Source organism: Lissotriton helveticus, chromosome 12 (assembly GCF_964261635.1).
Source record: "Lissotriton helveticus chromosome 12, aLisHel1.1, whole genome shotgun sequence".
Lineage (NCBI taxonomy): Eukaryota > Metazoa > Chordata > Amphibia > Caudata > Salamandridae > Lissotriton > Lissotriton helveticus.
The window spans coordinates 431,293,126-431,365,214 of NC_136073.1; positions in this window are offsets into that span (position 1 = coordinate 431,293,126).

A 72,089-nucleotide genomic window follows, 5' to 3' on the forward strand; every position below is an offset into this window, starting at 1 on the left:
CCCATGTGTAGATTATGTAGAGGCCCAAATGACAAACGACACTCGACGTGTCAAATGGGAAAATTTGATTAAAAAGGATGAGCATGTGAAACAAATGAGTAGGTTGGTAGCTAACGCCGTAGATATTCTCCAGACCCGTGCTGTGCAGGAAGACTCTAATTTTATAGCTGTGCAGGTCCATGAGGACCTTTTTACAATGCTTAAAGGCTTTTTTATCACTAAAACCAAAAAATCCCCAATTCACTCAGGCAATAAAGCTGCTGCCTGGTATAATACATATTGCCGCATAGCTTATAGAAGTTTAGCTTCAGCGATTAGGTTAAAAGATAGGGAAGACATACGTAAAGCTAGGACTGCATATAAAGTAGCTCAATACCGTGCCAAAAGGGACTGGGATGATCAACATTGGGCCAAACTGCTTAAAGCATGTACTGAGAGAAATATGATAGCCTTCTGGCACACGGTGAAGTGGGGCAGCGGGTTGTCTAACAATATGCCCACGAATCACTTGGAGCCAGACCAATGTGTCTCATATTTCAAAGGCCAGTTTGCCTGTGCTGGAGAAGCACACGACTTGTTCGAAATGCCGCCTCCCATCTGAATTCTACACTTCTCCAAGAAAGAAGTGGAAAATGCTCTACTCTTGGTCCATAAAGGCAGGGCGCCTGGGCCTGATTGCATTCCTGCTGATCTGTTTTTCCTTGACATAGATACCTGGGCATCATATATACAGCTTCTTGTGAATGCCATCGCCAATGGAGCACCCATGCCTGGCACCTGGGCAGGAGCAGTAATACTTCCCATCTTTAAAAAAGGGTATTGCTCCCTACCTGGGAATTACAGGCCTATAAGCCTTATCGACTGCATCCAAAAGGTGTCAGCAAGGGTGGTACTCAGTAGAATTCAAGCTTGGATGGAGGAATGTGACATCCACTTCCATCTTCAGGCGGGGTTTCGCCATGCACTAGCACAGTAGATCAGGTGCTCAGGTTTATACTTATATACTGGCGTACCATAATAATAGGGAAAGGTACTATCTATGCAACCTTTGTCGATCTTAAGTCTGCATTTGACCTCGTCCCTCGCACCAAGATGTGGCGTACATTTTTTAAGTTAGGCATGCCACTAGATATTCTGGATTTTTTGATCAAGTTGCAAGCTGACAATTACGCGCAGGTGAGATGGAACGCGGGGGGAAGTACTACCGAAAAGTTCCCGTTTGAGAAGGGGGTGAAACACGGGTGCTTTTTAGCACCCACCCTTTTCTCAATGTTCATTAATGGGGTAGTCCAATACTTTAAGAACTTTCCCACGGACGCTCCGTCTTTAGTTGGGTCTAAGATCCTGTTACTTACATTTGCTAATGACACCTTTATTCTCTCCAAGACGAGACAGGGCCTACAATGCGCCCTCACAAGTTTTGTGAGGACCAATATCTTATTGTCAATGTGGACAAAACAAAATATATGGTCCTACATAACTCCAAGAACATTGTGGGTAGGGTCAAAATGAAGGGAGGTATTTTAGAACAAACTGAGATTTTTTCTTACTTGGGGGTGACCATGGACAAAAAACTAAGTTGGAAGCCTTAAATCGACTGCCTCACTGTTAAGCATGCCCAACTTTCGGATGCTCTGCTGAAGGAACAGAGACTATCACACACCAAACTAATTGCCCCTGTGTTACAAATGTATAACACTAAAATTGGCGCCTCAATCTTATACTGGGCAGAGCTGTGGGGATATGCCAATTTGGATGCTCTGGTGGTAGCACACAACAAATTTCTGAGGTCCATAATTGGCCTCCCTCAGTCTACCCCGCTATTACCCTTATATTTAGACTTGGGATGCCATTCAATCAGGGATGTGGCACATTTTAGGCCAGTTGCATACTGGAGGCGGCTTTGGGTGACACCCCAGCTTTCACACTATGCCCTGGCTCTCTTGGAAGTCAGAGAACTTGATGTCACCAGAAAAATTCAGTGGTTAAGGTGTGTCAAAAGTACACGTTTTGAGATTGGGATGAGACGTTTATGGACCTCCCCTGTCGAAAGTATATTTCCAACCAAAATTTAGTTAAAAGCAGCTTATTGGAATCTGATAATCATGAGGCATTTTGCAGCTTCAACTAGTCCCTCTTTGTCCAAAGCCTTCCTTAATTGCAAGCATGAACCCAAATATGAGGGCTATTGGGATCTAATTACCTATACTAAAGATAGGAAACTGTATCACCAGTTTAGGGTGGGATCGCACCCTACAAATGTTTTTACTAATAAATGGTGTAGTCTAAAAACTACTAACTGCCCCTGTTGTCCTGAATCGAAGGAATCCTTGGGGCATATCTTTTTTGCCTGCCCAGTGTACCAGAAACCTATGTCCCAATGGCTGAAACCCATATGTTTAAACTTGGGGACCAGGTCCAGTAGCGAGGCATTCAGGATCTTAAAAACATCAGTAGACGGTCCCATTGTGATCGCTGTTGCAAAGTTCCTGGGCTGGGTGTGAGTGATTCGATGGAATGAAAAGAGGCAGAGCTAAATGCTTATGCCATGTCTAGTAGCATGATATGATCAAATCAGCACTCTGCACTTTACTGTACTGATGTTTTTTCGTAATTCAGAGTAAGGAAGGCCGATTCTCCAGGTGGCAGTAATGCCGGGTGTATTTTAGCGTTTTTTAAGTTATCTATTGTACTATCATGGAATTCCAGGGTGGTTGTTTTAATCTAAGATATCTTTGTGCGGTATTTATTTTACCTGACCTCTATGTGTATGTTGTTCTAACTTTTGTGATTTTCTTTTTAAATCAAAATAAAGTTTATGAATTGTATTCTCTTTAAGAGATTAGTAGGTTCTTTTTATTTCTCTCTTTATTCAATTAGTAAGTCAGATACATTTTGACCACTGCCGATCTCTCATTAAAAGGAAGGGAAGTGGTCATGTTCACTGTAAGGGGATGATACCATAGTCACCACTGCAGTCTATGCATAAGTATAGTTGGTTTGGAAGACAATGTGGAAGTATTTTTGCAAAATAAACACGTCATTATTCATCTGCTGAAGATGAGCCCTACCAACATATTAAGGTGCCCATGTCATACTCCAAATATTGGAAATTGTTGCATAGCAGGTCACCACCTTATTGAACAGGTGTATATAGGCCTGTATTGCTGCTAGAGCAAACTTAACTAGTGCTGGCCTGATAGGTTCCCCACCTGGCAATAGATTGGCAAGAGTCATTAAGGAAAAAAACTTGCACTATAGCTGTTTACCAACAATTTAGATGATACAACACATTAGTTAGATCATGTATACTTTCGCACAACACCTCAGGACAAGTATAAAACGAGTCTGCATGAATGAATGAATGAAGGCATTTATAAAGCGCATTGTTCACTCTGAGGAGCATCTTGGTGCTGTCGGAAGCAGGGAAGTCTGAGGTGAGGCGATTAGTAAACGCAGTAGGGTGTAAGGGTCAGATGAGTGATAGCACTATATGATCTGGGGCAGCGAAAATTCAGGTTTTTAGGAGTTTCTTGAACATAGGTTCAGGCTGTGCCAGACTCAGCTGGGTGGGCAAGCTATTCCAGGCATTAGTTCCTAGGACTGCCATTGACTTTCCCCCTCTGGATTTTAGGTGGAATGGGGGGGTGGGGGGAGTTGGTGCTAGAAGATTTTCAGAGGACGATCGCAGGAGCCGTTGAGTGATATATGGTTTCATTCTGGACCTTAGGTATTTGGGTCCTGTTGCCCTGATGGTCTTAAAGATGATTACTAAGATTGTAAAGAGAATCCTTTTATGTATAGGCAACCAATATAGTGTTCTGAGTGCTGCTGTGCATGAGGACCTCCCTCCTTTGGACTGTCTGTAGTCTTTCCAGAACTGCCTTTTTTCCCCTGAATAAAGGCTGTTGCAGTAATCCAAACGTGACAGGATTAATCTTAGTGTAACTGTTTTCCTAGCAGTGACAGGGAGTAGATCAAACATTTTTTAAGGGTTTTTATCATGTGGAAGCAAGCGCCCGCCACCGAGAGGGCTTGCTGGTGAAAGGATGGTGCAGAATCCAATCTAATCCCTAAATTCCTCACAGCGTGCATTCCAATAGGAGTTTAAAACCAACACCATAGCAGTTTGTTATATGATAGGTGATTGGGACTTGTTATACTGTCACTCATTGCACTGTGCCGTATCTCTTAGGATAACCCAACATCCTAATACCTGTATATGATGTATCCGAAAGCCGGTCTAGGGTAGAGCAGACTATCGTCCTTTGCAGAATGAAGGTTAGAGTCAGCTGGGCTGCATCTCAGTTACAGTGAACAGCTTTCCAGGTCAGTGCTCCTCTGCAGAATTTAGCTCAGAGGTGGTTTATATGATAAAAGCACTGTTCAATCGCACTGTCAAAGTAGCAGAGCTGACGTGATTGTTTACCTTAAGGCTTAGAGCTGTCTCCACCTGGACAACCATATGCAAGGGCATCACCATCAATATTCCTAGCCTTGCTCAGCATGTGTGGGTACATGGTAAAATGCTTACTAAGAAATGTGCTGCATGCAGAACAATTTCTAAGCATCTCATCCTTTAAGTACAAAGCATGTAAAAAGTCACCATTAGAAAAAGATGTCAAGTTTAAACGTGTAGTTTAAAATGGAGACTTTGAGCAGAGCCTTTTGAACCTTATAACACCCACTCATTGACCGGAGGGAGACTTCTCTCAAACTAAAAGCTTAAAAGCGATCCTAAACTATCAAACTTAAATTATAAACTTAATGAAAAAAAAATAAACAAAAAATGCACTTTAATAATAAAAGCGAATGAAAGCCATTAATGAATACAAATACCAATTAAAAGCACGCAAATATTAAAAAGGAATAAAGAGTCAATATAAAATAAAAACAAGATGCTGAATTAAAATTTAAGAAGCTCTTGAAATGTTTTCCATGTTCAGAGAGTCCATAGACTCCAGGAAGGAATCCCCTACCGCTGACAATGTTTCCAACTTGGCCCGAACTGCAAGTTCCAAAGAACAAACATGGTCATATCCAGTCCAATCACCAAGTGCTAATGGTGTGCTAGCCAGCAGTGTAACCAAAGTGAAGGAGCCATAATCCAGGAATCCAGACACCAAAACATCCAGGAAAGGCTCATAGTAAGCATCCTGTAGCAACAGTAGTCTCATAGGATAGCACTGAAAATGAGTCCTTAATGGACCCACCTGAAGATCCGTATGTTAAACCAGTTGCATTGCAAGCCATAGATCCAGTGCACGCTCAAAAGTGCACAATAGACAGCAGAACATGGGCTGTAAGCAGTGTAACCATAAAGGTCTAAAGGACAAGTACCAGATGTTATTCAGTTCCTGAAATATTGACACTCCAAAGTACTGTATCATGCACTGATGACACAGCAGGATGTGTGTTAGTTCCATCACAATTTGGTCTTGAGGTGGAATATCCATTGCAGAGCAACAAAAATGGGACCATCATCCCAACAATCAGGAATAACACTAGAGGTATGCCACCAAAAACATAGGAAACCAAAGAGTGTATAAAGGATGGAATCACTCCTATTACAGCCTGGGACTCGTTAACAATGCCAGACCCAATCATTTTTTTTAAGTGTACCACTGTTGTGGTGTTTGAAGCATTAAACATGTGATGCACAAGTTCACCAAAATGTTGCAGCAAGTTTGTGTGCAGAAGCAGTTGTATTTCACAAGGAGACCTTTCAACTTGCAAATCAAATGTTTCTCTAGCAGATGTTAGGGCAATGTCCTTTTAAAACAATACGGCTCTCAGTCAACTTAACTTATCAAAGTTAATATTGAAACTAGCAATTGAATTCCATCTGGTAACTTCCCTGACTGTGTTTTCAGGTGAAAACAACACATAGTTGCAACAGGTCACAATCCTGGCAGCTGTCACTACATATAGGTCTCGTCCCAAAACAACCTTAGTCGTTCAGGATCAAATAACTTCCATTCGAAAGCAATCAGAATACTGGCTAAATTAAGACAGCAGGGACCCCCTTCAGATATTATGCCAAATGGGCCATGGATGCATAACACGCACCACAAAGTGTCACCTCTTTATAGACTAATGAATGGCCAAGCAAAGTTTCACACTAGTTTCCACTGAGAATGACTTCAGTTTCTCAAGTCGGACACCTGCAATCGAAAGGCAAAACCCAGGTTTCATGAACACATCTCTCCCCTTACACCTCATAGCTGCCTACTTGAAAGTGTTTCAAACAAGATGGAAAATGAAACATTGAAATTGGTAATGAAATTATTAAATGATTCCAGGTATCAGCCATATGGCTGATGGTATTCAGCTACTGTGAAGGGCAATTTCTCTAAATGCTCTAAACTGAACATTGTGTAGCATATATTTTGCCATTATCTTTTGTGTGCATGTTAAATTATAAGGTTAAAATTAATTGGTCACATATAGGTATTCCTATAACACACAATTTGATTTTAAGGTCTGTAAAGTCGAACTCAATTGCATAATCGATCTTAGCTGACTAGTCCATGCTGGAGGAAGGACATGCCATTTTAGATTCTATTGTATGCAGATGATACAATATTATTCAGATAATAAATGAGAGTTGACCATGTGGTCCTGCCATTATTCACAACAGCTAAAGTCTTTTCCAAATTTGCCCTGCCAATTTCTCTCTTAATTTCAGCAGAGAAATCATTTCCAAACATTTCCAAATGTTATTTTATATAAGGCAGATACGAAACATTTAGAATGTGGTGATCTTAGACCCAGCAAGAAATCTTGTAAAACCATGTCATCAGATAGGAGAGATACATTTTCTTAACTGAAGATAAAGTAGAATGTTGTAACCACAATTATGCATTTCCCCTGAGCCAATGATCTTTATTTTATAACAACTGTCTGAACTGCAGTCAGTATTTTTCTGTAGGTGCAAAATGCATTTCAGCATTTTAATATAAATGCAATTCATTTGCAATTGGTACAGTATCACCTTTATTAAAAGTGACATGGTTATAGCGAGTGGATCTCTCAATTATGCGGATCACCAAGTTAATTGTGTTGACACGTGTTTAAGTGTCTGGATGCAAGCATGTCTTTTTGCAGTGTTCTCAGTATCTATGTATGTTTTGGTGTCTAATTTGTGCATAAAAAGTCTGGATGTATTAATTCACAAAACAGTTTAACCAATTGTTCATAGTTTGGTATGTAAGTTCTACCAAAGTTGAGAAAGCCTAACAGTGATTGTAATATCTTTATTTTGTTTAGTGGTTGTAGGAGTGCACATTTCTCCAAGAAATATGGTGCAAGACTTTTACCTTCATTTGACAGCTCTATCCCCAAAAACGGACACTGAGATAGGACATTTTTGTTTTTTGGAAGTTGGATTTGTAACCATATTAAACAAATCCCAAAACAACGCTATCTACTCTGGCGAGATGTGTGTTTAAGTCCTCATCCATGAGATATATGTCATTGACATAGGACAATGCTTCTGAGTCAATTTCATGTAAAACTGATGTTACTCTGGCAGTGTGTTGTGAGGTTCCTTTAAACCTATATAGGATCTGCGCATTTAGACAACATAGACTGTGGGATTGGTGTCCAGACTGATTCCAGACACCCCCACCAGGTATGTTTGCCTGTATACCAGCTAGCTGACAGTGCAATTAGAAACCCCTCTTACCAAGAAGAGAATAGTTCTTGGCAACTATCGAACATAACAATTCTGTCCCATCAGGGATTGTGGAAACAGTGTGATACTTTTCGCTCAGTCACTCGTGGTCATTTTGTCGCAGAGAGATACACAGAATAAACAGTGGGGACGTTTTCAAAAAGCATTTATTGAACCAGCGTCATTCTAGTGTAAAATAGGTGTGCTGAAACAACCATTAGACAGAAACAGATGTAAATGATTATAAGCACCAACACAGTAAAAGGATGGTAGATTTCTTCCATAGTGCTAAAACAAAGAATACAGGCAAGTATAAAAATACATGACAGTAAATATGTGTACTCCTATGAAGCAACCCTAACTAGGTGTACCTAAGTGTACCTAGCATATATGTAGGTGTAGAGACAAGATTCCCACTAGGATAAAGTCAACCCCATTACCTGAAGTGAGAGACTGGGGGACCCGCCTTGGTCTCGAGATGGACACCCCGCGAGGGATATCAGACCACTGCAAGCTGGAGTGTCTGAAAGCAGGAACCTCATCGTCTTGCGTCAGTGTGTCAGCATGGAAGTCCTTTTCTCCTCTGCCTTACCCCAGCAAGATATGATGTTTATATACCCAAAGTGGTACCCTCAGGGGTTCTACCTTGCTGTGTCATATCGGACCTAGGATGACGGAAAGAATGACCCTTATAGATAGTTGTTAGGCAGGAGATGGTAGTGCTGCTGAGTTTCCAAGAATCCTCATGCATAATGAGTGAGGAAAACCCTATGTCCGGTAAGCAGTACCAAAACTAGGTAAAAGGTCAGTCCCAAGAACCGTTATGTAGTGTAATGGTAGGGGAGAATATATGTGAAAGGTTAGGTGACTACCTGAGCCTACATTGGGGTATCTATACAAAACATAATAACAGAGCAGACCTGGGCTGTTCTTATACCCCTGAGAAAGTCAACAGAATCTTTCCTGGACCCCCTAAAGTGGTAAAGGCAGTTAAATCACTGCTTTTAAGCACTATGTTTAGACTGAAACAGCCTTTGGAAATGTCCAAAGTAGATTTGTATTTTTTGCGCACTATGTTAATATGCCAAGATATTCTAGTTGTTTTAGAATTTCTCTAACTGAATGTTTAGCTTCTTGCTTAATTGGGTTTCATGGTTGCACTTGCAGGCTGGACCTTATAGGTATGATGTGATAAGCAAATCTTTATCCCAGCCAACATGATTGCGCTCTGTGATATATGCTCGTTTGACAACTTCAGGAACAATGAGGGAGAAATATGGTATTATTTTAACTTTCCCTTGTGGAATTTTTCTAATAAAATCAGGTGGCCAATACACTTCAACCAAGAGATTGTCATAAGTGTTAGTTAAATTTTCCTGGAAATTACTTTAATAGTATGTGGTCTGTTACCCTCAGTTTGGATATCCAAATAATACAGTCTATCAGGAGGGCTAATTCACTGATCTGGGGTTTCAAATGAAATGAATTCATTGTTTGCTCTCGCTGCCAAAAACTCGTGAAAATTCTGGGAAACGATTGTGACCTCTGCCGCGCTGTCAAGCTGTGTCAGCGCCCAAGTCTTGTTCTGATGTAGCGTCCTCAATATGTGTGGCATATTTGATGGAAATACCTTCCATATTCTTCTGTTTTTTTGTTGATATCAACTGAGCGTTTTGAGTCCATTCTCAGATTCACATACTCTTATTGCCTGCGCTCCGGTCATCCTCCTGTCTACGAGCATTTGTCGGGTGAGTCCTGAAAGGAACAAGAAGGAAGTGTATCAATGTACTGATACCATCAGGATGTTTAATTGAATCACAGTGACACAGGTTATAACACTTTTCAGTGGACTCCGGTTGTGGAGATCCACTCTGTGTTTTTAATTATTATTTATTATCTTGTTTATCCCAGTGTTTTTTAAAAGACTCAGATGCCTGTTTGGTATTATCCTTTTCATAATTATCCTTAAGCTGTGGCTTATTTGGTCTGGCTCCCAAATTATCTCGACCTATAGCTGTATAGGATTCAGCAATAATTTTTTGCAATTTGGGCTCTTGGCCTGTTATGGGGACCTGTGCTAGGTGCTGACTTACTGCCAGTACTGCTGCCACCCTTTTCATATTACTTAAAATATTTGAGGTGACTGTGACATAATTACCAATTATTTTCATTACCAAATCCAAGACAGGAGCACCCCATATTTATTTTGAATCTCTTTGAGCACATCAAACGAAACTGCGATTGATGGTGTAACATGCATTATGGTATATATTGCAGCAAAAACTGAGCCCAAGGGCGCACATTCATCCACTGGGGGAACCATCCCTAGTGGTAGGCACATTGTGAGAATTCTACGTTTGTCTTAGGGGTTCTGTATAGGGAAATACTACTTCAAGCAGTTTTTTTTATTTTGTAATCCAGAACAGAATTTCGTCCCATCTGGCGGGAACTTTGCCCATATTTGCTTTGATAGTAACTGGACTAATTGCAGGCACAGCTAAATGTGGCTGTGCAGCTTCAACAGCTCTTGCTGGGGTTGCTGTTAATGTTCTCATAACAAACTGTTAAGCTTTTATATAGTCTGACCTGACCTGTGGAAAGAGCACAGATCTCTGCAACATTTAATCGTTTTAATGTTGGATATGGTGTATTGCCGGCAAGGACTGGCCAGGTCGCTCCCTCATTGCGGAAAGGACCCAGGTTTGCACTATTTAGTGGATGTGGTAGGGCACCTTCAAACCAATTTTGGTGTTCCTGAAATGTTAATGATATTTCTAAATCGTTATAAGGCCTATATTGTGCTGGATTTACTGCTGGAGTGTAGTTATGAAATGTTTGCATATCGACATCTGCTGCAGGAAAAGTGACCCATGAATATAATACTTCTGTTATGTATGCTTTGTGGGCCTCAACCACAAAGGTAACCTTTCCCTCTGTATTAGGAAGCCCTTGGTGTTGTAATAATGCTGTTAAAACATGTCTGCAATTAATAGGTGCTGCTACCACCATATTTTATTAATGGAATTGCAGAGACAGGAAAACAGTATAGTGGGATGATCCTTAGCTTAAACAACCTTCAATTAGAAATAGGGGTTTCCTATTTAGCTGAAGAGGATTAATCCCTAACATCCTAGACGTCTCTGTATAAGGTGAATAGGGGCCTTAGGCACGTGCAAGAACTAGTCCAGAAACCCATTAAATACGTACCTGACCTAGAAAGTTGGTAGTGCCGTGCCATACGGTTTCTACGAATTAAGTAGGACTGTGTATCTGGACAACCTAAACGTCAGAATATGGGGACTGACTTCACACATATCATCAGAGTATATTGGCCTAATTCCTAATATTGCCCCATCTACACCCCTAACTTTACCAGGAAACCAGATGGTATTTGCACCATCAGAACATGACCACTCTAATTCCCCAAGGAAATCATGGAAACATATCTTCCCTTTTGTTGTCACTCCAGCATGCCCCATGGAGGCACATGAAAGATACCGATTGGCTTTTCAAACATTTATTGAAGAAATTGTATTCCTGTGGGGAAAGTCTGAGCTGCAGTTATTAATAGGATGAAACATAACATTCTCATTTACAAGAGTTGCGGGCGGGGTTTAAGGCCCTGGACAGACACTTCGACACATTGGACAAGCGATTAGACAACTTGGGTGCCAAACTGGATGTACATGACAGACGTCTGGACATAGTAGAAGGGAGGGTGTCGGACTTGGAGGATGGATCTGCTCAATCAGTCTGATGTCTGGACCGAGTTGAAAAGCTCCTTAATGAAGTGGCAATAAAAAATGAAGATTTAGAAGCGCATAGCAGGCGCAGCAACCTCTGTATACTAGGCGTGCCCGAGTCAGCCAACACCAGTCATATGGACCAGTTTGTAGATACTCTGCTAACAGACATATTTGGAAGAGAAGCCTTCACTTTAGGATTTATCATCGAGCGCACTCATCGTTCGCTAGGTCCTCACCCTAATCTAAGTTGGCCTCCCAGGCCCATAATTGCACTCCTCTTAAACTTTCGTGACTGAGGCACGGCACTGCGCCTTGCAAGAGAAAGGGGCGTTATTAACTGGCAGGGATCTACGCTGTCCCTGTATCCTGATTTTACAGTTCTGGTACAAGAGGTGAGGCGCAAATATAATGGTATAAAGGCTACGCTACAAAACCTGGGGCTCAGATATGGGATGTTATACCCAGCACAACTTTGTGTAGATGTTGAGAGCAGATCCCAAATCTTTGAATTCCTCACGGCGGTTCAGGAATTCTGTAGAGGTTACAAAGGCAGCGGTATCCAGAAAAGCAAGGATGCAGCTTGAACTTGTCCTCCACACAGTGGCTCTGTTGTCATTATGGAACTTTTTTCTTCTGAATAACACAGGTGCAAGGTTTAGAACTCAGTTGTCTCTTACAATCGTGCCTTGCTGTGAACAACAATGGGTGTACATTGGTCTAGTCAGATAATCACTAAGTTGGATCTCTGGAGTGGCATTGCCACCCCCTGTATGTTTAGCACATAAAGTGTGTAAGATGTTCATAGAGTGTCTCGATTTCTACATATAGTCATTGTTGAATAGTTTGCATGGGTTATGTAATTGTATACTTAATGAGGTTGTTGCCTGCACGGGTTGCGCGGGGGTGGGGGGGAAGGGTATTTCTTAATTTATGGTTCCATTCATTGATGATACAATTCACTCGCTGTGCATTGAGCATCACCAGTGCCGCTACTCATCAGAAATCACTCTTCTATAACCTGCCCAATTCTTCCAACCTTTCGCTTATCACTTGTAATGTCAGAGGGCTAAATAATGCTAAGAAAGGGAGGAATATATTACACGATTTGCAAAGGCATGGGATTGATATTGCATTTCTGCAAGACACCCACCTCCCTAGGGTCGACGCGACTACATTTGCGACCAGTTGGGGTCCCCACAGGTAATTTGCTGGGTACAGCACATATACGCAAGAGGTACCGCAATTATAATACATAAATGTCTGTCATTTCTACAACACAAAGTACACAATGACAAAGAAGGACGCTACACTATGGTAACAGGGCAGTTAATGGGTCACCGCATAACTTTATTGAATATATACGCTCCTAATACCGGCTGCCCTGAATATTTCCATGATATACATTGTCACATCTTGCAGTTAGAGGCCGAGTTTATTTGCATGGGGGTGATTTTAATCTTTAAGGGACCCAGCATTAGATGGCTCTTCAAGGTCATCAGATACTAAGCCACGTGCACGCCGGGCTCTGTCGGACTCCACTGGGTTGATTGATGTCTGGCGTCAACGACACCTGACTGATCCCGCCTACTCTCACTATGCAGCCCAATATGACACTTGGACCAGATTAGACTATTGTCTGGTAACCCCTAACTTATCTACCTGGTACAAATCCATCAATCTTCTTCCCAGAACATATTTGGATCACTCCCCTGTGGTTTTGGATCTTTGTGTCCCTAGGCCGGAGGGAGTTGAGAGGCAGTGGATATTCCCTGAATGTGCCTTGCTTGACAATCTCTTTCCTTCAGAGCTTCGGGTGGCAATAGAAGATTATTCTGAACTCAACACTGGATCCGTTACCAGTAGGCAACACTTTGGGATGCCTTTAAGGCCTACATGCATGGCTTCTGCATTTCTAAGCATGAGGGGGTACTGAAGGATCTTAGAGCCATGATAGTTGGCATTGAACAGAAATTGGGCACATTAGACAGAGAACAGATTGTATGACCTGATTCGGTTAGATACAGCACACAACTGTCCTTAATGACGGAATTCAGGAAGGCCGCAGAGGGAAATACTCTTTTTTTTTTAACCAAGTATAGAAGTGCCCGCCGCTATGGGGAAGGCGACAGACCGGGGCAGACATTGGCTCATCTCTTGAAACCCCATCAGGACGTGCTTACATCACTGAGATTCGTTCTTCTGTAGAGCAGGTACTTATGAGCACCCCGGACATACGTGACAAATTCTTGTCATATTACTACAACCTGTACACATCTCGGGGGGAACGCAATAGTTTGGACCAAAAAAAATACTTGTCAGAGATCGCCTTGGTCTGGCTAGAAAAATTCATGCTAGAGTACCTTGCGGAACCCTTTTCAGCAGAGGAGATTTCTAGTGCAATAGATGCCATTCTACAACACCATAAGACTGCAAAAAATAAATTACTCTTCGTGTAATTTCTCAAAAGAAGCTGATTCACTTTTCCAAGAGCTTTTCTCTATGGTGTTTCCCCCCCTTTTGTCCCTTATTCATTTCTATTTAATTAACTAGTTTGTGACATTACGATTGTATAATAAGTCTGGAGTGTATGGTGTGTATGAGAGAGTGAGTTATGTTTGTAAATGTTGATCAACTTAGTATGATAGTAGGTATTTTGACTAATTGTAGTGTTATCAATGTTTGTTTTAAGAAAATGTCATTTTTATGAATATTGCTCCCTGTATTGTTTGTGTTCTAAATTGTGCAAAAATTCTTGGTGAACTTTGAACCAACTAACTTTTCGCAAAAATCTAAAAATAAAAGAGATTTAATCTGTGATCTGTGTCACTGCCCCGCACTCAGTTTAATTCTTTGCGCGTAAGTTACTTTAGCTAAATAGAGGTCACAGTATTGGCTTTCTGGTTGTTTTGTTGCATGAATGGATCCACGGGCCCCGGGCTAGACGTTTTTTAGGGGATTTCTATAAGGCATATAAGGATCTGTTAGCTACGCACTTACTTGAGGTCTATAACGAAGCCCTAGAGTGTGGAGAGTTGCCCCTTACACTGCGTAAAGCGGTAATCGTATTACTTCCAAAATCTGGGGAAGACCCGACCGCTTGCGGGTTATATAGACCCCTTTCACTCCTGAACCTCGATTATGAAATTTTGGCACAAATGCTAGTGATGCGGCTAGCCCTGCTATTAGATCGGATAATCTCCCCGGCCCAATCGGGCTTTATTTCTCATAGATATACCGGCCTTAATTTGAGGACATTGTTTTCGGTCCTACACAGAATATCGCTGGAGGTGTCAGCAGCTGCATTACTACTCGACACTGAAAAGGCCTTTGATTCATTGGAGTGGCCATTCTTCCTTTCAGTGCTGTGCAGAATGGGCATGCCAAAGGGATTTATTGCCCTTACCGCATTACTATGTCATGGCCCCACTGCCCGACTGAATGGTACAATATCAAAGTCCTTATGCCTTTCAGGTGATACCAGCCAGGGATGTCCACTTTCTCCTTTGCTCTTTATCCTAGCAATGGACCCCCTGGTTAGACACTTCCAAGAACACCATTTACATAGAGTTTAGTTTAAGACGGGCTCGCTACTCATCTACCTCTATGCGGATGATATTATCCCTTATTTGCGCTCCCCTGAAGAGAATCTTGAACCTCTTATCAGGGGGAAAAAACACTCAGGAAGTGCCTGAGCTAGCAACAACTGTCAAAGCTGAGGGCTGAGAAGAAGACTCCTTCATTACAGATGGAGATGGTCACCCAGATGTATTAGGCTTACTGGTCTAATTGGTGATTAGAGGTGATGGAAGAATGCTTGTTATAATATGGGGTTACTTGACATGGCAGTGGCCTTGTTTCCAACACTTGGTGGCAATGCCCATGAAGGATTCCTTTGTGGGCTATTTATAGTTTGTGTAACCATGCTTGATTTTTTTTGGCATAGAGCGCTAACTTTAGCTGGCGTTGGTGCCAAATACTTTGCTATGTCTGCCAGAAAAATGTTACTGTGAATCCTTGTCATATTGGCAACAGAATGTCTTGGCCAGGCTTTCTGTCAGACCAAATATCACTAACTTGTAGTCTAGTGACTCTGTGAAAGCAATATGAATGCCTCTTCTTCCTGTCAATTGTGCCAAAATAAACCTGTATATAAACAATACATGATGGGTACCATCAATAACATAGTCCTATAGTGCCTACGGAGGGGACTCGTCAGAGGAGAACAGGAGCAAATTTCAATGACAAACTAGACTGTGTAAAAAATCATTAATATGTGATTAAAATACAAAAAAAACTCTGAGGCCATAGGTATTAAAAAGTCATTGTTAAAGAATGATACAATTAAAAAAACTATATTGTGATGATATACAACATAAACCATTCAGTACAACCTTGTTACAGGAATTTACAAGAGCTGTTGATTCCCATATAGAGTCAGCTAGACAGACGTCCAGACCATCCTCCATCCCAATTTGAGAGCTCCTGACCCTTACAGCATTACTATTAGCATTCTTCCTGACCTGAACAGGAATTGCAGGCTCCAAGTCCTCTCCAAGTCCAGAAGTGAAAGGCTAATTAAACGTGGTATGTTTTGTATGCAATGCCAGAAGAATAACTGTCAACAATAAGCCCATTCTACCCAAAATACAACAAATGGCTGAAATAAAAAAGGTAATAACACTTCAGCAAATCAAAGTATAAACGGTATAAAATCAAGCAAATGGGTGGGTGGAGAAAAAAGGCTACAAAATCTGGGAGTCAATCTAGGTGAGACAAAGCAGTTCGGACATGCAAGAGGCATCCGTGGTTGTCCAGGTAAAAAAGAGGCTGAATGACCATTGGTTCAACTTATTAAAGGTTAAGGTCCCCCCTATATTACCACCTCCGACCTTGCTACATTGCTACTCCCACCAGATATACCTGACTTCATGGGCTTTCGCCCACGCAATAGAGCAGCCCTTGTGCCACTTCCTCTGCATGGGGTGCCATCTTTGATGTTGTTCACCTGTTTGCTACTGGTCCCACCCCTAATTTCGGCACTCCCCATACTAGGAAGCATATTTTCTACATACAGAGGGGACCCGTCGAGAGTCTGAGGTGTTCAAGAGCAAATACAATGACAAAGATGCTGCAAAAGATAATTTTTTGAGGTTTAAGAAAAAACTTTATAGGCTATACTAATTATTAAAAGATTGTTAAAGGAGACCACGATAATTGTTTTTTATTTTCACTATAAAAATATGAGCTGTTCAGCACAACCATTTTATAGGAATATACAAGAGTTTTTAGTTACCTCACAGAGTCAGCTAGATGTAGAATTCCTGATCGTTCTCCGCCCCATTTGAGAGCTCAAGCATAGTACAAACAAGTTGCATCAACAAATAAACAATACGACCGACTGCTGAGGAGCTCCGGCCAGGAGCTTCCCAGCCTACGGTTTGGAGTAAATACCTTTAAAATCCCCCCATGACCCGCCACCATTTTGTAGCTAAAGGCAACGATCTTGCGATCCTGCACAGCTCAAAATTGATGAAAATAATTGTTAAGAGTCCACAGAACAACATACGGGGTGACACATCGACACAGTGAAGAGCTGAACCAAGACAGTGCAGCGGTGAAAAAAGCCTGGGATATCCTCCCTGCTGGATGCCTGCAGATGGCCACCACAGTGTCCCGGTACAACCCGTTCTCTCTCTGAGGAATGGCAACTTGAGCCTGGGACCTTGACTAACTGCAGGGGCTCATTGACGTTGCCTTTACTGTTCCCTGGCATGCCTACCACTACCACTACCAGTTTCTGACTTCTTAACTTCAACGTGGGCTACTACCGTGTTGGAGTTAAGAAGTCAGAAGTCATTTCCCAGCACCATCAGTCAGATTGAATTTCGGGCCGTACGATACCACAGCGGTTGGATCGTATTAGCGCCATCACCTTGAATCCCCAGAAGAGTTAGGATTGTTATCCTTTCAGGTACTGATGTCCTATTCACTGGACCAATTCAGCGCAACATTATTTTGATAAGGGTCACTTCACCTCTTCCCCTGTCCTGAGGAAGATCCGCATGACAGAGGCATTAATTTCCCTCTCCGGCTGATAGTCAGATCGAAACGTCGACGCTATCCCCTTCGCGCACCTGAACCATCATTTCCACTACCCTTTTCCCTGCTTAGAACAAAATCTATTTTGCATTCTAAAAATATAATTTACAAATGGTTGTTATTGAATATGGCCAGGTTGCATTGAACTGTATATCTAATGTCAGTTTCTGTACAGTTATGTAAATATATGCTTTTCATTTTCTGTTTGACAATCTCCGATTCCTCTTGACTCCTTCTTACTTTTTGAGCACCCCTTTCCACTCGTTCCTTAAATTCATCTCTCCTTCTTCCCCCCTTTTATGACCCCCAAAGGTTTGTTTAACCTTAGTTCTATTTTTTCAAATAAATACTTAAATGTAATAATAAATATTGTTGTACTGCACTTCATGTTCTGTAGATGAAACTTACGATTGATATACGTTTCGGAGCTGACAGTTTGCGAGCCCGGAATAGGTTCATTGGGGCATAAAGGTGGGCACATCTAAGGTAGCCTCCTGGGTGCATGCCACATCGCTCCAGGCATGATATTCATGTCAAAGGTGAGATGGCACATTGTTTGATACCAAACACATATTTAGGCGGTGCCATAATGGAGTTGCCAGCCTCGGGTATGAACTGTCTATCACTTATAATGTCCTTTAGTGGTAAAGGACACGAGATGGTCATATAAGCTTGCACTTACATGTCCACACCTTTAATATAATATGCCCTGCCTCCTGGGCTTTAGGAGGCCTTCCTGAGGGGTGATTGGCAAATCTAAAAGATAGTGCATTGACTTTGCCACTCATGTGAGGGCAAAGATGAGTTCGAGCAGTTTAAACTGCTCTTGCAGTCTCCAATGGCAGGCCTGCTGTCAGTAGTTTTTTGGGTCACTCACGGTGGCACAATTTGTGCTGCAAACCCTGGGGACCCCTTTACCACTCGTTCCTTAAATTCATCTCTCCTTCTTCCCCCTTTTATGACCCCCAAAAGTTTGTTTAACCTTAGTTCTATTTTTTCAAATAAATACTTAAATGTAATAATAAATATTGTACTGCACTTCATGTTCTGTAGATGAAACTTTTTTTTTTTTTTTTTTTTTGGGTTAAAGACTTTTATTTAGGGTTGCAAAGTAATACACCGCTATTTAGCCAACAACCCGGAGGCAGACAGCATCAATAGGTACAATTAGATCTCTTTTTGCGGTCACATGTCATATACACTTGCTTACAGTCTACAACATGTTGCATGTAATATATCTAGGGAAGAAAAGCAAAGAAACAAACATTTTAAACTAAACCTAAAGCTTCTGTGTTTTGTAACGTCAATCTTGTCAACACATGGAGTATCGTGTCACCATCTCTGGAGCGAGCCCTTAAGTCCCCGTCCAATAGACAAGGGAGGAGGGAGGGGGGGGGGGAGGGGAGGGGCGATGACATATCAGGCGTCTCACCTCTGGCAGTTTACTCATCCAAACAGTCTCAGGTGTGGGGCTAGCGTCCACCCACCCTCTATCACAACACCCTCTGTGCCAGCGTTATCAGTCATATCGCCACTTCATCCAGGCCCTCGCATTCCTGCTATCTAAAACCCCCATCCTCTAGCATCTTCACACTGTCCACCCTCATTCATCCAACATGGTGCCAGCCAGCAGGTTCGCCAGGGGCTGCCATATATCAGCCGGTCTGGACCTCAGTGGGAGTAGTTCCCAGTAAGTAGTCAGCTGATCACGACAGTATAGTGCCGAGTTAATCCAACCTGTTACCCCAGGAGCGCCCTGTTGCTTCCAATGTAGTGCAATTTGTCTCTTCGCCAGTAGCAGCAACATAGCGATCAGTTTTCTCGAGGCACAGGGTATATTGGCTACCATTCCCACAAGCGCCATCAGGGGGTCCGGAGGCAACTGCTCTCCTAGGATTTGTCCCAGCTTTGAGAACACCTCAGCCCAATATCGCTGTATAGGAGAGCTTGTCCAAGTTAGGTGGAAGAAGTCCGCATCCATGGCGCCACAACGCCAGCAGCGAGAGTCGGCTATTAACCCAAGTTTGAAGAGCTGAGCCGGTGTGCGGTATAGCCTATGTAGAAAATTAAAGTGGATTAATCTCAATCTGTAGTTGGGAGACAGGTTCTCCAACTGAGTGCAGCTGAACGCCCATTGTTTGTCCGTTATGCTGAGTCCCGTCTCAACCTCCCATTGTGCTTTCGAACCGGGTCGTATCCATGGTGCTGTATCCTGTGTTACTTTATAGATCCTAGTAATCAATTTATGTGGAGATTTGTTCGCTAATATGTTTTCCAAAGCCGAGACCGTTGGTGGCACCATCTGGAACATCGGGTACCTGGCCCTACACGCCGCTCTGAGCTGATAATACAGGAGTAGTTCAGATGCTGTAGGGACCTCTGAACCGCAGATGTCTCCCAGCTCTACAAAAGTGTCGTCCGGGTATAGATCACTAGCGACCAAAAGCCCGCTCTTACGTGCCCTTTCAGATATCGCCGCATCCAGCAAGGGACTCAGTAACGGATTACCACCCAGCGGCATTGACGGAGCATATAATTCAGCAACGCCCGCCCGTTTCGCTATGTTTTGCCAGGCCCATCGTGTTGTTTCAACTGTGTTCACATCCACCGGCGAGCGTTTGTATTTTTGGTAGACCATCGTGGCCAAGGGTGTGGGTGCCGACACGTCTGTCTCGATCGCCACATGAGGTTGGTACGGGATCGGGTGCTGCCAATAATGCAGGTATTGAGCCTGAGCACAGTATGCGTATAGCTCAAAGTCTGGAGCCGCCAGACCACCCTGTTTAAAGGGAAGCGTCAGTACCTTCCACTGAATTCTGGGCTGTTTGCTCGCCCATACTAAGTCCAAAATCGCAGAGCGTATGCGCTTAAAAAAGGATATCGTAAGTGGCAGAGGTATGTTGGCAAATAAGTATAAAAATTTCGGAAGTATAACCATTTTAGTTATGGCTATCCGGCCTGTCATCGACAGCGGCAGAGTGACCCATTTTTTCACCTTCGTCTAAAGCCAGTCAACTGCCCGTCCATAGTTCAATAGCCATAGGTCCTGTATCGAGCGGCTAATATGGATCCCCAGGTACTTCATCTCTTCCGACACCCAGGCTATGGGGAACTCAGTGCTGCATTGTACCGTACCATCCGTCAACGGCAGTATCGTAGATTTAGACCAGTTAATGGCAATGCCCGTCAAACCACCGTACCGCACTAGTTCACGCATGAGGGGGTCTAAATTGTCAGCCGGGTTCCGTACAAAGATTGTCATGTCATCGGCATATAGGGACACCAAGATTCCCCTTGAAGTGAACCCTATACTGCGCTGGGTATTGTGTTGCCGCAGTCTCGCCGCGAGGGGTTCTGTGGCGATGGCGAAGAGCAGCGGCGATAGGGGGCAGCCTTGCCTGGTTCCCCTAGAAATACTTATCGTCCGCGAAATCTGTCCATTTACCTTCACTCTCAACGTAGGGCAATTGTACAGAATGCAAATTTTCTGAATAAAAAGCCCACTGAAGCCCATTCTCGTGAACAGTGCTTGCAAAAATTTCCATTCGAGGTAGTCAAATGCCTTAGTGGCGTCCAGCAAGGCAGCAGCCGCTTGGACCCTCGGGTCCAAGTAGTGGAGCAGACCAAACAGTGTGCGCAGATTTTGCGAGGTCGATCTACCTGTCACGAATCCCGATTGATCCGACAGCGCTATTTGGGGCAGCATCGGTTTCAAACGTTCCGCCAATAATTTAGCATAGATCTTGGCATCTAGGTTTATCAGCGAGAGTGGCCTGTACGAATCAGGGCTCGTTGGATCTTTGTCCGGCTTTAAAAGCGTGATTATCATGGCTTCACGGAGCGACGGGGGAAGGATCCCAGTTTCGATCGCTTCCATGTACAGCTTATGTAACCTGGGGACCAGGATATCAGCGAATTCTTTATAGAAGGCCGCTGTAAGACCATCCGGTCCCGGCGCTTTACCCGACGGCATTCCAGCTATTATCGACCATATGTCGTCCTGCGTGATCGGCAGGTCCATGTATTCACGTGCCCCGTTGTTAAACCACGCCAGTGCAATTGTGTCCAGGTATTCCGTTATCACTTCATCCCCCGGTTGTAGTTTAGAGGCATACAAGTCCTCATAATAGGCCGCCATAGCGTGTAAGATATCATTTGGCGCCCTGATAGACTCGCCAGTCGCATCCGTAAGTTCCAAGATATATTCCGCTCCTCTTGGCTTACGAAGCATCGCAGCCAGTGTCCTGCCCGGGCGGTCTCCCTCCCCATATCTCCGAGCCTGAGCGTATTTACTTAAGAACTTCACCTCTCTGTCTGCCTCCTCCCGATACTTAGTGAGAGTCGCCCTGAATGTCGCCTGGGTTTCGGCAGTAGGCAATCTAGTGAGCTCAACCTCTAGAGCCGCCAATTCCTTTTCTAGCGCATCTAGTGTACCCCTGATGGACCGCAACACTCCCGTTTTTAGTGCCATGCAGTGTCCCCTTGTCACCGCCTTGCACGCCTCCCATAGCGTACCAGGCGATTCCACAGTCCCTTCATTGAACTCAAAAAATTCCTCCAACTTAAGTCTCAACTCTTCCCTGAATACCTGATCCAGGAGGGCCTGTAACGGAAATCGCCAGCTGAAGGGCTGAGCGTATTGTGCAGGTGTGGCCAATGTCACTACCACTGGAGCGTGGTCCGACAACGACCTCGGTAGATGTACCGCTGCCACCACCGAGGCATGCAAGTCCCTGGACATCAACCAGTAGTCCAGTCGCGACCAAGCGGCCCTGTGGGCCGTAATGCAAGTGCCCTCCCGCGCCTGGGGGTGTAAATGCCGCCAGGAATCCACCAGGGACGCCTCTAGGATAATGCCTCCCAGCGCCTCTGCCGCCCTTGGGTGGTGTTCCCGGGCAGCGCCCTGTCGATCTACCGCGTCAGACAGCACTACATTGAAATCACCCGCCCATAGTATTGCTGCATCACCAAACGTACGCATTTTGTCCCAAAGAGTTTCATAGAAGGCAGGGTTATCATCATTCGGGCCATAAACATTCACCAGCAATACCTGCATTCCACACAACACGCCCAAAATCAAAGCATATCTGCCATTCGCATCCTTCATCACCCGCTGTGTCACCCAGTGTAGGCCTCGGCGGATCAAGACAGCCACCCCCCTGGCATAGTTCGAGTATGGGGCATGTATCACTTCCCCCATCTAGAGTGTTTTAGTTGTGGGGCGTCCGTGGAACTTAGATGCGTTTCTTGGAGCATGCAGATATCTACATTTTTCCGTGATAAGTAGGCATGGACCAATCTCGCCTTCCTCCTATCATTCATCCCCCTCACGTTCCAAGACATGCATGCTATGGACGGTAATCTTGGCTCCCCACCTAAGGCAGTAGTCTCACCAGACGTCAAGCACTCTCTAGCGGCCTTAGTGATACCAAAAGATGAAGGTGAAATCGACTCGGCAGAGCACTCGACTCAATATCGCCACAGTTCCAGGGCTCGCAGTCTATCGCTACCTTATCGGTGACTATCAAATAGAATATCTCCAGTGACACATTAAACACAGAGCTTTTCTGAAGTAACAGTGCAAACCAAACATACCCAGGCCCCATCCCTCCCGCCCCACCCGCTCCAACCCCCCAATCAGGTCGTGCAGTCATCCCCCCAGTACCAACCCAACTGAACCAAATATCAACAACAATATATGGTCGAACCATAGTTTGGGATACATCCCTCGGGGTATGCAGGTGTCTGCCTACTGACCCTGTACTTTTGACAGGGCGATCGAGTGCAACTCTGACTCTGTACGCTACAGGGCCTATTGCGCCCCAGGGCCAGCGGGGCAACGAGCATCTATTGGTAAGGATCTGGACAAGTCAATAGGAATTACAACCACTCCCCGCATAGGTGTGTAGCGCCCCATCTCCCTCAGTGGCATGATTACTTTGTCCCACACTAAAACAGGGGTCCCAGCAGCGCTTAATTACATAACACATGAACTATTCGACATCACTTAGCTGGTCAGTGTCCCCACGTTTGTCGGTCTCGGTCTGCCCCCTCTGATCCTTGGCAAGTTGTTTGGCAAATTTCAGCGCTGCTTTGGCATCCGTGAAGAAGGTGGGTTTGCCCGGCCCCTGCACCCTCAGTTTCGCCGGGTAGATCAAGGAGTACTTTGTGCCAGTCTGTTGGAACACCTTCTTTGCGGGCAGGAATTCCCGCCTGGCTGATTGAACCTGGAGCGTGAAGTCCGGGTACATAGCAATCCGGTTCCCTTTGTATTGCAAATCCGCCACGTTGCGTGCCAGCCGTAGTATTGTGTCCCTGTCCCTATAGTTTAGAATGCGCGCAAGGATTGTCCGTGGTGGAGCTCCCGGCTTGGGCACTGGTCCTAGCGTGCGGTGTGCCCTTTCCACCAGGAACATCGGGGATAGTTCCGCTCCAAATAGATCTTTCAGCATCTGCTCAACGTAGCGCTCCATATTCGCAATGTCCGTCGATTCCGCCACGCCCATGACGCGTACGTTGTTTCTCCTGGACCTAGCTTCCAAATCTTCATTCTTCATTTGGATCAGGGAGAGCACTTTGTCCATTCCTCGCAGCTTCTTGTCCAGGTCCGATTGGCATTCCTCCGTTTCCGTCACACGCGTTTCCAGCACCCCGACTACTCCTTCCTGCTTGTCCATTCTTTTAGTCATACTGTCCATCCTAGCAGCCAGAGCGTCCCTCTTCCCATCGATGCCTTGCAGACTCGATTTGAGGTCTTGGAACATGGCCTTGATGTCGTCCGCTGGCAGCACTGGCCGGGCGTCTCCCGAAAGCTCCTGATCCGGCGTTTCATTGCCCGTCGGCTTCTTGGATGATTTCTCAAAGGCGAGTTTGGGCTGCCGCGTGTCTGGCTTGCCCATGGCGTCGTCCAGGTCCGACGTGCCTCCAACCACTGTCCAGGAATGCCGTGTAAACAATTCGGGCAAGTTAAGTGGCGGCGGTCGCAGCTTTCGAAAAGTACTTGACTTGTCTCCGCGCCAGGCGTCTGCAACTTGGTCCCGTGAAGGGTCGGGCACCCACGCCAATGAGCAGGTTCACCGCAAGTTCACCCCCTGGCACCGCGTTGTTCGACCTCAGTGCTTCCAGGGCAGCACGTCCACACAATTCGGCATCCCCCACATGCAAAGAAAAGGAAAGTAGTGCAGCGAGCCACCTCCAACTGTTTCAGCTGTGACTGGACAAAATGGCGGTCGCCAACCAGCACTAGCAGGCCCAAGCACCGTCTACTGATGCATGTCCCAGAGTACCAGGCTCGGCAGGGGCCGCACGCCGCACAGCGGGTCAGCCGCTTTCAATCCGCTCACCGGGTGGCACTCTGTCTCTCCGGCGGCGTCCGAGCGAACCCACCGCTTTTTTCCGCTGTGACTGCGCGCCGTCAAGCCCGCGCAACGTGGTCCCTCACCGATATGTTCACTGGCGTCTGTATCCTCGCCTACGGAGCGGGTGTGCGCGGTGATGCCGCTTGTACCAGGCACCGCTCACAGCAGTCAGCCTTGGTCAGCGAGTCTCCGAGCCAGGCGGCACACACAGGATAGGCCGAGCCGGGCACCCCCACACTTCCGGCCGGCTAGCACCTACGCAAGCTCCCGGCGTCACACGCCGCTTCAGGCCCCACAGCGCAGGCAGGTCGGAAAGGCGGCTCCACCGCGGACCGGGGCACAGGATCTTCGAACTTTCGCTCGTTAGGGCGGGGAAGCCTCGCAAGCACAAAGGGCACAACACCCGAGCCCCAGAGGCAGTTACGAACGGATTGTTGGCGGATTAATTAACTCGATCGGCGGAGCTCACCACTCAGGCAGCCATTCCGCTCGGCAGCCAAGCCACGCCCCCCTGTAGATGAAACTTACGATTGATATACGTTTCGGAGCTGACAGTTTGCGAGCCCGGAATAGGTTTATTGGGGCATAAAGGTGGGCACATCTAAGGTAGCCTCCTGGGTGCATGCCACATCGCTCCAGGCATGATATTCATGTCAAAGGTGAGATGGCACATTGTTTAATATAATGCCCTGGGTACAACTGGTACCATATACTAGGGACTTATAAGGGGGATAAAGTCCTTGTCAATTGGGACTGCCAATTTACACATAACATTTTTAGGAACAGAGCACTGACACTGGGGCTTAAGCAGCAGGCTCCAGTGCACTATCAGGGTCATAACCATCAGCACTGGAGCAAAAAGTGTGGGGTGTGACAATCCACAAAGGGCACTTTCCTACATGACACCCTCCCTTCGACGAAAAGTGATGACCAACTGTAAAGTCCATACCCTACAGCAGAGGTCTTTAATCTGTGGGGCGCGACCCCCAGGGGGGCCGTGGAGTCCTTGGAAGGGGGTTGGACATTCCCCAGCGTCCCTTGTCTCTGCAATCTAAAACCTTTGCTTTCCTTTTAGAAAAAAACAGCCGTCCTGGGACGGCTTATTTAGATCATTATCAGCTGCTTGCCTGAAGGAAATGCAAATGTGCCTTATCAGTTAATCTGCAAGTGTAAAGGGTGCTAGGGAGTGGTTCTGGTTTTAATTGATCAAATGTGATGACAAAGATTTGTTTTATTGAGTGGAAGTGCAAAGAGTTAACAACTGGGTTGGAAAGTGCTTGCTTACCCCTAAAGAGGTGTTAAAGGGACACTTATGTAAAAACAAAATTGTATTACATATGCTCTAGTATTCCTAAAATCTACATTTGGAAGCACCATTTTATAGTTAAACTATTTGCACGTTTTGCAGCATTCTATCTTACCATGTGTGTAGTCCAAGTATAAAATAATGACTTACAAATTGAAAGTGCTTTCTGGCACATGATGTGACCCCGTAGCACTAAAAGTACACATCACTATTATCCACTGCACCAACCAAGATTTAATTTTGTGGCTCTCTGGTTACAAACAGACCTTTGCAGTGCATTAACTAATAGAAGTTTCATAATGTACTAAAGAGCATTTCCCACTGATTAACAACTTTTAAAAATGTATTTTTCATGTATGCTGCCCATTATTTTATGTGGATACCTGATGGTGAAAGACCTAAAACGTACAGAATATTTTGTGACTTACTTATGAGAGGCTTGCATCACCATAGCATCACTTTTTTGACGCTCCGGTGTTGCAAGTGTCCCAACCATACCTAGGAGGCGGTGCAAAGTCACCCTGCATGGCTTTGCATGGCCTCATAGATATGGAGTAAGACATAGCAGCGCAAGTCACTGCGTTGGCTTACTCTGTGTCAAGGAGGTGTTCCATGGGCTTCGTGTGGGATTCCCACGCAACACCCATGGATTTTGATGCTGCCCCATATTTACCAAATATTGTAAACCTGGGCCAGCTCCAAAAACAGACGCCTCTCCAGTGGAAGCTTAACGGCTATTTTTTTCCCCCTCTTTCCGTGTATGCTGCATTCTGCAGCTCACATGGAAAGAGGAAAATGCATCTCGGGATAGTTTTTGTGATGGAAGGTTCCCCTTCCTGTACAAAAACAATCCTGCCTATGTTGGTGCTAAGCAGTAATTTGTGCCCCAACGCAAGGGAAAAGGACAGAAATGCACCGTATTTTATAAATACAGTTTATTCCTGCCCTTCAATATTGGCATAGGGCAGTGCTGCAAGAAGACTTGCGTTGCTGCCCTATGCCAATTCCACATAAATGAGGCTCTTTGTTTTTAGCTACACCTTTGACTACACCCCCACGCTCACTGATCTTTGGTTTGCTAAACACTGTTTAATATTATTTCCCCCCCATAAAAATTATTTGCTGTGGGAAATTGGGGCGTTTATGGTTGTTGATGGTTCCAGAATGCTTTGTTAGAAGGGGGTCCTTACGCTTAAAATGTTTGACAAGTGGGGTCTCCACATCAAAAAGTTTGAAGACCTCTGCCCTACAGGGAAATGGACCACCTCAACAGTTTGGGATTCTCCCGTCTCATATACATTGCCATCTGAGAGGTCTGTGGTCAGTTTGAACCTTGAAGCGAGTCCTAGACAAGTATGGTCGCAGTTTCATCAGGGACCAAACCACAGCAAAGGCTTCCCTCTCAATGGCACTTCTACACTTCAGCACTTCTCTTTAGGGAGGAGCCACCTGCTGATGTAGGCAACTGGTTGATCGTGGCCCTCATCATTTGTTTGTGAGAACACTGCCCCAATCCCATGTTCAGGAGCATCTGTTTGGACAATTAACTCCTTTCCATAGTCAGGTGCCTTCAGGACAGGTGCAGAGCACATAGCTTCTTTTAGGGTTCCAAAGGCCTTTTGGCCTCCTGTGGTCCAGATGACCTTCTTAGGCTGCTTCTTGGAGGCAAGTTCAGTTAGAGGGACCACAATGGTCCCATAACCCTTCACAAACCTCCTATAGTACCCAGTCAAGCTATATCATATAGATATGCTGAACTATAGTTGCCCAAGCCTGAGAGAACTCAATTTACCAACCATTGGAAGGTGGCAGGTGTATTTTTGTAGTCCAAAGGGCATCACTTTAAATTGGAAGTGGCCCTCTGGTGTCGAAAATGATGACCTCTCCTTTCCTCCCTGGGTGAGCACAATCTGCCAGTACCCTGAAGTTAAATCAAAACTACTCAGAAAAGTGGCTGCATCCAGCTTGCCAATTAATTGCTCTGCTCTTGGGATGGGGTGTGCATCAGTTTTAGTCACTGCATGTAAACCCCTATAATCAACACATATCCTCATTTCAGGTTTCCCACTTTTGAAATGAGGCTTTGAGACAAGTAACATCTAGCTAGCCGAGGGACTGTCAAAGGGTTAAATAACCCCTAGCTCTAGTATTTTGCTGACCTCAGTCTTAATGCAAGCTTTGACTTGGTCTGACAGTCTGTATATTTTTTTCTTGACAGGGAGGTTGTCACAAGTGTCCACATGATGGTAAACTATGTTGTCTGGCAAGGGGTCAAGGAGAAGAGTTCAGCAAACTGACTTAGGACTTGCCTGCAATCAGATTGCTGTTGTGCAGTGAGAGTGTTGGACAAAGCAATACACTCAACTGACCCATCCTGTGGGTATTTTCCTCCTCTTGTCCTCCATATCTGACCGTGAGTATGGTCATGTCTGTTCTGTCCTGGTGGAGTTTTAGGCGATTGACAAGGAGTACTTTATGGACTACTAGAATTGCCTAAGTCTACCTAGTAAGTGAATTCATCTTTCTTATCCAGAATTGGATAGGGCCCTGCCCACTTGTCCTGGAGGGCCCTGGCAGCGACAAGTTCCAACACCCATACCAGCTGACCTGATTGGTACTCAACAGGCACTGATTTCTAGTCATACTAGTACTTGACAAGTTACTGGCTGGCCTGTAGGTGCTACATAAATGCAGGCCTACCACATACCACTAGGCCTTGCTTAGACTGTGTGAGAGAGTTTTCCCATCGTTCCCTCACTAGACTCTGAGTACCTCTTACAGGGTGGCTAAACAAAATTTCAAAAGGTTTGAATACAGCCCCCTTTTGTGGCACCTCTCTGTAGGCAAACAGCAGGAAAGGTAACAATACATTCATTTTCCTTTTGAGTTTTTCAGGGAGACCCATTACCATGCCTTTGTTGAACATTTCAACCAAGCCATTTGTCGGAGGGTAATAGGAGAATGTTAAACTTGAAGCTCACTCCACATTCATCCCACGTAGACTTAACATATGCAGACATGAAATTGGACCCTCTATTAGTGACCACCTCTTTTGGAAGCCCAACCCTGATGAAGATGACAAGGAAGGCCTCTCCCATTGCAGGGGCATTGACACTCCTGAGGGGAATTGCCTTTGGGTACCTAGTGGTATGGTCAACCACTATCACTAGAGCAAGCTTGTTCCCAGATGCAATTTGACTGTCAAGGGGACCAACATTTCAATTTCTACTCTCACAAAGGGAGTCCCAACCACTGGAAGTGGAATTAAGGGAGCCTTCAGTGGTGTGCCTGTTTTGCCACTGGCTTGACAGGTCACACAGGAGTGACAAAACTCCTTCACTTTTTTGGACATCTAGGTCTAATACAAATGGGCAATCAACCTATCCCAGGTTTTGGTTTGTCCCAGATGTCCAGCTAAGAGGTTGTCATGGGCCATGGTTAAAATAAATTCTCTGTACATTTGGGGGACCACCACTCTCCTGGCTGACCCCGGTTTTGGGTCCCTGGTCTGAGTGTATGAAAGACCATCTTCCCAGTAGACCCTGTCGGTACCACTGACATCACCCTCCTCCTGCCTTGCAGCTTGCTGCCTAAGGCCTTCAAAAGCCAGGCACTGCTTTTTTCCCACTGGCAAAGGTCCTCTCTGGAGGGCCCCCTTATACTTAAGAGTTCTGACAGTTCAGGCCAGAGCCCATCAGCTGCAGTCCCCTCATAAGTCACCAGGTCATCTCTCTTAAGAAAACTCTCCCCTTGGTCCTGGAAGACTTTTTGCCTGTTCTCTTGTCTTTGGGAGCTTGGTCCACTATTTCAGGATCCAGAACTCCCTGACTTCCCTGTCGTGCTGCTTGTTCTCTTGTTGTAATATACACCCACTCAGGGAGACCCAGTATCCACCCCACCCAGGGAAACTAAATTAGCCTCAGTGTGTCGTCTAGCCTTTCCAAAGTACACTTCCATCCACACTCCAATGTTAGCCAATCCCTTGGATAGTCAACCACTGGGGACTTTTGGAGCATGCTGTATCTCCTTTCTTATGACCTTCCTGATGAAAGTTATGACACAACCCAAAAGCCTTTGTGGATAACAGTTTTTACACTGGTACCATTTGTCTTTGGACTGAAGGGCAGGAATAAACTGTATTTATAAAATACGGTGCATTTCTGTCCTTTTCCCTTGCGTTGGGGCACAAATTACTGCTTAGTACCAACATAGGCAGGATTGTTTTTGTACAGGAAGGGGCACCTTCCATCACAAAAACTATCCCGAGATGCATTTTCCTCTTTCCATGTGAGCTGCAGAATGCAGCATACACGGAAAGAGGGGAAAAAAATAGCCGTTAAGCTTCCACTGGAGAGGCGTCTGTTTTTGGAGCTGGCCCAGGTTTACAATATTTGTAAAGGAACAGGCTCACCCTCCTGAGAAGAACTTTGGGAGCCTTTAGAGAACTCCTTCTTTTTATCCTGTTTATTGCTCACCTCCTTCCCCTGCTGGGAAGTCTGAACCCCCTTTTTGTGGTCAATCCCACCCTGGGTCTTTCTGGGCAGCCTAGTTCTGACCCATTTGTCAGCTGTCCTCCCCAGCTCTCTGGGAGAAAACAATTTGGAATCTACCCAATACTGATGCAATTTCTTTGTGGTACAAGTAGCTAAAATGTGCTCCTTCATAATTAAATAAAGCCCATCATACACTCTACCTCATTGCCTTTAATCCAGCCTTTTAGTACTTTGACTAAAAGGTACACCCATGTCTGTTTTTGACCTTTATGGGTGCCCCTAAACTTCAGTCTATACTCTTCAGTGGTGAGTCTAAACTAACCCTGGGTGTAGTTCGCGTAGTAGCGCTACGCGTAGCTACGCGTAGCTACGCGAAGTGCACTTTGCGAGATACGCGTAGCACAACGCAAACTGCCTAGTGCGCTGTTCGCGATGATTGCACAGTGTCAAATGCTTGTCCGCACTGTGCAATCATTGAAAACGGCATCTTGCACAGTGCGAGCTGTTGTTTTCCGCCGCTCAATTAGATTTTTACTTGAGCATCAGCTTTCTCAACGCGGACTTGTAGTTTCTCATCGCGAGCGGTCGCAAGCTTATGCGACCACTCGCAATGAGAAACCTGACCTCCCCGCGTTGAGAATCTTGCCGGGAGGTTTATTTTCCACGCTCGTGATCGGCAACTTGTTGTTGCTGATCGCAAACGAGGAAAAAGTCTTGCCGGTTTGTCATTTTGCTCGCAGTCGCCAACTTGACTTTGAGGACCGCGAGCAAGCAAAAAATGACCGAGATGCCACCCTACGCATGTTTACACTGCGCTACGTGCAATTCGCATAGTGTGAATTAGCGCAAACTTCGCAAACTGCGCGAGAGTAGCATAGTGCTTTGCCCCGGGTTAGTCTAAACCAGAGGTCTTCAAACTTTTTGATGCCGAGACCCCCTTGTAAAACCTTTTTAGGCGTAAGGACCCCCTTCCGACAAAAGTTTCTAGAAACTGGTACTCATCATCATCAACTTCTGACAACCATAAATGCGCCTGTTAGACCTCATCACATCCCTCCATCATTCATCCACCCACACTTTCACACATCCATCCATCCACCATTTGATCCTTCCATCCATCCACCCTTTCATCCTTCCATCCATCCTTCATCCATCCACCCTTTCATCCTTCCATCCATACATCCATCCTTTACCCATCCACCCTTCCATCCATCCACCCATCATTCATCCACCCACCAATTCACTCATCCATCCATCATTCATCCATGCAACCTTTTATCCATTCATACATCCATCCACCCTTTCATCCTCCCATCCATACATCCATCCTTCATCCATCCACCCTTTCATCCTCCCTTCCATACATCCATCATTCATCCATCCACCCGTTCATCCATCCATCCTTCATCTCTCAGTGGTAACAATGAGCAGGCAATACGAGTCTCGTAGTTAACTGCCAAGGGTCTGCTTTCTGGGTCCTGTTGCTTTCTTGAACAAATTGTGCACTTTAAACGCCGCTTGGTGCTGGGTTTAGACTAGCAGGCTTCTAAGCGCATTCGCTCTGTACCTTTAAATACATCGATGCACATCGAGTCTGGGTGATGAGATCAGGGTCACACAGTGTGCTCAATTTGGCAAATGAGGATTAGAACCCTGAACTCTTGATGCCCTTGTCTGCAAATAGATACCTACATGAATATCTCGCTAAAACCAGCAAAGGCAAATGTCACCCAAAAAAGGCCTTGCCGGATCAGCTATGCAAAAAGTGCTTCAACTACTTTTTAATAGCCACGCACTTCTTTATTTAGCACCTGCTGTGCTTTCCTGAGGCAAATGTCAATAATTTTTGTGTGCTATCCTGTCCTGTTTGTAAGTGCTTCCAATACTAGTAGATAGAACAATCGTGGCGCAGGTAGATAAAAATGTGTCCAGGAACACACAGCTCTTTTGCAAATGGAGGGGATCTGGGATTACATGCAGGCCAAGTTGTGCAGAAGGCGCCATTACTACAAGAGGGCTACTTCCCTTTACAGGAAAAATGCAAAGCAAATACAGTCAGCTGCAATTGATGATTGCCACTAGAATAAAACAACGCGTATTACAGAAAAAGGAAACTCACTCCCTGTACAAATCCACTCTGGAAGGTAAAATTACCACTGACTGTAAGCACATTTCCATTGCCAATATCCACCATCAAAAAAGATAGGCCAGAAAATGAAGGAATGTACCACTCAAACTAAGAACAGTTGTGAAGCAGTTTTCTAACAGGTAAAATCGACTAAAAGCTTCCAAAATAAGAAATGTAAGTTGCACGGGCAAATAAACACTCATCTAATGATGCAAGAGAATTTTGTCTTGCAAAGGCCTTTTTCTTCCCTCAAATAAAAGTGTATTGTTAATTTGGAAGTAGTTTTACCAAGAATAAATGTTATCATCACAATTCTACACATATACATGCTCTTTGTTGTCTTCTCCAAAATGGAGACATTGGTACTCATAGTGTTTTCGAAAGCATCTGGAGCACCCAAAAAAAGTCGACAAGGAGCAGATATTTTAAATACAGGATGCATGAGAGGGAATGCCATCCAGGGGTTCTGATGACATCATAGCAATCCATGCCTTCAAATGCTACAGGAACAATAACAAATGGCAAACAGTAAGAAAACCTTGTGGCTGGGTGGTTCAGGCCTGTGACTTCCATTCGATTTTCACCTCAGAGAGAACGGCCCCCTCCAACCCCCTAGCCCCGCTCGCATCTTCCTTTGTGGACACAGTACATTAACAGGCGTGCTGGGCTCAATTAAGCTGGTACTTGACCCCCCACAGCAAGACCCATCCCCCTTCATCACAATAAGTTTGCTTCTCAGAGCAGCGCCCAGTGCGAGGCTCTGTCTGGGACAACGGCCTCGAGCTGAAGCCATTCAACAATCCTTGAGTGCAGACAGTAAGGCTGGGGAATGCGCGACCCCCTTCCCATGACGCCACGGCCCCCCTGGGGGTCGCGCCCCACAGATTGAAGACCGCTGGTCTAAACCCTTCTAAGAGTGTATCCTCCATGAGCTGATAGGACTCAGCCACTTACTTATTAAGGATCAGCAGTCTATCTCTGCCCTTTACTGAGAATAACTCCCAAAGTAGAGAGCCCCAGTGTTGACAACCTTTCCTCCTCCTTTTGCAGGCTCTCTCAAAGGCTGCAAACCACTTATCAATGCCATCACCATCACTATACGTGTGATCTTTGGATCAAAAGATTCCTATTTCTCCCTGTTTGTATTGCTGCCACCATCTTTGGGCTTCAAGCTCATCTTAACTCTTCTTTCCTCAAGGGCTAGTCTCTTTTCCTTGAGGTCAAGTTTATTCTCCTCCAAGGAGAATAGGTCAAGCTCTTTGTCCAGGTGTCTTACCACCTTACCAGTGGGGGGTCTTATAGAGTGACTCATTCCACTTCCCACTGGTGAGGGGGTTCTGTGAAAGGGTGGAGAATGTTAGACTCTACCTTCTTCCCCGTCACCATCAATTTGTGCTAGGGCCTAGTTCTTTTCAGGGTTTTCTTCTCAGGAAAGACCTTCCCTCTCTAATTTCTCTTCCTCATAGGAGTTGAGAAGCTTTTCAAGCGCCTCCTTTTTAGCGGTAACAATATAGCTTATGCCCCTTGCTTTGCGCAAAACCCTCAGATCACTGATGCTCAGGGCTGGGATGACTGACAAGTCTAGAAACTTATCAGCCTCCATTGTGCCTAACTATTTACTTAGAAGCTGGCAACTTTTTAAAAAATGTTGAAAATAAATCTATTAGAATTTTTCTTAACTCACCTAAGCATTTTAAATGTACTATTGGAGGGAGGAGGTCTACACAGGGCCCTAGAATTCCAATGTTAAAATTACTAGAGTCTAAAGTCATTTAAGTGGATTTCTTTTGCAAACAAAATTACTTATGACAAGTAGTACTGCGAAATGCAGATTCAGGATCCCTACTGATAACTTGTCATCCCTCTCTCTTTTCATTTCTCCTAAAAAACTGTTTTCCAAAATACGCATAATGGTTTGACTATAATTATTGAAAACATCATGTTCTCTCTTATTTCTTATTCCTCTCGTCTCATGCATTTATTTAGACTACCTTTTTCATGCTCACTAAATGCTGTATGGTGACTATTTCAGAATACACGCTGGGTGTCAGAGTCAATCTCCTTATCCAATAGCAGATAATTCCTCTCCCCCCCACTCTCAAGATGGTGGCCAATTCATCACCTTCCATACCTCCATCGGCCTTCTAGATAATTTCTCTCTCCCACTTTTCCTAAGATGGTGGCCATTTTTCCCTCCACAACTCAATTGGCTTTCTAGCATCTGGAGGTATAATACTCGTGGAGGCATGCGCATTATTCACTTCATTCGACTGGCCGGAATCCCTTCACGCATTGCGTCTCCAAAACATTGCTTCCTTGAAATTCCTCTGAATCCACCTCACTATTAGAACGCTCACCACCACCGGGCACCCTGACTGTGGGGGCGATAGATTGAAATTGGCAGGTAGCACCATCATCACGCCAGGACGCTGCTACTTAGTGTAAGTCCATGCACACGACCCTGGTCTCCCCCTGCGGCGTATGTTTATGTTTGTTTATGTTTACTGATTTGTAAAGCGCATGGCTGCCCATGAGCGTCCCAGCGCTAGTGAAAGAAGAAGTAAGTGGGGAGAAGTGAGTTAGGGAAACAGCCATGTTTTGAGAAGTTTGCGAAAAGAGAACAGATTCGGTTGAGCCCGAATGTCCAGTGGGAGAGAGTTCCATAATCTGGACGGGTTATAGGAAAAAAGACGGCCTCCAGAACGGGTTCTCTTGATCCTAGTCACTGAGGTGAGGTGAAGGTAAGTTGATCGGAGCGCTCTGTTGGTTGTATGGGGCGTGATAAGATCCTTCAGGATGGGGGGGCCTTTTTGTGCAAGATTTTATGTGTGGTACATAAGGCCTTAAAATGCACTCTTTGTTGAATGGGCAGCCAATGGAGGGCCTTAAGGGAGGGTTTGGCTGAACAATGGCTGTGAGTGCCCGTGAGGAGGCGGGCCGCCGTATTTTGCACGACCTGGAGTTGTGAGACAACCTTTTTAGGGGCTCCGAGGTACAGGGCATTACCATAATCAAGGCGAGACAATAATAATCCTTGAATCAGGAGTTTTTGGGATTCGGGAGGCAGCATAGCCAACATTTTTCTGGAGGTCCATAAGAGACCATAGCAAGTACCCGCTGTTTTCCGGGCTTGGGAGGAGAAGGTGAGACCCTCATCGTACTAACATGAAACCTCAGAACTTCATTTTATTTTGTTCGACTCTACAAAGAGTGGTGGAGTGGTCATCCTAATTTACGTTCTCGTGATATCGTAAGACTCCTTTTACCCGGAAAGTGTCATACTAGGATTAATCGCAAAGTTGGGCAAATGGTCACCGTTTTACTGCCTCGATTCGCTGCCTAGGATAAGTTTCCCTTCCCACTTCACCCCTATTCTCCCCACATTCATGATACACTTGTCAGCTCATGACCTTGCAATTTTTAACCCACAGAGCGCACCTAAGCCAACGCCCGGTTACCGATGCTGGTCACTACGGGCACTGTGAATTACAACACCAGGTGGCCATTATTCTCATGTTTCCCTACACGGTTACCCTTGTGAGTATAACCACCAGGCCAGCGGCCTTGCAACCCATGCCCTATTTTATTCTGTTCTGTACCATTAGGATTGGATGGACATTTGGATTGAATACACGTGTTTTTTTAATAATAATGCATTGCCATTAACTCAAGATCCAATTGAGGGTTCTGTTAAAGTTTAATTTTGATAGTTCACTAGGGCACTTACGTGTATATTTCAATTGTGGCTATACATGCATGACAATGCATGCCTTTGTTCAATTACACATTGGTCTTTTGTTGAGTCCCATGATGTTGGGACCTTTATAACCCCTCTCTTTATTTTTTCTCCCCCTGCCCGCTCTTTCCATGTCTCCCGCATCTTCTCTTCCACTCCATTTGCCAGGAAATTACTTAATTGCGTGTGTCCTGATGATGATCCATTGTAGGAGGGATCGAAACGTCGTTGACCCTTGTGTCTTGACTCTAAACTGTTTTACTTGCATTTCTCATGAGCAAAAGGCACTTCTTCTATTGTGACTTACTGGATTGGTATTGATTCTGGAGTCACTCTTTGTATAAATGCCTGAGGTCTGGAAATATGTTAATTTCCAATATTTTGCCCACTTATTCTATGTTTTATGGTTTTGAATTGTTTTGCTACTTACTAAATGATCGACTTCTTAATCTGGAGAATTTAAACGTAGTTCTAATTGTAGTTCAATGTGCCACTGTCTATCACCTCATGAAGGGACCAGTGTTTTTGTTAAAGATACGTACACCTTAGGTCCCTTTGACTTTCATGATCTCCTTTTTCCTTTATAAATAGGTTTTCAAACTCTGGGCACTTTACGACTGCTGACCAGTACTAAAGTGCAAGTGCTCCCTGGGTAAATTGTATTGGTGATTAGTATATCCATGATTTCTCTATTTGATTTTCTAGTAAGTCCCTGGTAAAGAGCACCAGGTGTGCTGAGGGCATGTGAATCAAATGCTACTAGTGGGCCTGCAACACTGATTATGCCACCCACATGAGTAGCCCTGCAAACATGTCTCAGACATGCCACTGCAGTGTGTGTGTGTGCAGTTTTGAACTGTCATTTCGACCTCTCAAGTGCATCCACTTGCCAGGCCCAAGCCTTCCCCTTTACTGCATATAAGTCACCCCTAAGGTAGGCCCAAGGTAGCCCCATGGGCAGGGTGCAGTGTATTTAAAAGGTAGGACATGCACTGGTGTGTTCTAATTGTCCTAATAGTGAAATACTGCTAATTTCATTTTTCACCATTGCAAGGACTATCTTTCCTGTAGGGTAACATGGGAATTGCCTTAAAATATCTTTTAGAAACAATTTCCCATTGGGAGCAGATGGCAAATTGGAGTTATAATTATAATACTTCTTTTGGTGAACTTGTTTTTTAAATTGGGGGATTGAATATGCCACTTTTAGAAAGTGGACATTTTCTTGCTTAACCATTCTGTGCCTCTGCCTGTATGTAGAATACACGTCTGGGTTGACTGACAGCTGGGATATTGTGCATTCACACTAGACAGTCACAAAAAGGGAGCTGAGGTATGCCTTGTATTTCCTGATGGCCCAACATCAGGTTGATGTGTCTACCTGAGCTGGAGTGGTGGGAGGAGTTGTCACTGACATCTGAATAGGACTGTGACTGTCACTGACATCTGATTAGGACTGTGCCTGTCCTCACACAAAGCTGTCTCTACCTCCCTGTAGTGTGTCTGGAGCCTGGTCAGGGAAAGTCAGGGTCTTGTGCACTACAAAGACGTTCCTTTAAAGTGTGCTTACTTCAAAGGTAGAAATGGATATAAGTACTGGACCTCTGACACCTAAAAAAACAGGGCACGTCTGGACTGAGGACATTCTGCCAGGAAGAAGAGCTGGATGCTGTAGAAGGAACTTCCCCTCTGCCTGTTGCTTTCTTGTGCTGGGCTGTTGCTCTGTCTTGGCAGTGAAAAGACTGGACTTTGCTTTCTACATCCTGCTTACATATTCTCCAAGGGCTTGTGCATGCTTGCCTCCTGTTAAGAAGTATGAGGGCCATCAAAGACTTCACCTACCATTGCCTGGCTCTTCTGCTGAGATTCCTGACATGCCAAGTGGTGTCAATTCAAGTTCTGGGCCCTTGGAAGTGTAACCTGTTGAGAAAATCCACACATCGACTCGCAGCACCTGTTTCCTCTGCTTTGTGGCTGAAAAATCACTACAGCTCGAGTCCTGACCAATGTGTCACCGATGTCCGTTGCACCCTCTCCGACTCTAACGTAGCTCCTGCTTCACCGTTGAAGAATCAATGCATCATCTGCTTCAGGGCTGTGAAATCAATGCAGCGCCTGCATTGCTGCCGTCTCATTGATGCAGCACATCTGGATTTGTGAGGCATCGTCCCTCTACATCGACTCTTTATCTGCACCACAGTAAGGAACCAAGGCCGTGTGTCTGGAAAGCAATGCATCACCTCCACTTCCATTAAGGAACTGATGCATCACCTCCCCTGGGAGTAAAGACCAACGCATTGCTTTGCTTTTATGACACCTCACGTCCCCTCCACCTGTTTCTGTCTTTGTATTTTGACGCATCCAAGGTACTTTGTGCTAAAAGAAACAGATCCATAGATTTCTATGGACTGAACATATTTTACCTTTGAAAAGTAATATCTTGACTTGTGTATGTTGGATTTTTGTCATTTTGGTCTTGTTTTATTCAGATAAATATTGGCAATTGTACTAAACTGTAATGAACTAATTTTTTAGTGTTTCACTGTGTTACTGTGTGTGTATGTACAAATGCCTTACACATTGCCTCTAACATAAACCTGACTGCTTGTGCCAAGCTACCAAGGTGGTGAGCAGGGGTTATCTTAGCTTTGTGACTCCCTTACCCTGACTAGAGTGAGGGTCCCTACTTGGATAGGGTGCAAACCACTGCTAACTAGAGACACCATTTCTAACACCGAGCCAATAGGCAGTTTCCCACATATGCAAACGTTCTTATAGACACAGTTGGCAGTGTTATCATTTATAAATGATATGTTGTATGTTTTACTTTGATTGAGATCTGAGATCCATTTTGTGTTATCTTTGACAAATTTACAACAGAAACGATGCCACGTGTGTAACTGCCTTTCAGTTGCTCACCTAGCCTATTGGTATCTCTTCTTAAAGATCTGTTGTCAGCTTGAAATCTTAACATATCACTGGGGCTTAAGATTTTTGTAATGCAGGGACTCTTTTGTAGCTAATCATAGGCCATCTAGGTATGGCATATATTTAGCAAACTCTCTAAGCTCAAAATGTCCCAATATCTCTTAAGCCTAGTATAAACAATATAATTTCCATTGCTATACCTTGTGCTGAATCTGATCACTTCATCTTGTTTCGATATTGGCTTTGTCTTATTTCTGAGGAATTGCTCTCTGGAGATTGTACTAGCTCCGTTCTTCACTTTCATGAGTGCTTTCATGAGTGCCCCCGCTTTCATATCGTCCCTTCATAAATCTCTCAACAATAATCTTTTCTTCTTTCCCTTACTCAAATGGCAGGTTACAATTTCTTCTAGCTCTGAAAAAGTTCACAAATGCTACATTGACTTTCATGTCTTTTGGTTTGATCTGATCTTGCATGCAATAGGGCATTCAGAGAAGTAGGGCTCCATATATCCTTGAGGCTAGAGTGTCAGCCTCAACAAACAATTCTAAATCAGGAAAATCTATATTTCCGTCTTGCCGTACTCCAAACTCAATTATACATTAAATACATTACATATACAACTGGGTTTACAGTATAGCAAGATAATTATCTGTTTGCTAGAATGAAATATACACCTGAACAATTGGATTTAGAGTATAGCAAGTCTGAATATCTGTTTTCTTGATCAAGAAATGTTCTTGAATCCGTGGCCTCAGGTTTGTATCCACAGACTCGAAGTACATTCCTTCAAGACTTAGCCTGAAGACTTCTCTCCACAGCTACCACTAGGATAGCTTTCTATAAAGGTTGTCTAAATCTACCATCAATAAGGGTCATTTGGACTGGTGCAAGGTGCCCACTAGAATAGTGGACATCATATGCCAGGCCAACTTCTCACAGTTTTGACTTATTGGAAGGTAGCGCAGAGGATTAATATTCCTGATGCAAAGGACGTTTACCATGCAAATCACAGAACTGTATTCATGAGGATAGCTCAGTTGGTTAATGCTCTTGTTTGAACATTCCTTTAGTTATTTGCAGTTTATAAGTTAAAATCCTAAAATTGATTGATTGATTGATTGATAGGCTTTATTTCGGTATACAAATACCATAAAAGCAATACAAAAATACAATATGTAGAAATGTCATATACAATTTTATACACAATTAATAAAAACAAGTACAAAAATTGACTAGACATATTAAAACAAGGATTAAATTGACACGGAAAGCCTTCTGTTGCGAATCAACCAAGCCCATTTCAGGAATTTTGACACAGCACATACAATCACGGGGGATGTGTCAGTCTTTAAAATGTGCATTGCCACTATACACTGACGAATGCCCAGCAGTCTACAGAGTGGTTTGAGCCAACGAATCCGTGGCGCACGATAGTCCGGGCATTCAAAGAAAATGTGGACAACTGACTCTACACAAGCGGGACAGGATGCACAAAAGGGAGAAAGTCGATTAGGGCCCTTCCAGCGGGCGACTACCTCTCCTACTGGTAAAGTCCCCACACGAAACTTAAAATACAGAGTGCGGTCAAGCGGGATGGTAATAATGTCTAGGTAGGGTTCGTATGCCACCACCTCCTTAGTTCTCACAAAGGCTACTGTTGTGTTGCAATGGCGTGAGTCTAGATGTAATTTCGCACAGACCCAATTCCAGTACAACTTTTTAATAGTAGCCTTAGGTGGGGCAGATTTTGTAGACCAAGCGTCAGGTAACCCTATCTCCATTAGTAGTCTTTTAACGACCCTCAACCATTTGATCCTAGACCACCCTGCCATGTCCATAACCTCAGACAGAGCCTCCGCGTAAGAGGCCAATTCGGGCACACGCCACAACCTTGCCCAAAGAAGCAGTGGGCGAAGTTGCGCTTGGTCCCCGATAGGTCTACAGTCTAAATCCAAAAGCACTGGCACAGTTGGAGTGCTTCGTGGCAAAGCCATCAGGTCTTTTAGAAACTTGTTCTCTGATTTGACTATTGGGTCCAGGTTGCAAATGCCCCACAGCTCTGCCCCATATAAAGCGGCACTGACCCCTCTCGCTTTGTACATGTCCACTACTGGGGCAATGGGTTTGCAGGATGAGGAGCGTTGTTTTTTGAGTAACGCTCCTCCTACCCTTTTGTGGCCCAGTAGCATTTTATAGATATGTGGATTCCAGGAAAGGGAGTTGTTGAGGCGGATACCCAAATAGTCAAATTCAGAAACTCTCTCTAGTGGCTCTGAGTTCAACGTCGGAGGTCTGCCAAATGTCATGGGGGGATTCATGACCAGAAACTTGGTTTTGTCTGTGTTAATTACTAGGCCTCTCGATAGACAAAATTCCTGAAAGCTATTTAAGAGACTCTGCAGGCCCATGGGGGACTTTGAGATGAGGAGAGTGTCATCCGCAAAAAGCAGTGTAGGGATCCGTTTGCCCGCCAAGGAGGGAGCATCCGAGGGAGTGCCAAGCAGATGATCGACCACTCCGTTTACATAAAGCGAAAACAGAGTGGGCGCTAGGAGGCATCCTTGACGGACCCCCCTTCCCACAGGAATTCTTTCTGTTTTCTCGCCTTTCGTGCCCCAGCGCACCTGTGCAAAGTTGCCATCGTGAAGTTTTATCAGTAGGGAGAGAATGTAAGACAGCAACCCTAAGTCTAACAGGACCTTCCATAGTTTCTCCCTAGGAACCAGGTCGAAGGCAGTTTTTAAATCTATAAAAGCCAGATATAGACTGCCCCCTCCCAACACCACCACCTTCCAGTGGAGAAGAGTTAATCTGAAGGCCTGCTCGATGGTCCCGGTACCAGAACGGAACCCAGCTTGGAGGTCCGACAGAATGTTATTGTCGTCCATCCATTCGAGCATCCTTCGCAAGATCACCTTCCCCGCCAGTTTTTGGGTGGAGTCGATTAGACTTATTGGCCTGTAGTTGGCAGGGTTGTCCCGACACCCCTTCTTAAATATGGGGACAACCTCTGCCCCCCTCCAGGATTCAGGAATGGGCGCGCCCTCATTGATGGCATTTAACAGTGAGGATACGAGAATCCCCCACTCCTTGGGACTTGCCCGTAAAATATCACCAGGTAACCCATCGGGCCCTCCTGCTTTCAACGGTACCAGGGTTTTAATTACATCCGTCACCTCTCTGATGGTGAAAGGAACAATCTCTAAACCCGTTAAGCATATTCCTGCAAGGGGAGTGTTGTTAGTAGGTGGGTCACTTGCAACATAGAGGGATGAGAAGTGATTGAACCAACTCTGGGAGGGGATATTACACGTCATTAATGTACTGTCTGGCCTGTCCCTAGATTTTATAAGGGCCCAGAACCCTCTGGCATCCCTGTCCAAACATGTTTTCTTCAGATCCTCCCAGAAGCAGTCCTTCCATTCCCTTTTTGCTGCAGTCACAGTCAGTGTGTAGTTTTTCCTTGCCAAACGTATGTCGGTTAAGGACTTGTTCTTCACAGCGCAAATCAAGGAACTTTTCATCTCCCTGCATTTTTTTGTGTACCAAGCATAGGGGTTCTGCCTAGGTTTGGGCTTTCCAGCACGAGAAGCCATGTTGGGAAGATAAAAGAGTTCACTCAGAACCTTAGTGGTAGCGCAAAAGAGAGATGTTACCTCCTCTGGGTGTAGCGAGGAATCATCTAACCTGGACTGGGCAGAGGTCAAAAGAGTTGAAATGGATAGGACTTTCTCTTTGTCCATGATAATATTACCCCATTTTAAACGTCTGCCACAATTAGAAGGGTAAAGCTCCTGGTGAGCTAGCACTAAGGAAGACACATCACCTCCCGAATGCTCCGACCGGAAGGGGCGAAGAGCAAGAGAGAGCAGGTTATGGTCGCTCTCTACTGAAGGAAGAACCTCCATGTCCAGCAAATGGTCCCAGGAGTTAGCATCAAGAAGAATATAATCTATTCTGGACGTGTGGTCCACCCTATTGTAGGTATGCGCTCCGGAAGGATTCTGAGACGTCCTACCGTTCACTGCCCTGAGGTCGAATTCCAAGGTTAGGGAGTAAATTTGGACTGCCACTTGGGACCACCTTCTGATAGGAGGTAAGGTCAACGCTGGTATACCTCTCCTATTATCGTCCTCAACTGTCCCCAGGGAGTCCTCCAGCCCAAGGGGCTCGAACGTGCAGTTGAAATCACCTGCAACTAGGACGTGGGAACTATCGGGGCCCCCTCTTAACCGGGCTTCTAGCTCGGCAACAATGGGTGACAATAGACCTCCCTTTGTACCCCTAACATAGATGTTAAAAATGTCTAGGGCTGGCCCTCTCTTGGGTCCTGTGAGCGATATACTCAAAAGATCAAGGGAGTCAGTCACGCGCTGGGTAACCTGGTAACCAAGCGAAATAGCGACCCATATAAGCAGACCTCCAGAGGGGCGGCCCTTCCCAGAAGGGGAAGGGACTTCTGGCAGGAAGAAGGATGAGTATCCTACCTTGTGGCATGGTTCCGTACTCCAATTTCCTTGGAAGATACAGATGGAGAAACCCTCCACCAAGATGTTCCAGTCCGGAACAGCCAACTTCCTCGCAATCCCAGCAACATTCCAGCTAAGAATTTTTATGACAGGATCGGCCGTAGTTGGCTCCACATGGGGGACACAAATAGTATCCTGCCCTTCTCCAGGGAATAAACACGAAGCTCTGCTTCCCCCCTCAGACCCACTACCAGGACTGTCGCCCTGAGGCTGGGGACCGCTCTCAGTGGAGATGGACATCCTACTGTTGAAGGTAGTCTCCAAGGAGCATGGATCTAACCGTGGGCTAGTGCCGGGGGAAGCGAGAACTGTCCCAGAGAGGATGTCATTTCAATAGCCTGCGGTTCTTCCATAAGTCCCTGGCCATGGAATTTGCTGATAAGGCACAAAGAAGGGGTCGAGTCCGGAAATGGGAAGATTGTGATAACAATTTGCTTCTGGGGTGATACCAAAATGAATGCCAGCTGGTCTCGGGTAGAAGAAAGTCAGATCGACTACTTCAATGCCACCACTACTAGTGCCTAAATTCTGCCTAGAAATTAGCTGAGCTACCCTGGGATCCTTGAAATTAACTACCACACAGTCCCCCTCAAAGCGCTTGTGGCTACTACCTACCCAACCTACCCTTCTAACACCTAGAATCAACCCATCAACTTCCCTGGGCAGTGGTCTATTAATCCTTAACCAGTGCATGGTTTTATTTTTTAGCATCTGGAAGGATTCTTGCTGCCCAACCAACAATGGTGGTACGTTGGGAAGGATGGCAACGAAGGGGTAGCAGTCTGGGGGCAGGTTCATAGGAGGTATCCTGCGGGGCACTTTAGGAGGAACTGTGTCGGGTAGGCTAGAGGGGAGAGGAACGAGGCAAGTCAATGGGGTTTGGGTTGAAGCTTTGGAATTATTATTGTTGGAACCAGGGTTCCCGGTTTTGGATCCAACAATATTGCCCGTGGCCTCGATAGCTAAGCGCTTCTTGGGTTGGGATGTGTTTACCCGTGAATGGTCTGGAGGGTAGGGAGTGATCTTGTGGATTTGACCTGGAGGACGAGACCCCCCTTTAGTAGTAATAACAACAGGAGGAAGGGGCTCTGGAACAGGTATCCCACTTGCCAACCCACTTGTGATAGAGGAATCATGTGGAGTGTTAGAGGTTGACGTATCCGCTTGGGCCCCCCTTTATTACAGACCCCCAACCTAAAGTGTGTTTTAATTAAGGATTTAGTTGAGAAAAAGTTGTCTAAGGTCGCTTGTTCAAGGCTGTCCAAACGGTCCGCCAACCTTTTAACTCGTTCTACAATAGGGGTCAGTAGAGATTTCATCAATTTCTCTATCTGCGTGAGTAGGCGTGAATCTGGGGATATGATCTCGGCAGGAGCTATCGCCAGAGAGTCACTCGGGTTAGATGGTGAATTACCCGAGGACACCCCATCCTTGACAGCTTGAGCCCCACCTGAACCAGCCCCTTTTGGCTTACAGGAAGCTCCCACTCCTATACCAAGTTTCCTGAATTTCTTAGGTGGTTTAGGGTGGCAACCTTTCCGGGGACTAGTGTATCTTTTCCTTTTAATATGAGGGTTTTTGGGGACTGCGTGGGGTAACACACCTAGTAGGGCAGGATTTTCCTCGTCAGTAGAAGTGATAATTAGAGTAGTTAGAGTAGTAGGCGTGGGGTGAGGCAAGTTGCTAGAGACGGCGACCGATGGCTCATTTCCGGTCGGGAAGTCAAAACCTAACGTACCTTCCACCCTGCCCAGACTGTGCGACTGTGAAGAAGCATGGGGCATGTCCCCTGAGTCTGGCACGGTTAAGGGTGGAGAAGAAGGGACCGATGCCAGAAAACCCAGGGGTGCCCGCTTCTCTAAAGGGAGTTTAAGGAGTTCGATAGATTGCCTGCGTTCAGCGCGTCTCTCAGCTAGGGCAATCTCTTTATCAATATCGCGAGTGGCCCTAGTGAAGTACTTGTCTAAGGGACCCATAATTGCAACCCCTACCGTGGGCGGAAGGGAGCTCAATAGGGAAGTAGTTGGAGGTGAAGACATGCTTAGTGGTCTTTACAGCACGAGGGATAAGCAGGAACGATGTAAATCACAGCAGGACCACTCAAGGCTACACAAAATAGCAGTTCGCTTCACCTTAAGCAGTAAGGTCCAATAGATGACACTGGATGACAGAGAGAGGGCCCAGCCCAGCCTCTTGCAGCCCCTGACGGCCACAGACGGCCCGCCCTTGTCCCAGGCTTCTCCCGGGACGCTCCCGCGTAGCGGGTGTAGGTCTTGTTCTTATTGGGTATGAACCGTGCCGGGGGCGGGGCTAGCAGGGAGAGCTGGCCCGGTGTTTCAAGTTGGCCAAGCAGGGACTCCTGGGAGATGGAATCCCCGCACTATCGCTCGCAGCCCTGCCCTGCCCCTGCGCTCCCCAGTAACAGCAGCAAGTTCCCTCGTGGACCTCCTCCATGAAGCGGGACCCGCAAAGCGGGTTCCGCGAGCAGTAGACTAGTAACACAAAGAGCAGCCCAGCAGGATCGTCCAACGGTGCAGCAACCTTCTAGGACACAAACGCGGTGCAAAGAATCCCGTCGGTCAGCAGTTAGGGAGAGTTTTTCAATGTCCTGTGTGCAGGGGGCGGGGCTAGCAGGGAGAGCGGGCCCGGTGTTTCAAGTTGGCCAAGTAGGGACTCCTGGGAGATGGAGTCCCCGCACTATCGCTCGCAGCCCTGCCCTGCCCCTGCGCTCCCCAGTAACAGCAGCAAGTTCCCTCGTGGACCTCCTCCACGAAGCGGGACCCGCGAGCAGTAGGCTAGTAACACAAAGAGCAGCCCAGCAGGATCGTCCAACGGTGCAGCAACCTCCTAGGACACAAACGCGGTGCAAAGAATCCTTTCAGGAAGCAATGCTGTGCTTCATGGTCTTAGAGGGAGTGAGAGGGTTCTGACTCGAACTTTGTTTAATATTCCTCTCAGCCAGTATACCTGTTTGTGTCCCTCGAGACCACAGACTCGAAGTAGTCAGTTGGAGAAAGTTTCCTCGTTAAACAGAACACCTATTTTTTATTGCTAACATTTTTGATGTACTAATAGCTTTGGCATCGTTGGATGGAACTGCATGAAATGTATCAGATTTAGCAAGTGTAAGCATACTCTTGGTTTTCTCAATTTCAAGGCAAAGTTTGATGAATCGTCATGAAATTTGGCAGTAGCAAATTAAGTCCAATGCAAGAGACCAGACAGTTCCTGTGCTTAACCACCATTATACACAGCTGAAACGGATTTGGGCTCCTGGCCAAAGCAGTGCATGGTGCGGAATAGGTACAGGACAAGTGAATGTGGTACATCATCAAAATAAAAATGAAATTCACAGAGAGAAACAGAGTTAAAGGTCCGTGATAGTTCAACAAATACAAAACTGAAAAAGCCCTGAAATTCTCCAGTTATGGTAATTCACATCATAATACGCCCCCTGGCCATGATCAATACACTCCTTAGCTGATGGGATATAAAATAAAAGAAAGGCTGGATATGAAGAGCGGAACATAGTGTGGTCATGGATGAAATGGTGGCATGAGCATTTTCTGCATTGAGTGGTTAATAGCAGTTCTTAAAGAGTGCAAACCTTGTGTTTCATGGCTTTGATTAGTACGTATCTAGCTGGGTGCTTCTGTGATAATTGTATGGTGGGGCTATTTGCAATGAAGGATGATTTTTAGGTCGAGCCTAGACCGCGCATGCGCTGTCGCAAGACCTATAGTAATTACAATTTCAAAGGTAATTTGTCCTGCTGCTTGCCATAGGTTAATTCTAGCATTGCTGTTCTTATCTGCCTGATGGTTGGCTGGTGAGCCCATATGTCATTTCCATTTTCTGCCGAGGCAGCACCGACTGGTTCCAACTGGTTCCAACGAGACTGGCACCAAGCATGATAAATTCATACTAAGGAAAAACAACCGAGCTGTAAAGTGGCCATACATCCTAGGGAACACCAAAGCATTGGCTAGTATGTATTCCACCTTTGCAGATACCATTGCACCATTCATAGAACAACCCATTGGCCAAATTAAGATGACAGACCTGCATGGTACGCTGGTAAATGCCTTAGGACCAGTGCTAAGCAAAATACCCAAAGAAGGGAATGCAGGAGCAACACATAAGAATAGCTTTGGTAATCCCTGGTATAATGGGAACTGCTGGGCGGCCAAGACAGAGCTAGTTCAGGCTGTTAGGAGCAAAAATATAGATGGAATAAGGGCAAAAAGGCATAACTATAAACAGACTCTAGAAGATGCAAAGAGGTCATGGGATGAGGCAATCTGGTCTGACCTAATCTGTGCGGCTAAAGCCAAGGATCAGGCTGGATTCTGGAATCTGATAGCCAAAGAGAACAGGTCGGGAAGAACGCAGAGAGACCCATTCCTTGACGAAAATACATGGGTGGAACACTTTTCTGGTCTTTACTCTGAAACCAATGACGATGCCTTTGTGGTAACAAAAGACATGGAGAACATTGCAAAGGCAGCTAAATTGTACTTTACACTAAATGAAACTCTACTAGTACTGGAGTCAGTTAAATCGGGTAAAGCACCAGGACCCGACAAAATCCCGGGTGATCTTTTAAAACATGATTTGAGTATTTGGGGACCCTATATAAACCATCTTTGTAATGCGATAGCTGATTTTGAACCAATACCTAACACATGGAAGGGGGCAGAAATAGTCACAATTTTTAAAAAGGGAAATCGGCACAATCCGGCAAATTATCGCCCCATTAGCTTGATCGATATCCCACAGAAATTATTTGCCAGGCACATTTTATATAGGTTAACTGCTTGGATTGAAGAGGTCGATTTACTCTCAAATTATCAAGCTGGGTTCAGGAAGAAGACTAGCACTATTGATTAAGTCTTCAGATTCATGTGTCTTTGCCGGAAATATATAAGCTTAAGGAAAGGTAGTTTATATATTGCCTTTGTAAACTTGAAGGCTGCGTTCAACTTGGTACCCAGGAACCTGCTATGGGGTTGCTTGAAAGATCTGGGGGTGCCAATCGAACGGCTTGTCCAGATAATTAGGCTCCATGAGGGAACTACGCTAAAGTGAGATGGGGGCCGAGGGGTGAATTTACCAAGGAAATACCTGTGAGACGGGGAGTACGTCAAGGTTGTGTATTGGCGCCCACCCTGTTTAGCCTGTATGTAAATGACATCCCTTGTTATCTGGAAGGCTCTAAAAATGATTCCCGTAAACTGGGAGGTGAAGTAATTCCTGCATTACTCTTTGCAGATTATACCATCTTAATCTCGCAAACTCCCAGCTGTCTCCAAAATCTGTTGTATTCCTTCCAGTCGTATTGTACCAACAAGGGACTTGAAATACATACCAGCAAGACCAAATACATGTCTATTAATTCTCACAAATCTTTTAAAAAGAATTTAGAGCTAAACTGTCAAAGGCTAGAATATGTACATAGTTTTAACTATTTAGGCATCACATTAGATACGAAGTTGACCTGGAAGCCACAACTGGAAAAAAAAACAGAATAATCCTGCTCCAAAATTGTACTCCCATCATAAAGAAGAATGGGGGAAGTACCTCTAAGGCTGTATCTCCTGCCATTGAGGTGTTTAAATTCAAGGCCCAGTCAGCTGCCTTGTACGAAGCAGAAATATGGGGGCCCTATTGCAAACGTAATTTTGAAATTGGAGAAAACAACTTCTTCCATAAATTATTGTCTCTACCTAATAGGACCCCGTTGATCCCAGTAATGTTGGACTTGAATCTGAAACGTACTGATTGTCATGCTGTTTTACGCCCTCTTTTATTTTGGGTAAGAATCTGGTCAACAATGGAGCTCGTACATTACAAAAAAGGTTTACAGGAGATAATGAGTATTGGTCTTTTCAAGGCTATACCATGGTTTCAACACGTGTCAACCTGGTTAGACAAAATAGGATTATTACACTACTGGAAGGAGCCTCTAGAACTGTCTATGGCATGTAGCAAGGTAGTGAAGTCATCTTTTTGGACCTATATCAATAGTAAATTGCTACATGACTCTAGTCTAGGCCCTCTGACAACATAATTTCTAATGTTCAAAGACATAGCTCAGTTTGAACCATTTCTAGATGAGGTGCGTCCACAAACTGCAAAATCTTTGTACCTGAAATTTAGATACAGGGTTTTACAAACAAATAACAATAAATCCAAATGGGGCAGTAACCGCGATGATAAGGATTATGACAAGTGTACGTTTTGCAAAAATTTGGCTGAGGTCAAGGAAGATGATGCACACATATTCTTCCTCTGTCCCCTGTATGACACTCCAAGAAAAAATGGATTAAACCCCTCTGCAATAACTTAAATATTAGGCATTGTAGTGAAGCTGAGCGTCTATTAAGGACAGACACCACGCAACTGGTGTTTTTTTGTGTATCGAGATTCCTATATAATGTGATGTTTATTAGAGACAAAATTGGCTTGAAATTGTAATACTGTAACATGTAATTCTAGCAAATATTTGACATATTTTGCATTTGCACTCTAAATTTGTAAAGAACCAGTGATACATTTTTCTTCAACCTCGCAAAAATGGTGGAGTTCCAGATATCATATACTTTGATAATTGTAATTATGAGGAGTGTGATTGAAGGATTTTAATAGGTTTTAACGTGCCTATTTTTGTTGTTCCAAAATATTTTTATCATGTTTATTGTATTCATTTGAATAATTGTTTTTAATTGTACATCAAGGACGGATCATGAAATTGTGCTTTCTAATACCCAATCAATGTGTCAAAATCAATTGTCAATTAAGTGCATGATGGAAATTTGTATCTTTTTTTTATTATGTGCTTTTATGGTCTAAGTAACCGAAATAAAGTTACATTGATTGATTGACTTAAACTGTTTACATGTTATCCTCACATATAGTCGGGACGACACACTTCACAGTGTAAAAATATCAGGTTGAGCTGCAACTCATTAGTGAACTTGAGTGGATCAACATGTTTGAGCACACCACAACTTTACATGCTTTTATCAGGACCATCACAGGAATGGAGAGAAATCATAAAAGCTCATTTGTTGTTAACCTAGTACTTGGACTTCGGCCCTATGATGCACCTTACAATAATAAGCACCTGGGCAACAACAGAGTTGTTACTTTATAATTAAAATGAAGAATCAAGCGCCTCACTACACTGATATTCGAAATTGAACATTTTACCCTTTTTTCAGGTGTGCATTGAATGCTTCAGTGATCACCGAGTTTGTATGCAAAACATGACATAACAAGTACTTTTTTTCCAACATTATTTACAAAATAGAATGCTAGAGTAGACTACTTCACCAGATCAAATAGAGTAACACATGAACGCCCATTAACAGTATAACTAAAGCAAAATATATCTCGGGTAACGCCTGTGTCCATAATAGTCACATCATTTGAGATTCACTTATCTCTAATGTTCCTGGGAAGAGGTCTCGGCAGAGACAATGACCCAAATGCCATCCTCTTAAACCCCTTTGCTGGTACTCTGACCTGAGCATAGAATGGCCTAGTGTATACCAGGACTACCTCTCTGTCACCATGTGATGCATCGCGTGCTTTACAACATCGTATTTAGCACACCTTACACGCATCAACTGAATGAGTTGAGTTGAGTTGAGTTGAGTAGGGATTTGTAAAGCGCAACTTAGCCCATAGGCGTCAAGGCGCTGATGATGGATAAAGAAAAGCTGAGTGAGAGGGTGTGCCCGCTAAGGGTAAGCCTTCCTGAAAAGCCAGGTTTTCAAGGCCTTTCGAAAGAGAGGATAGGAGGATTGGTCCTTGACCTCACCCGGGAGGGCGTTCCAGATCCTGGGAACAAGGGAGGAGAAAGCCCTTCCGCCCCACCTTGCCTTGGAGAATCTGGGTACCGCGAGAAGGTTTTTATTCACTGAGCGGAGAGCCCTGCCGGGGATGTAGAGGAACACAAGAGATCTAATGTCTTCGGCCGCGGTTCCATGGAAGGCGCGATGAGTAAGACACAGGGCCTTAAACTCAATCCTGGCCTGCATGGGGAGCCAGTGCAAGTCTTCTCTAATAGAGGAGCCAGAGGAACGCCTAGGGGCGTTGACGACAAACCTTACTGCCGCATTTTGCACTGTTTGGAGGCGACAGATCAATTGCTTGTTAATTCCTAGGTAAAGTGCGTTGCAATAGTCTAATCTTGAGGAAATGAGGGCCACTGTGACCTGTTTGCGGGCTTCGAGTGACAGGTAGTGTGCAATTTTCCTCAAGATACGCAGGGCCCCACAGCAAGTTGAGGCGGTCCTGCTGACCTGTTTGTTGAAGGAGAGTGATGTATCGAAGATTATCCCCAGGTTACGGGCCAACTGAGAGGGAGTGGGGCAGGTTCCAAGACCAGGAGGCCACCAGTCCATGGTCCAGATCTCCTGGTTTCCCCCGAATATGAGCACCTCCGTTTTCTCCCCGTTGAGTTTGAGGAAATTCCTCACCATCCAGTTTGCAACTGTCTCCATGCAGTTTCTAAATTTTAGGGCAGTGATCTCAACGTTTTGCGTAATGGAGACAGTAATCTGGGTGTCGTCCGTGTAGGACACAACTTCCAGTCCAAAGGATCTAACAAGCCTGGCTAGCGGTGTGACATAAATATTGAAAAGCGTGGGGCTCAGGGAGGAGCCCTGAGGAACCCCACACTGTACTGGCTTGATAGGGGAGAGATAATCACCCAGTTTGACCCTCTGTTCCCGTTGAGTGAGGAAAGAAGTGAGGAGGCGGAGTGCAGGGCCCTCCACGCGTATCTCCCTTAGGCGGTTGGCCAAGATGTGAGGGGACAGAGTGTCAAAAGCAGCTGTAAGGTCGAGCAGGATCAGCAAGGTAGGCCGGCCACTGTCGACCTTAGCACGGATGTTATTAGTGACAGCTGTCAGAGCGGACTCAGTACTATCCGCCTGATTCATCAAGCTAATTTCCACTCGCAAAGGGCAAGATTCTCAGAATCTTGCCTTTTGCGAGTGCAATTTTTGCATTTGGGAATCATCATCCCAAATGCAAAATTCGCTATTTAAGAATTCGCACATTTGGGAAGATTTGAATTTAAGGAATCTCTATTTGAGATTCCTTAAATGCAATTCATGAAGCATTTTAAAATTGCGAAAATGCAATTTTGGGCCGCTATTTACCGAGAGGTCAGACCTCTCGGTAAATAGCAAAAACTCAGAAAAATGCTTTTAAAAGCATTTTTCTAAGTTGCATGTTGCACACACACATGTCCTTTGGACATGTGTGTGCGCAACACCTGTTTCAATTTGCATTTAAGGGGTGCTACAGGGTGTCCTTTGGACACCCCTGGCACCCTTTAAATCGCTATCTTATTTGCGATTAGCTAATTGCTAATTGCAAATAAGGAATACTCCCCAATCATTCCTATGGGCCTTTTGGCCCATAGGAATGAATGGGGAGTTATTCCTTATTTGCCATTAGCAATTTGCTAATCGCAAATAAGGAATGTGTAGGAATCGCTATTTATTTAGCAATTCCTACATGAATCCCGTTTTGCGAGTCCTTAATAGCGATTCGCTATGAATCGCTATTAGGGGCTCGCAAAACGGCCCGTTGATTAATAAGGCTGTAAGTGCCTTCCGAAAGCCATGTTGTGAGGGATCAAGAAGACTGGAGTTTTCCAGAAAGGCGCTCAGATGGGAGTTTAGGTGGGCCTCTAGCATTTTGGCGGGGGCGGGAAGGAGGGAGATTGGTCTGAAGTTCTTTAGGATCCCTGGATGCAGGACATCTAACCATCAGATTCCCAATATGGAAGTGGCATGTGACGTCATGAACGTGTGTGACGTCATGAACGTGCGTACTCATACAGGGCCCACGTCTTGCCTGCTTTATGTGACTGCATTGTTTAGAGCGCATATATTTAACTCGTAATTTCTCTCAGTTATTGAATGAGCTGTGCATGAGCTGCTGAAAGCACAGCTCAAAAACATAGGCCAGCAACCACAGCTCACGGTTTCCTATCGGTGCTGTCATCTCATGAATTCCATTAGCGACATTCGGAGTTATGCTTTAGAGGGCGCAGACCTCAGCGAGCGCACCCACACGTTCATGAGGTGCCTGCTACAGTAGGTTGGCACGTGAAGTCACAACTGCGTTATGAAAAAAAGCAGGCGGTTCCAATACGGGGGTTTGACTCCCAACGCCGCCTAATGATACAACGCCCAATGAGGAGAAAGTTTTTCGAGGAGGATACTAAAAATGTTACATCGCAATGTAGTTAACGACTCTGAAAAATTAGGCAGCATTATGAAGCAATGCGTTGTATTGTGCTGAAGTGCGTCGTCTATAACTGACGGTAGAATGACGCAACGCCGTGTGTTTAGCAATATACCCGTACGTGAATGCAAAAGAACAGGACAGCGTATGCTCTAATTTAAGACGGCGTTTCTGGTACACGGGACAGAATGTCCAATATTCATGCTAATGATTCACACGCAACCGGGTGTTAATTAGCACACTTTAGTGTGTTTTATAATGCAAGAAAGGGTGTACCATAATTAACGGCAGAGTGACTTTTATTTAGGAGATTGTGTTAACTCAAGGTGGTAATTAATATATTAAACATTTATGACGTAATACAGAACAGTCTGTAAGAATTCATAAATGCATCCGTTTAGTATACAAAGGGCGTGCATATTTAAATGTAAAATAGAGAGGTGTGCTGCGAGTGCACAGAAATATAAAGAAACGTAGGGAGTGTTGCAGTGGGCAGTTCCACTGCCCAATCAGCAAGGCAAAATCTGAGCACTTGAAGCGATTTTAAGATTTAAGTACTGGACAGTGCTAAAAATGAATTAAGGGAAAATTATTGTTTTGGTAAGCACGAGTCTTTTAACTGTTGACTGTTTTAAACTATTTCTTTGACAACTTCACGTTCTGAATAGTATTAGAAAATTTACATTTTTTTGTCTTGCCCTTCTTTGTTCTTTTCCCTCGTGTTTTGAACATTTCAATACAAAAAGTGAAGTGAAAACAATTAGGAATTGGCCGCCATTTGCATGCATACTAACACGCATTTATTTATGTAACAAAGACTGGCCCACTGGACCTGGGAAAACACATCAAAGCTCAAGGGATCAAAGCACCCTTGGCTGGCCTCATACCTAGGGTTAATCACGCGCCTGTGATATAGATATCTGTCGTGTGCAAGTAATTGCATCCAAAATCGATGCACAATGAGCCTCTGGCTAGAGTGATAAAGAGACTAGGCGGAGACACATATATATCATCCTCTTCCAGAGGGCATACATGCTGTTTAGCCTGTCAATACTCCCTATGCACCCCTGACCCTGGCCTAATGTCCCTCTGTTCCCAAAACTGTGTGTGCTGTCTCTACTTTGAGTTAGAACTCATTCTATAGGATCGTCAGCACCGTGTGCTGCCTGCCCTATATTTAATATCCATTTGACTCTTTGGCCTTGTCTCTGGCTCCTCTACCTCTGACTCGGCCTGTGCTAATATCAGCCCTTCCATGCATCAAATGTCATTCAACCTTGTCCCTCTTCTTCATCATCACACATTGAGGTGCTTCAGAACTCTAGGATCGGTTTCTCTTGTTTAAAAAGGCATTGGAAAAGCTAATATGAATGGAGTTGGTTTTGCTTGTTTTGTTTTGTCCTGGGTTTAGCAAAACTTTAGATTGAGGAGGGCCCTGCACCTTCTCCAATAATAAACAAAAACTGGCCATAGCAATAACATTTGTTTCCTTCCAAAAAGCACACATTGCTATAGCAGTCCCTGGCATTTCAGGGAACTTTTTTTGTGTGTGCATATGCTCCTTGTAAAAGAGAGGCATGCCACGCTCACTGTAATGCCCCAAGCTGTCTGCTGTTGTGAGCTGAAGATATATGCGAATGACGCATTAACAGGTGAATCGGTAAAAAGGGTTGGCTGGAAGTCCCTGTAAGCGAGTATATTAAACATATCATTTTAGTATTATCCCCATGTCTTGGCTAACGCCAGACATAAAAAGTCTTTCAGAATAAGCCCCGCCCACACACCCAGGGAAAACATAAGCAGGATCTGTGCTGCACTAATACCCCCTTATTTTCCTGTCTCCTCACAGATGCATTTCTCTTGTTGCATTGGAAGGAACAACTTCTAGGCTCTTGTTACTTATACGTCCCTAGGGGTCCTCTCGCCTTTGGGAAGAGAAGGCTGATTTCAGAAATAGTCCTATTCCAATATGTGCTCTGTGGAGGTGAGAGTGCCAGGATGAATGGAGTCAAACTAGTTTGTGTTGACTGAAGGGAATGGCTTTAACCAGACTGTAAGAATAGGCACTGCATTGACCCATTTACAAAGCAAATGGCTTTAACTTAATCAAAGGGTCACTAGGCCCAGCAACGCAAGTGGAGCAGCGTTTTTATCAGGACAAATGGTGGAACGCTGGGTGGTAGGAATTTTTTGGATTCCTGCAGATTCTGAAAGTTTGAGGTTTGCAGAGCATTTTGGGTAAGAAAAAGTCATGGGATCCACATGAGGCACACCATCCTGTACTCCTTTGGATATCAGCTTTACAGAAATGCTTTGTTTGGTGGGTTTCTGTTGGTGGCAGCCAACCCCAAGAACAGTTAACGCAGCTACACCCTTGCTTAATCAAGTCAGGTTTTTTGACATGAAATGTTGATGTCTCCACATTACATTTTGTGGCTTTTCCTGTCATGGGTGCTAGGTTCACCCATATAAGAAGGGTGGTGTTTTTATCGGAGCAAGTGGGGGCAACCTTCCCAGTTGGTGCAAACTTCCTATCTGTGGCCTGGAGGGCAGAAGTACGCTATTGCCTCTGCTGGCATGGAGGTATAGCTCAATGTCAGGGTAGACCCCCCATCCTTTTGTTTCAGTGCCATTTTGAAATCCTTGGTATCTAGTGAGTTTTCCCCCTCCTTACTCCGGGACAGAACTTTGGGCACAAACCCCCTCTTTGCTCTTTAGGGGAGCAGAACAACTGGTTTGTCCCTTTTGGGGTGGAAGTATGGCCCAATGCCAGAATGCAATTCCTGCATCCCTTGCTTTTTCCCCAGATGCAAAATACCACAGTGGACTTTCTACCTCCCAGTGGCAAACTGGGATTAAACCTCCTCACTGCTCCCCGGTGGGATTAGAAGGACTGGTTTGTTCCTTTTGGGGTATGACCAATACCCAGGTGGCATGCTTGCACCCATTTCTTTTGCCCTAAAGGCAACATCCCTGGTGTCTAGTCGGCTTTCTGCCCCCCAGGTGTGCATAGAGTCAATACTGCCTATTTTTTGGGAGTGGGGCATTGCCCAGAGCATAGAGGCCTGCACCCACCCCTATGTTTTTTAGGTCTCGGCTAGCGTAAGACTGCGCATATGCGCAGTCTCGCTGGCGAGATTTAATGAGATTGAGTACGTTTCACTAGTGAGGTTAAGACCCGCCCCTCTTTTCCATTGGCTGGCATCAACGTTCATGCTAAACGGTGGACAGACATTGGAAAAGAGGTTCTAGTGACGTACTTCTTTCTCTTTTAGCCCTGTCCTTTTCAGACTGGCTTCCTTGACTTACGTGTGTGGTAAAAGCTTTCTTATCTTCTTTATGGGGCCATCTGTTTCGCCCAATAAAGAAGATAAGAAACCCTTTACCACAGCAGGAAGTACGGCTCTAAAAGAGAAATGTGTACGTCGTCGTTTTTTTTTTCTATTTGTTTCATTTTAGTATAATCGTGGCACCCGCGCTTTACTTTTGAAATGTTACAAGTAAAGCTAGGGTGTTGCGATTATACCAAAATGAAAGAAATATATGTTTTTTCTATTTCTTTCATTTTAGTATAATCGCGGCACCCGCGCTTTACTTTTGAAATGTTACAAGTAAAGCGCGGGTGCCGCGATTATACTCCCGGCCTACATACTTTTACCGAGAATCACACAGACTGCAAAAGCACCCCCGTCTGCCTTGGTTTCCGCACAATGACTTCACGTAGAGCCAAACAGCAACAGTAAGCACCACTCCGCCCCGTCCCCTCCAAGCAGACGCTGCTCCTTCCCACCGCCTGCCCCAGCAGCACGGGTGCTACTTACTGTGTGTGGGGGGTCCAGGGGTGGCCGGCGCTCCTCCGCTCTGCCTGCTGTCCTCTGGGCCGGGGGCGCAGGGCTGTGGGGAGCCGGGTGGCGCAGCTCTGGGAGGGCCACTCGCACCGCCAGGCAGCAACGGCGCGCACCCACACAGCCACACGGAGCTCCCGCGGCTCCCAGGGACCCCGAGCCAGCAGGGAGACGGGCAGGCAGAGACGGAGGGCGGAAGGCAGAGCTGGCTGCTTGTCACCCATGGACCAGGTAAGCTTGGGGAGGGCCGCTCGCACCGCCGGGCAGCAGCGGGAGGCGCGCACACACATAGGCACACGGAGCTCCTGCGGCTCCCAGGGACCCCCAGCCAGCAGGGAGACGGGCAGGCTGAGATGGAGGGCGGAAGGCAGAGCTGGCTGCTTGTCACCCATGGGCCAGGTAAGCTCCGGGAGGGCCGTTCGCACCGCCGGGCAGCAGCAGCATGCGCGCACACACATAGGCACACGGAGCTCCCGCGGCTCCCAGGGACCCCCATCCAGCAGGGAGACGGGCAGGCAGAGATGGAGGGCGGAAGGCAGAGCTGGCTGCTTGTCACCCTAGGCCAGGTAACGGGACGTGGAATAATTATGTTGGTAGTAGTAGCGAAATTACTCTACTTATGAAAATGTTTTACCAATATCCGGCAATTCTTTCCACCTGAAGAACATTTAAGAATTTTATAAACAAACTACTTTCCCATCACTTTGAAGTTTTTTTTCTGCTAGCCTAGTGCAGCTTTAACAGTTTCGTGCGAAAGACCGTCCCTGCTGAGCCCCGGCTCCGCCCCAGTATTGCCCCTTTTCCGATTCCAGTGTAGAGACCGGCTGCTCTGACCCCTCTTTTACCTAATAAGGAAAGGAATGCTGAAGATTCCAGGCGGAAAGAGGAGGGCGAATCCTCTTGGATACAGAGCGCCCCCTTATCCGTGCAAGTTCGCGGGAACCAGATAAAATGCACATTGCAGAAAGTACTTCACGTTATAGAAGTCAGACGTTGGCTAGTGGTCGTCAAGAGACGCGGTAGGAAAAGCAGATAGGTTACAGTAGAGTGACCCATAATCTTACTTGTTCATAGTGAGCCATTAGTAGGGAAGGCAATTGACTAATATTATTTATTTTCAAGGAGGTGGATGGCATAGGTTAGTTTAATTTTATTATCCCACCCTGTATATGGGATATCAATGTATGAATTTTGTTTTATTTTTACTATTTTTGATTATACTTGCATATTTTACTATACTTTTTTTGGTGCCAGTCTCGATATTTACCCCCTTATTATCCAAAAGGACAAGTTAGAGATTTTTATGTTTTCCCACAGGATTTAAATTGTATCCAACTTCCACGCTATATGTGTAAACCATCAAGTGGACTGGACTGGTAGTGAAATCAAACAAGCATCAAAAATGCAATAGGTCACGCCTTTTATTAAGTTAAAGCCATTTGCTGTGCTATACAATACCATTAGCAAAGCAAATGGCTTTAACTTAATCAAAGGCAAGACCTTTCGGGCGCCTGGAGGGATATAAAAATTGTGCAAAATTGTGACCTATTCAATAGTTCCTTGCTCAACCATTGTGTGACATTAGTGTGGCTACTATTATGGATAGCATGTCTAAATCTCCAATTCAAGCTAAGCTACCATTTCTCCTTGCCTGAAATTCTCTAATGTTCTTTTGTACTTGTCTTTTGTTTCATGTAGTGGATGCAGGATTGCGTCCCACTCCATTATTGTTCTTGCTAAATGTGTAAAATTGTAAATATATCTAACTGATTAAACCTTGTGTCCGGCTGGATACTGCATAATATAGTGCCCATTGTGGTCTATATCGCATTTCTTGTCACATGATTGTTTTTCTAAGGACCATTGTTACTTGTTATAATTGATACCCAGAGTCCTTAGTTACTCAATGGGTTCCCTTGTTTGTTCTAAACACACCGGTAGAGAGAGGGTCTCTGTGACAGCCAGGGTTGGAGAGAGTTCGCACTAAGCACCCATTTGTTCCTGGGTATAAGCCTGTTTTTAAGCATTGTGATGTGTTGTATTTCAACTTTTGTGTAACCCTCCAAACTGCTACCGAGGCAGACAAGCATTGGCAACTGAGAACCGATTCAGAAGTACAGTGAACGGTGTTGGATGCATTATACCTACATGGGAAATGGTGGATGACCTTTGAAGGTGTGCTCTAAGCATGGTGTGGTGCTGTACATATGAATACACTGTTGCAGGGTTTGTGAGTGAATAGGCCCAACATCATTTATCTACTACATTTGTATGCATTATAGTTCCCATCTTCTGTTTAGAATGGTGGGAAGAGCCATTTAATGCCCCCTAGCACTGGAGGTGGTTGTCAATGCTCCTTATTTGAGTGGGTTTGGAGTGTCAGAGTTTGTGTGTGTGTGGCTCTGTGTGTGTGTGGTTCTGTGTGTGTGTGGCTCTCTGTGGGTGTGGCTCTCTGTGTGTGTGGCTCTGTGTGTGTGTGTGGCTCTGTGTGTGTGGCTCTGTGTGCGTGGCTCTGTGTGTGTATGTGTGGGGCTCTGTGTGTGTGGGGATGTGTGTGTGTGTGGGGCTCTGTGTGTGTGGGGATGTGTGTGTGTGTGGGGCTCTGTGTGTGTGTGTGGGGCTGTGTGTGTGGGGCTCTGTGTGTGTGTGGGTCTGTGAGTTTGCGTCTCTGTGTATGTGGCTCTCTGTGGGTGAGGCTCTCTGTGTGTGTGGCTCTGTGTGTGTGTGTGGCTCTCTGTGTGTGTGTGTGTGGCTCTGTGTGTGTGTGGCTCTGTGTGTGTGTGTGGCTCTGTGTGTGTGGGGGGGGGGCTCTGTGTGTGTGGGGATATGTGTGTGTGCGGGGTTCTGTGTGTGTGGGTCTGTGTGTGTGGGGCTCTGTGTGTGTGTGGGTCTGTGTGTTTGTGTGTGGAATTTGCGAGAGATTAAGCTATTGGCATTGTAAATGACAATGCCATTTATTTATCTGTTTTCAAAACCAACAGATAAATAACAATTTTGACATTTACAATGCCAATAGCTCTAACTTTTGCAAAGGCGAGACCGTTGCATTGTAAATGCTTGTTTATTTGCACTTTGTTTCTAGTTGCTTCCCCTCACCCCCAGTGTAGGAAGATTAGGGGAACCTTCAATCTTTTTATTTTTTTTAATCCCTGGTTTCTAATGGGTTCTCTGCTCCCCAAGGAGGCAGATTGGGTCATATCCCCATATCTGCTACCTGGGGGGGGGGGGGGGGCAGAAAGACTGTGCTGCTATTTATTAGGTTGGGGACATGGCCTTGTGTATCATGGGCGGTCCCCACCCCTTTCTTTATTTTTCATTCATCCTTGGTGTATAGTGGGCTCTCTGTCTTCCCCTCTCCCCAGGACAAATCTTCGATCTGCCCCTTGAGGGGCAGAAATACCGTTGCACCCTTTTTCGGTGGCCAGCCCCACCCCAACATTATCATTTGATTATATAATCGCCCCATAAAACTTTATGGGGTGGGAGGAGCTGATGTTATGCCTATTTAATTTTTTTTAAGCAATCAGGTTTACTGATTTTAATTTTTAAATGAATTTTTTTAAAACAAATATATGCTTATTAAAAAAGATTATAGCAGGATGTTGTTTTTACAGAGGAAAAGGGTGGGTAGATTTTTTTATCTGTTTATTTAAATTATTGTGTTATATATTTTTCAAATAACTACATTTTTTTATTAGTAAGTTTATATTCTACAAGGTTTTAATTTAACAAACTCATCTGTAAAGTTTAAAAAAGTTTTGGGCGATTTTGATAATGTCAATTGATTTAACAATTATATATGAAATTAGAAATGATGTATAAAGTTTTGTGTATTTATACACTTTGTATATTTATTTACAAATTTAATCTAGAATGTTATGTATATTTTTAGGTTCATGTTTAAAACAATGCAAATGTTTTAATGTATTTACGTATTAATAAATTATCTATCTAAGTTTTATTTTAAATGAACAATTAAGTTCAAATTAATTACTACTCTTTACTTTTTTAAACATGTCTTTTTTAATTTGTTTTGTTAAATATGTGTGTATTTATTAATTATGTAAACTTTCATATTATGTCATTTCATTATTTTATTTTTTTAAATAAAGTAAAAAAGAAGATTTTCGTCAGTGGAATATAGGGTTTAAAGGGAAATTAAGTGCAGAGATTTTGAACTATTTTTTTTATTTCTATTTTATTTAATGATTCAGAATGTAATTGTAAGTATTTTAATTGTATATTTTTATTTTAAAAATGTACATTTTCAAATTTAATATCCAAATTGTTTTTGCGTTTGATAACATTTAAATTTCTGAAAATAATTTGAAGCAAAATATAAATGAATTATTGAAATTTAAATTACTTTAAATGTTGTAAATGTAAAAATATATTTACATTTTGTGTATAAGCGAAGTTATTGTATGCATATTACATTTAATTGCGGATTACATTTAAGTATTTGATACATTTATTTCTGTATTTTTCCAAACACATTTGGGTACGGTAGAGGCATTTATAATGACAGTGAAACAGATTTTCCAGTCATTTATTTTATATTTTATTATTGAAGCATGAACATTTTGAGAAGACATGTTCTACATAAGAGCAGCTGCTCTGCGTCATTATCCAGACGCTGCTCGTGGGGTAGGTGAATCGGCCCGGACTGCTGCCGCCGAAGGTACCATACCTCCTGTGAGAAGTTGGCCTGATGTGCAGTGTTCACTATTCTAGTGATCACTATATATCAGTCCAAACAACCATTATTGATGATTGGTTGTAAGTCAACCTTATAGACCAGCTATCCTAGTAGCATGGATACGAGCAGTCTAAGGCTAAGACTCTAGAGGGCGTGTTAAGCCAGCTGTTTTACCATCACATTACCCCTTGAACACCCAGTGAAAGGACACCACACAAGTGTTATGAAAATAAACAGTGTATTTATTAGAATCACAACAACCCTGTACTCTTTATGAGGACAGGGTGCTAGGCACACAACAAAACTCTTACGAAAATACTTAAGTTAGCACGTTATACACAAATGCCCGAGGGGCACGAAAAACCATATACTTAAAAAGTGGAATGCGAAATTACTAGCAGGTAAGTACAGTACTAATAGGCTTTGGAATCGCTAGGACTTGACTAGGGAATCGTTAGATTACTTCTAGGAGACCTAGGGGACTCGGGTGCAGAGTGTGCACTCTCACGCGGGATGCGGGACAAAGTCTATGGAAGCTAGTAAAGGCAAAGTTAGTGTTCACGGGCGAACCCGACCTGGTAGGAAGAAAACGACAGTGGATCCTGACCCTAGGATAGTGAGGCTATGCTGGGACACCGAAGTGCCGAAGTTACCTAGCCCAGGGGCTGCAGCTGCATAGGTCTGAAAAGACGTCGGGAATCTCGTTGTCGGACCAGGAGCCTGGAAGAAGGAAGTTGCTGGCAGGCGACCAGTGAAGAAAAGTTCGATGGATCCAAGCCTGGATCAAGGAAGAAGAAAACCTGAAAGCAGAGGGGACCAAGTTCTTGAATCACTAGCCAGTGATTAAGTGGGCACCAGGATGGCACCGGGCGAAGTCACCTCGACTAGGTGAGTGGGCGACGCTGGCTCTGCAGATCTCACGGACCAGGAGGCGTTGTCGGCGACCAGGATGGAGAGGCGAGCTGTCCCACGATGGATGAAGCTGTCGGCGTCGAAGTTACCCAGGATTGGGCAACAAGCCTTGGCTAATTCAAGCCCACGCGGTGGACTCAAAATGGCGTCTTGAGTGGACCAGGAGGGTCCGGGGTGCTCCTCTTTTGGAAGGGAGCAAGGGCCAGCCTGGAGCAACCAGACCAGCAGCAGAAATGTCGTCGGGCGTCGTTCAGAAGGCCACAAGCCAGCGGGCTAGTAGCCAAACAACGCGGTGAGCAGCAAAAAGCAGAAGGGCCCCACGCAGATCGTGGAGATGCTGGGAGGCTGCACTTCGGTGCTGGAGCTGCTCAGGGTCGGGGCTTCTCGGACCCCAAAGCACTCACCAGGAAATTACTCGGCGGGCTTGCTGGAAAGAAGTCGTGCAGTCTTGAAGATGGCCGGTCCCTCGAGGTCTCGTCACACCCACGAATCTCAGCGTGACTGATGATGTAGGTAGAGGTCAGAGGTGCCTGGGAAGCCGATTCTCGTCGAGCTGGGCAGTCTTGATCCGGAGGAGAGACTTGCAGCAGACCGCAGTGTTCTTAAGATGGTGCCTGCGGATGCAGGGTGACTACTCCTTAGTCACAAGGGAGAAATCTTAGGAAGAAGTCTTGAGTTCCTTTCGTGGAAAGTAGTTTCAGGATTCAAAGATGATCTGATTTGGAAGGGGGCCAGTTCCTACCTTTATCCTGTAAAAAGGGGCTGGCACGCGACTAAGTCCTGCCCTAGGGGTTGGACTAGGAGGGGGGTGGTTACACCCACTTCCTTGGCGGGCTTTTCCCCAGCACAGGGTCTGGAGTGACCCTGGAACTGGTTCCAGCCAGCCTATGCACAGTGAGCACCGGGGTGCCACGTGCAGTCACCTTCCTCTAAAGCCCTGCCTACCTACAATACACAAAACCCTGTCTGGGACGGTGCTGGCACCGCCCCTGGCAGGAAACCCTTTGTCCTTATCTCCTGCTCTGGGAGGACTCCCAGCAGCAGGAGGGCAGACTTGTGTCTCGGTGGCAGCATCCATTTTGTGGAGCTGAGGCTCTGTTTGACTTTAACCGGGGTTAGGGGTTACATACATGTCGTGTCCCTCTAGAAGGGTGGAATGCTAACCCCGTCGCCAGAATTGGCGAGGGGTTAGTATTCCAATTCGTATGACACCTTACTCGACATGTTTTGATAAAGCGATACCAGAGTTGGCATATAACCGCGAGGATTATAATGCACTTAAGAGTATATGGTATGCGATATCATGGAAACGGCTAAGGGATGGATCCCGAAAGCCGCAGACAGGCTCAGCTCATGCCAGAGCACCATCTCACACGATTCCAAGCACTCTGCCTTCAGGATTGTTAAGGCCTGCCATAGGAGTGACTGATAGGGGATCTGTGTGTCCATTTTAGGGTTAGATATAGGTATACTATATCTAAAGCAAAGGGTGAGTACACCACCTTGCCCCAGCTGTCGTGCAGCCAGTTGTGTCAGTTTAGTTAGTCAGCCCAGGGGTGGCATAATACATGCTTCAGCCCCTGGGAGACTTCTGGGTACACCTCAGCCCTGGGTACAGGGACTTGGAGAGGGCCCAGTGCCAATTCAGTACCTGAGTACAATTTGGATAGAGAGAACAGCTAGGCTGTGGGTCTGATTAGCAGGCCCACAGCCAGGGAAAGTCATAAACCAGTGCAGCAAAAAGCAAAAATCTGGGCGATCATAGGATTGCAGACCCTACTCTCCTACACCTCCCCAGCCGGTCCCACGGGAGCAGACTGAGAGGTCCATCAGGGATCCTGTTTAGGGCATTCACACTGCAGCAGGACCGACTGGCCTGCATCCTGGTATTACTGACTAAATACGGTCGTATACCTGCCTGCAAGTTTTTGACCCTTCACTTTTGTGTATATATTTATATAGTTTTCACTACAATTTTCACAGTGTGGTACGATTCCATTAGGTCCTGAAGAATTGCCATCAGGCAAGAAACATGTTGACCGATAATTGAGGGTAGTAGTCCAATTCACTCTAATAGTGTCAGGGTAATTGTCTCTCCCCTCCCATACCACCATCCTTTGTTTTTAACCAAGGGAGTCTACTACGAGAATAAATTTAATATGTGGACTGACTCACCTTTTTTAATTTAAAATTCACGTCACGACCACACTCCCCAGGCCCTCTCACACGCATGCACCATATGGCGGGAACAGAAGATCTCCGATAAAGAACCCCGGTTTCGGGAGCCCGTCAGACATTGCAGCGCCAGTCTGACGAGGAGCAGAGCCCATATGATGAAGCATGACACCTAGCTTGCTGGGTGTGTGAGGGTTCTAGTTCCAACAAGGGGATTCCCCCCACTTACTAGCACACACACCTCTCTCCGTCACTCTTCCCGGGGAACTTTTGTACATCCCTTTGTGTCACGAGTCTATAGGACGAGTACACTGGACCCCGTAAAATATTGTCCTATCCTAGTCCCTCCCCTTTGTATTGACTACATCAGAGCAATGACAGCAAGAGCTTGAGAATGCTGAGTAAGTTGTCAATAGCACTAGCTCTTCTCGTAATTCCTCAGCCCCCCAAAACTTTTTCTACATAAGATATATTGATTACTGCGTGTGTTTTGTGCGGGGCCATAAAGCCACAAATCTCCCTGAATAAGCTCATAGTGCCTATAAAAGAGGGCCGACAGTTCAGTCATTTTCATCCAAGGGTTGATGTAGTTCACAAATTGCCCAGACATACTCGATGCTCGTGCTAAAGCTAGCGAGGGTGCTACTAATCCTACTTTACTTTGCTAATTTGGACGCAATGGACATATTCCCAGTACTTTAAATGTACCCAATAGTTGCTGCGAACAGACAAGAATTGTGCATACATTTATCTCTCTGGCAAAGTTAGAACAAATACCTCCTTAATCCCTTCCGTGTGGAACAATACCCAAATTAAATTGCCACGGACACTTGTAATGTCGAGCAAATAAGCTGACAAAGGCTTTCTGGTACTATCAGGCATAGTGGAAGTGACACCTTCCTTATGCCAGCAAAGATTCAGGACAAATTCAGCTTGTGAGAAGTGTACGTCCTCCACTACTTTGTTAGTACCCTCCATAAAATATGTCCTTTCATTATTTACCACAAAACATCCGCCATCTGGCATCTTATTCAAGGATGGCAAAATCATAATTAAGAACAAAGAATCTTTTATCGACAAAATTCTGCAAATAAATTTAAAGGAATTGCAGACAATCGCAGATATAAGTAGACCTTGGCGAATCCACTAGAGCAATGAGATGCAGATTGGAGGCCTTTGTGCATGGCTAACATAGACAACTGGGTCCAACAGTAGTAACACAGTTCAAATGTTTCCTCAAAGCTTTCTGGTCTCCTCAAAAATGCATAATACAAAGTTTTTGAACTTCGAAATGTGTTGGAAGTGTAATTCTAAGATGAGAACCTTGGAACACTTGACTTTCAGTTGGCCATTAGTCCCATCCATTGGTGACCCAGATTCTCTGAATTAGCATCAGACAGGTATCCATTATACTTTAAAATTCAGGATCTACCATATGCTCCCTTTTAAAGGGGGAGGGACAGTATTTGCTATTAAGGCCATCCCTGGGGTGTGGTTACAAAAATGGTGATGTTCTACGAATGGTGGGATTGGATTAACTTCTGCATGAGAAATGATCGCCTTAAAAAAGGGTAATCTTAATCTGCTCTCTTGAGCCCCAATGGATGCTCTGATAACGCATTCCTTCGTTTTGACATTGCCTATAGACACCATCAGGACTTAAAGGAAACATGGACTCAAGGCTACCTTGCCATTTGCTCTGCCTAGGTAGGTTAATGACGCATTTCTATCCCCTCTCGGTTGCTTTCCCTTCACCCCCTCCTGCAGTTGGGTCACGTCAAAAGTCTCCAAGATAGGTGTTTATGGACCCTCCAGTGGAGTTGACATGGAGTGTAATTTCTTTGTATTCCAGCTGCATGGCCCCATTGCATTGATACAGTCTATATTAGGGAGCCACAAAGGGAAGTCTGCAAGCATCCCTGTTAACTGGATTTCCTCCAGTCCAGAATATCTGGCTTCCCTGCCGTCTACCATTAATTATGTGACTATCACTGTCACAATATTGTCGGGGATTTTTGTGCAATTTTATATAGAGAGAACTTTTCCCGAGGCCATTAGAGCGCTTTACATTAGTACCACGTTACATTACACAGAGGGCCTGATTCTGATGTGGGTTTGAAAGCTTTCCGATCGAATCGATTTGGAAATGGTTTCCAACTCACTCGGATCGAGAGAGTCCGACCGACGGAGTACGATACATCCGGATGCTTCAAGATACGATTTGGTTGGACTCCCATTGACTTCAATGGGAGCATATGTTCCTAACCGCATCATAATTGGGCCCTGGGTCGGGAAGACATGTTACCGATCCGATTTGGAAGGAGCAAATGCCATTAGGAGGCCTTCCTAACCGCATCAGAATCAGGCCCTAGGTGGGAATGCTTTCCTAACCGCATCAGAATCAGGCCAATAGTTGGAAATGTTGCTTTGGACACTGGCGATTAAGTTAATTTGCCCAGAATCACAGGATGTGATTTGCAGGTTTTTTTTAATATGTTTGTGCTTCAATGTAAGCAACAACATTGATGGGAATTGAAATATCTATACATAGGTAATGACCTTTAGGAATAGATTCGATAACAATAGCTAATGTAAAGTTATTTTGTCTTGTATGGGCTTGGCTCTAGGACAGCCATGTGAATTTGCAATTGTTCAATGCAATGGTTTAAATCACTGGACTTAATTGTACTTCTAAGGGCTGTAACACCAGTGTGCCTAATTATATTACTTATATGTTAAACTACCATAAATATGAAATATGGATAAAATCATGCGACACGGTATGGAGCAAAGCAGAGAGAGGGGGTTCCAGCAAAAAGGGGCCCATGCACTTTTGGATACTGTACGGCACAGCTTCACCATCAGGATGAATGTAACTATAAAAGTAAATAGTACTCTAAAGGGGGCAGACAAAAACCTCACAAGAAATGCCCCTGGATGGGAACAGCTCCTACCCCAGACCTCAACAAAGAGTAGGTCTGTGCTCGGTAGATCCAAACTCTACCTTATGTAGAACAGGCAAATACAGAAGCCAGCAACTGAAGTATGAAATCACTGTTCCAAGACAGAATTCCTGCCCTCATCCCTATGGATTCTGATGTACATGTATTGATAAATGAACAGTACAAACACAGTCACCCTCAACTGATCCTTGACACCACCATGAAGATGAGGATCTTTGAAATTAGGGCTCAGGGCCCACTCTTGCTGTGAGGATGTTGCTGTCCCTTTGCCATAAATACTAACCAATAAGCAGAGGCCGAAATGGTGAAGGGGTTTGAGTGCTTGCATCATTAGTTGGGCAATCTGATAGAAAAACCTTGGCCCTAATTACGATGTCAGGATGATTTGAGTCTGCCCTACATCGACTGTTCCGACCGCACAATTTGGATGCGACCGCCCATAGGGCGGTTGGAAACATCAATTTTCTAATGGCACCTTGTGCGGCAGGCAGAAAAGGCCTGCAGCAATAGCTGCCATTGCAAAATGGATGTTTTTGGATATCCCTCCACCGTTTGGCAGGCACCATGCGGTTCCTGCCACATGGTGCAGGGTTGTTTAGGGAGCACCATAAGTCCCCCCAGGCACCATAGTGGAGGGCCAGGAGGCAAGGGAGCCCTGCTAGGGGTCCGTAATGTCAATTTCTGACAGCCTTTCCATGTCAGAAAGACCGATATGGAAAGGTTGTCGGAAAGTGACATCATAATCCCGATGGCAGAGCCAAGGCTGGAACCGTCATTAATATGGGAATAGGATGGTTTCCGACGCAAGCGCAGTGGAATCCCCCCCGCAGGTTTCACTCTGACTGCCATCATCCTAATACCCCAGTCGGAGTGAAACCAACAATGTCAGGCGAAAAGCCTCAGACAGCTGGTCAGAGGCTTTTTGCCCGACATCCTTATCTGGCCCAAAAAAATTCCCAAAAATGCCAAAAAGGAAGAAGCTTCACCACGTAACCACATCTTTACTTGTTGTGGGTGACAATGGGAAAGAATGAAGGGGTAAGCTGGCAAGGGTTTTACCTACACTGCCAAGGAACCCCTGTCACCTATTCTCCACACCATAGAGCCTGGCCCACTTCAAAGATCCCCAGGAATGCTGACGCGCAGCCCTGCAATACACATTGCAGTCTTGGGTTTGCTCCAACCTACATCTTATGTACCACTCTTGCTCAGGGAATGAAAAGGGATTCTTGAGTTGCTGCAGTCACATGCAGCACACTTGCTCCACACACTTTCTACTGCACATGTGCAAGCTACATATGTGTCATCATAGTCCCACATGGTGAATGGACTGAAGGCACTGTTGTAAGGGGCTGCCAGAGCACTGTAAAACTGTGGGAGAGGCTGACAGGCCACTAACTCTAGTCACTGACATGTTAAAAAGCCTGTGCTGCTCCTATAATCTGTTGCTGCCACCACAGCCAGCCTTCAACTGCCCAGTAAGCCGACAGTAGTTATGCTTAGTAAAGGATGGTGTACATTGTGGATATAGGCCATGGTAGTACATGGTATACTCTAGGCCAGATGGCCCTACTCTGGATTGAATTCAATGTGACAGGAAGTCCTGAGTGCCCAAGCATATTTGCTGTGTGTGTTGAAGCAAAACATCAACAAAAAAAACCATTGGCTGTGGGAAACTCAAAGCAGGGGTGCATGTTCTTCAAAACCATAAAGAAGCCCTTTTCCATCCCAACAGATGTCCACCCCCAGGCCAGATTAGCGCAGGACTTAATCCACTATTGGAGAAGCCATCATTGCATTTGAAAAACTGGCAGGAATGTCCATTTGGATTCCCATGCTGCAACTCTGCTGTGTTCTCTGCCGTAAATTTCAATTCTGTAATGAGACTGACCACTTAAACTACCTGGGATTTTATAACCATTAGTTATTTCAGGGGCTTATGATCAATCTAGACCACAGACTTGATACCAATCGAAAAGGCTTGAAGTTACAAAGGGTCCGCACTATAGCAAATCACTCTTTTTCACTGACAGCCCAGTTCTATTTCCTAGTCAGCTACCTGATGTTGATGAAAGCAACCAGATGGTTCTTGACTTCTCACTGGTGTGGGCAAGGGCAGCCCATTCTCCCTTTCTTTTTAGAAAGCATCCATCTGAGCAGTGAAGGGTTATTTGTAGTCAGGGCCATTCAAGACTGGTGCAATATACAATATGACCTTCGCGTCATTGGAGACTTCTGACATTCTTCAGTTCAGATTACCTTCCTGGGCTGCTTCTTTTGAGGTAAAGGAAAAAGGTGGAAACACACAAGGGTTAAACTCTTGTAATGCAGTAGTCAATTCATAAGTAATATTGTCTCACAGTTGGTTTCTGCATTCTGTTATTAGCATACCAATCAGGACAAAATCTTCCCTTCTTTCGATGTTTTAGTGGAGAAACTCATCTAAAATTCACATGCTCAGTCTAGCCAATGCATTTCATTCTGCCATCAGAACTTCATCAGGGCTGTAAAAATATACATACAAAAAAATAAACAAATATACATATTTACACCTACAAACAATATCTATACATGCAATTTTTGTTAGTGTGCTAGTTGTTTTTAGCCCTGATAGGTTAAATGGGCAAGTGACGCAGCCATGCACTAGACGTGTGAAGTGGGCGCGCCCCCGGCGCGTTGAAGGTGCACCAAAGGCAAGCCCGTCTGCACCCGTTGGGGGTCGGAATGCGCTGTGCGCCTCAACACCAGCTCAAATTTCTAACTGGTTCTACTCAAGAGAGGCTTTATTGAACATTGGACTCAGAAGTAAGCAATGAAATGTACACCAATGAACTTTCAGGAGGAGACCACCATATGGTGCTGCTCCAATTGAAATTTTGCCACTGTTATTAATCAGGATTGCACTAAAAAAAATCATGCTAGGCTCGCAAGCCCTCTACCCGTTCACAATTGTGAGCCATTGGATTCTGTCCTTACATGTGTGTGACTGAAAATTAGGTCGCTTCCCAAACACAAATACGAACTTGCGGACTTTACTGATCAGCACAACCCTGACCTAATTTTTCTTATGGAAACCTGGACTAATAGCTCTTCTAATCCAGATCTTAATACGGCCTTTCCTAATGGGTATGAGCTCTTCAGAGTAGACCAAGTAGGGCAAAGGGGAAGTGGGTCGCTATTGCCTATCGTATTAATAATAAAGCAACATTTACAGTCATCCCTCAA